Source organism: Mytilus edulis, chromosome 1 (assembly GCF_963676685.1).
Source record: "Mytilus edulis chromosome 1, xbMytEdul2.2, whole genome shotgun sequence".
NCBI classification, from domain to species: Eukaryota; Metazoa; Mollusca; class Bivalvia; order Mytilida; family Mytilidae; genus Mytilus; species Mytilus edulis.
The window spans coordinates 88,605,395-88,673,453 of NC_092344.1; the positions used below are offsets into that span (position 1 = coordinate 88,605,395).

Below are 68,059 nucleotides of genomic sequence, written 5' to 3' on the forward strand. Positions count from 1 at the left end.
CTTTAACCTTATATTTAGCATAGACATTATCTGTGTCTCAAATCCTAAGATAAAAAAACCAAAATCAGATTAATTTTGGTAATGTCAATTTTATCAGCTTATGGGGCAAAAAAAATAAAACTATATTGTAGAGGGGAAAACACGAACAGCTGACAAAATCCTAAACCTCACCTGAGTACATCATTAAGCTAAAATGTACCAAACAGAATTTGTGAGAGTGATTTGAACAGACGAAGATGAGTGATACAAATCACTAGTACATGAAAGTTTCTGAGCAGTGAGACTTGACAAAAAAAAAAAAAAAAAAAACTCATCATCAATTGAACGCAGATTATTACTCCGAATTAGTTATAAACTTTATTAAAATAAACAATTTGAGCATAATAAGCAAAGCACTACTGTGGCGTAAATATTTAGTCGTTTTCACTTTTACCCTTCTAGACTTATGACCCTCGATTAATGAAAATTGTTGTTCCTGGATCATAAATATAGAAGCCAATTGAAATAGAAACATATGTACAATAACTTTTTCATACCATAGTTTCACCTCTGGAATAAATACATTTCTTTTTCATTTCTCAAAATATAAAATAAATAATTGAGGTTTATCTTGTTTGTTTGTTTAATCGTCTTGTGACTTGAATTGGAATAAAGAAAACAACGTTTAGATAAGTTCGCTTCTATGTTCCCTTGGAATTGTTTGCACCTGACCTAAGGTGATCTGATGTTCTGTAGTTGTCGTTTGTTGATGTGGTTCATAAGTGTTTCTCGTTTCTCGTTTTATTATATAGATTACACCGTTGGTTTTCCTGTTTGAATGGTTTTACACTAGTAATTTTTGGGGCCAAACTATCATCTGCGTTCTACGTATCGTTGAAGTTGTTCGATTTCGGCGTCCACCAACCGGGATTTACATACACAATAAGATTTTATAAAAGCCTTTTTTTTTATAATTTCGTGATTTGTTGCGATTCAGTAAACCCTTGCTTGGTGGTTATAAAATGGAAAATGTAAACTAAAACAAACTCATCATCAATTGAACGTAGATTATCACTCCGACTCATAACACTCTGAACTAGTTTATCAAAATAAAAAATATTAGCAAAATTAGTAATGCGCTACTGTAGCGTAAATATTTTTGTGTTATTCAGAATTCAATTTCAGCGTTAAGAAAATTGTATTGTTCAGATCAATCGTTACGCGCTTAAGGAGACTCGTTCTTACCGTCTTGCCCTCTGTCAAACTTAAAGGAGCATAAGCTGTCAAGTTCATGTTCACCGATTGGACTCCAAATACTCATATTTTATTTGTAACATACTAAAACGTATATTCAAATTACAATAGGTCTGATATTAACAATGGCTGTACTCGATGATATTTATCAGAATTTCGTATGAATTTTAGTCCAGATACTATTTAATTAACTAGCGAGATGACCTCCGAAGACTGCCGATGGTCACATAACCCGATATAAATATGAACAAAATATATATATAGCGACTTCGTGCAATTGGATTATCTAAGTCTGTTTGTTTAATGTTTTATGTTTTATAAATAAGTTAATTAACGTTTTGTACCTGTATAAGAATGAGTCAACAAAATATTTCACTTTTAGATGTCGCCATACTCTTTTTACACCAAAATGCTTGCTAGCTGAACCGTAACGTCATTATTTAGTTAGATATAATATCCGACATACAACCTGTCTGTCTGTCTGTAGGACTACACTACTCCGAAAAGAGGGTAGCTGACTTACCTAATAATGATTTCCCGGTTTAGCAAGCAAGCAAGCTAACCAAAGATATTACCTTTACAAACACACTCTAGATATTTTGCTGTAATGGCTGAACACGACTGATACATGCTTCAATAATCTCTAGCAAAAGGGTTAAATTGAGGGTCCCATGAATACGGATTGAATGAAGTCGAATTAACAACTTGCATTTGAATAATTCACCAGCGAAATTTAACAAAATTGGCTGCTAAAACAAATTATTATTTATTGTTTCACTTTTATCAATGTTTGAACTAAACAAAGTCATATCATTTTTTTCGTATCTCGTAGCTAGTGTCCCTTTAAGCAGTATGTAGATTTCAAGACTTTCATCAAATTAACTATTCTGGTATCATACAACTATAACATTGTTGTCAATGTCGTTGAATTCCAAGATTAATTAATGTTAAGTCTTAAAATATCGAGATGAAATAGACCTCTTCTTTGTATACGATCTCAATCGATTTGTCGGGACGTTTAAATTGAATATTGATAATATTAATAAATCAGTCATTTTTCATTCTAATTTGTTTAGGTTATCTTATTATATATCTGTAGGAGGAGAGTAGAATATAGACATATTCTAGAATTTGTGATACAATGTACTTTTGGCTTTTATATCTAGACCATATATCAGACCGATGGATCTCACAAAAGATTTGAGCAACACTATTATCTTCAGAAACTACACTGTAGTTGGATAAAAAGAAAACTCCAAGGAAATTAATCAAAAGGCAAAATCAAAAGCTCAAACACATCGAACGAATAGAAAACAGCTGTCATATTCCGACTTGATTGAGAAGTAGAAAACAGTGTTTTAAACCTGGGACCGGTTTCACGAAGCTATCCTAAGACATGTCATAAGACATATCTTAGGACATGTCTTATGATCCTCTTATGACTATCCTAGGACATATCTCAGACCTCGTCTCGAAGCTGTCTTAGGATCATCTTAGCTAAGACATCCTAAACCTGTCGCAAGTTCTTTAAATTTTCAAATATAAATATGATCTACGGAAAAAAATCATGTAAATGTAGTATGTCTTACCATTAAATATTCTAAACGTATTGATTAATATAATGATATAATTTGCAAAATAAATATAAAAAAATAAAAGTAATTTATATATAAATTATCTTTAAACAATACATCAATATAAATATGAAATTTTCAATGCAAAATTAAGAAAAAAGAATATGAAACTATGACATTGTTTTGGTACAAGTGAGTTGAATTCAATTTCGACTTTATTGGTTATAAAAGGTTAAGAGATAAAATCGTGCAATTTTTATATCAATACATCGAATTTTCATTGTTGACAAATCCTGATAATCCATCAATGTATATATGTTTTTAAACAGAAACAGGAGAATAGATAATTAGATAATAATAAGTTATTTTTTTCAAAATTAATATAAAAAAATGAGTGTAATTTATATAAATAAACGTATAACTATCCTAAGACCATCATAAGACACCTCTCGCGCTGTCCTAACTTTATGACCAACTTAAAGAGATGTCCTAATTTAGGACCGCTTTGTGAAATCCACTTAGGACTAAGATATGTCGTAAGACCATCCTAAGACATGTCTTAGTCCTAAGACAGCTTCGTGAAACTGGGCCCTGATTTATAGCTAGCTTAACATCTCACTTGTTTGACAGTCGAATAAAATTCTATTATATTGACAACAATGTTAGAACAAAACAAACAGACATAATATGTAGTGGCTGCATAATATGTGAAAAGGGCATAACGCAAAAACACGAATGTTCTTAAATATTGAACAACATTTCGACATATCAATAATTATTTAAGTACTGCAAGATTTATCAATCTCTGAAAAATGGAAGTTAAATGTATCTTACAGTTTCTGTCATATGAGACCTTTTAGTTTGAAGTTCAAATAACAAAACAAATATTTGATCGATGTTAATAACCCGTATCACATTAGCAGGAAAACAACATTGTTAGAGGTGTTAAGGTGCTAACCAAGGCGCGTTTATTGTTAATAGAAAACACAACCAGTTGCTTCATAACATGTAGGAAGTCTAAATTAACAATAACAAGTTGTGAAACTTACCCTGTCTGGGTAATGGCAATATCTGGGCTAGGTAACGGACAGAAAGTCACAGGACAAAAAGTCACAGGACATAAAGTCACAAATTTGGTAGGACAAAAAGTCACAAATAATCTGTTGACAATTGTTTGAATATATAAGAGAAATGTCTCGAAATATTTACTTTTTAATACATATATTGATATTAAAGTTTAGGAAATGTGTCATTATACTTGAAAAAAGTTTTAAAGCCAAAGAAGTACAAAGTTGAAGAGCATTGAGGATCCGAAATTTCAAAAAGTTGTGCCAAATACGTCTAAGTTAATCTATTCCTGGGATAAGAAAATCCTTAGTTTTTCGAAGTTTTTTCAACAGGAAATTTATTAAAATGACCATAAATTGATGTTTATGTCAACACCGAAGTGCTGAATACTGGGTTGGTGATGACCTCGGCGACGAAACGTCCACCAGCAGTGGAATTGACCCAGTGGTGTAAATAATTATCAAAGGTACCAGGATAATAAATTAAAACGACAGACAGGCAGTGATAGAGATATGGACAATGCAAACTATCTGCCCTATTTATAAAAAAAAATGATTTTTGAAACTTTATTTTTTTTTAAGTAGGGCATATATTGAAATAAATTTTCCTCGGAGTTCAATATTTTTGTGATTTTAATTTTTACATACCATTCTTGTAGAAGCGATGCTAACCCTTTACTCCGGTCAACCCAATTTGCACTATCTACCGAAAAATTATTATTGTTCTTCTTCTAAAAATGAAATACTTGCCACTGAATATTATGCAATCAATAATCAAACATCGTGCAAAAAGTGGAAGTTGTGTCAAACATATTTTGTGTATAACAATTAATCTGGTTTGATAATCAAAATTTCAAAGGATTACTTCAATATTTAAAAAGTAAAATCACTAAAATACTGAACTCCAAGGAAAATTCAAAACGGAAAGTCCCTAATCAAATTGCAAAATCAAATGATAAAACACATCAAAAGAAGGAACAACAACTGTCATAAATGCATGCGTAAATTCAGAAGCTAGTTTCAAATTAATTTGACAGTCCACTATCCTACACTTATAACAAAACCAAACCGTTATCATAATATAAGAACCCTCAAACCCACAGGAAACAATATTATCATACCACGTTCTTATATTATACTGCTAGCAATCTTGGGTCCAGATTTTACAATCAAACTTTTTTTTCCAATAAGTTTTACTTCCAAGAAATTTTAATGTTGAGATAAGTTTACTAAAACTCAAAAATAGAATAATACATATTTTGTAACTCGTACAATGGGATTTTTATAGGGTTAGTTTGATAGCAATATTGTACAAAATCATCACTGAGGAAACTTTTTGTTTTAAACTGAAATTACTGTTGTACTTAAATTCGATTGCCTGTACTTCTATTTCAGACTCAAATTTAACACCTGTTTGCAGCGGACAGTCATTTCAAACCACACAATAATAATCTTAAATTATTCGAATAACTTTTACTTTCGAAATACCACATAGAAAATATCAATAAGGACATCTTTTTGATAAACCAACTAGCTTCGTGAGAACAAATCTGTTACCCCTATGCATTGATCCATATTTGATCGCCATTGGTCGTTACTTTGTTATCAAATTTTGATTTCTTGTCAATTTTATCGATAAAAATGATAGTTTTAAAACTCCTATCTCTTGTTCAAAGAACCACATAATAATTTTATAAAATTATAGGGTAGACTTAATATATGTCTCTTTAGAAAATTATATCGTTTTAACAAAATCGTTAATGATAAAATCTTCAACTTTAAACAGGCATGTGTGATATAGACCAAGATATCACAAAATGATATATTCAGTCATTGCCGTGCAATTATACCTGTCAAATTCCATTTCAATCGTGATCAAATGAATGATTTATGTATCAACAAAACAGATGATTATCGCTTTTTCCTCACCATTACCCACAAGTAAAGAGAAAGAAAAGACATCAAAATATGTTATACCAATATGAAGAATGCAAAATACTTTAACATTTTCCTTGTTCCGAATTTCATTTTTAATTATTTTAACATCGTTATAAGATCATTTGTCCGTCTGTCCGTTATAATGGTCTTCGACAAATAATAATCTTATTGGAACATAATTTTGAAAATTTTATCAGTGCGAAAAAAAATGTAAATGTTAAGCGTGCCAGCCATTAATATCTTCTTATAATTTTATAAAATACAATATGTCATACCGGAGATATTGTATTTTGCTTTTTTTCCGAACAGGTTGTGAAAAAAAGCATACAAAGGCTATTGCAATACAAAAATGGAAGGTAGAAAATGTTTTCTCATTTCTTTGAACACTCCAATTGAGTTTGTTACGCATCGCTCGATGACAAAATATTTTAAACAGCTCATTTTCATATTTGCTAAATTTTTGGACGGTTTTAGGATTTAAATTTTGGACAAAAGTTTATATTTGTTTTCAATGTAAATGTGTTTATCACAATGTGACTGGTTTGATAGATCATTGCTTTTAATAACGACAGTGAATACCAGATTTGTTTTGGCATTCACGAGATATTTAGAAATGCTTGAAGTAAACATAACAAAAAAATAATTTCACTAGTCCAGCAGAACTATTCCTAATACTTTCATGACTTCCTTTTTTTAGGTTTCGTTTGTGCAGTCAAATGGCGTCATCTCTATGCCATTTTGCTTTTCTTTGTTTGTTTTATAGGGGTAAGATTATCACACAATGCTGATCCCTATTTATGAAATTTTTACTCGACTGTCATGTATATACAAGGGAGAGGTGAAGCTAGATATAAACCTTGTGTAATTCTCTATTTTCTACATACAGAAATGCCTGTATGAAGTCGGGAATCTGACAATTGTTTTCCATTCGTGTGATGTGTTTGAGCTTTTGATTTTGCTAATTAATTTTCGAATGGACCTTCGATTTGAACTTTCCTTGAAGTTCGATATTTTTGTTATTTTATTTTTTTCAGATACATTAATTGTATATTCTCAGTTAAAGCACATCACATGTATCACAAACCTATGACAAACCAGGTATATAAGTCAAAAAATGCAATACATTAAAAAAATTATTGAAAGGAACCAAGTGTATCTCAGATATGCACTTATTATCTTTTTGTTGTTGGGATGTACAAGTACCAGGCCACGTCCATTCTGTGTTTTTGTTACTGTGTTTCATAGTTGTTTTTCTTTCACTATTTTGTACATTACTTAGGCTGTTTGATTACTCGTTTGAATTGTTTTACATTTTTTAATTCGGGGCTTTTTATAGCTGACTTTGCGGTATGAGCTTTGCTCATTGTTGTTACTTATAATTTTTAATTTATGTGTCATTTAGTCTTTCGTGAAGCGTTCACATCTTCTTTTTTTATATTCATTAGGTAAAGAAAGATAACTCTACATTGACCATTGCAATTTCGAGATACACGTCGAAAAATCAATGATACCGTGGTGTTTCTTTTCTGAATTTCATAGAGGATTAATCACAGAAAAAGATTTCAGCAAATCGACTCCCCTATGGCATAAAGTATTGCAATTAAATTTAAAGATACCTTATTAGAATGCATCAATCAACTGTCCTTGTCTTCTACTTTCACCACTACCCTCTCCACACCCATGAACAAACAATAAAACGAAAACAATATTAAGCAAATGGGGATAATTAGTGGTTATTGCTTTGCCGTTTTTAAGATATTGAAAATGTAATCAATGAGGGGATGAATTTAAACAAAAGTTAATTTGGAAAGTTTTATAAAATGCTTTCTTAACCTCAACGTATGTCCATATGCTAGTCGGACCAGGAAACTCGACAGTTTAATCAATAGTAAATCCTATTGTATTTGTTTGAAGAAAGTTTGTGAGTTTAAGAAGTCAATCTATGGTAGATTCTTTTCTTTACTCTTGTTGACTTTCCTTTCTTTCATAGGGATATAACAATGTTTCCCTATAATGGAGTGTACAACGCTATTCTATGAATTACGTTTCATATCTGAATTTATTTATTGTTTTTATAGATGGTTTTTGTTCTGAAAAAGAAAATATGAATCCAGGTGTTTTTTAGTGTAAAGGCGAAGTCATATCTTCAAAAGTTTTGCGCAGGCAATATAGATTTGGTTGATAGAATATAAGTGTCACAGATTTTGTAATTATTCCACTAGTCATCATAACAACCCATTTCACTGTCCCACTTTTCCACATTTCAGACGTCAGCTTATGTTAATTTTAAAAACGTACATTTCACAAAAATACCGAAATCAATAAGAATGAAAAATAGAAATTCCTTTATCAAATGGCAAAAAGGTTCAAACATATCAAACGAATAGAAAACAACTGTCTGTTTCCTTGTTCTGAACAACACGTCGAGTGCGAACTCTACCGGAGCATTTAAGTTCTACCACCGGTTTAATAAGGTCTGGTTAGAATTGCTGAATCATTTATTTTTTGTGTAATGTTTTGTGGACTCTGTTGTTTGTCTGGTATTGTTTCCCTTGTCTGTAGTCTTTTTACCTTTATATACACCGAAATTAAGCGCTGTTATTTTAGATATTTCGATATATTTCATGTGTTCTTTGTTTCGTGTTTATATACAGCCAACCTTTTTTCTTCTTTTTTATTTACTTGCTTTCAATTATCTGTTGATAATGTGTAAATGTGTACATGTGTTTATATATAAACATCATTTCAACATTGGATGAAGTGTTTCATCAATTTCCATCATTCCATCAATTTAAACGGAAAAAGGCAAAATATAACCATAAAACTATCAATGTAGAAGTATTTAATAAGGATTTTATTTATTAATTACTAAATACGTTTAAAAAAACATATATATTAACACAATACATTCCTGAAAATATTTTGAGTTTATTTCAGACCGCTGTTTTTCTTCTATTCAAAGAATCTTAAAGCCTGAGAAGGACGAGAATGAGTTCATATCGCCATGGAGAACATTTGCAGCATTAGGAATTGATTTTATAAACGCAGTATCACCCTTCTTCATGTCAACTACCACGTTTTTGGTGGACTGTACGGAATCACTGACTCCAATAGCACTTGCTCTATTTCCGGTTATTTTTGCACCATGCTGACTACTTTTATGTTTCAATATGAATACTGTGTCGAACTGTTTACCTTTTGGTACGTCAGATGTCCAACTAAATGAATATAGTCCGTCTTCATGACATTTAAATGTGCCTTCGGCGGAGTTGTAAGCGAGGCCCACGTTCGTTTTCACATCATCGTATATCACAATGTGTGCCTTGTTTTGATTGCCTTTAATAACTTTCATTGGTGAACCTCTGTTGGCATGGAAGGCTACTGGATTGTAAGCTTAAAATGGATAATAGTTTATTAATCAAAAACATGCAGAGGTTGAGTAGAGCATAAACAAAAGAAAGAACATTCTCATACTTTGTTTTACGGCAAAGTAATAAATATAATGCTTTTTTTCAAAAAACATAATGAAACTATACGAATTGTTTTTTAGGTTAAGCTATCACATACTAAATAATCACATGAATGTAGGTTAGTACCAAGTTTAAATAGTATAAGTAAAGTTTAAATAGCAATATATATATATACTTAAAGAAATTCAAAAAAATAACTTTTAGTTATGCTCCTCTTTGAATTTGTATAAAATAAAGTATATATTAACTAACATTATACTGTGAATTCATTATAGTTCGTGGTAAGCATTATATGAATATTGTATAATTTGAAACTCGAATTGAAGTGTTCAGAAAAGATAAAATACTCAAATTTTGGTAAAACCACGAAATCAAATATCCACGAGCAAATGATGTTTAATACAATCCACGAAAATTAATGAAGCAACAGAAATATATCATGACATTTCCAAAATTTGACCATTAAAGTTCTTTCTCCTCATAAATCACATATTTACATTCTTTATCATTGTTTTGTGTAAATAATAAACTCCAATGCATATTTCGTCATCGGAACGAAAATTCCAAACAACATCGTAAAATTTGATATTTTACCGATATATGAATGAGAACGTTTTTACTCTAGTCCTTAACATGATAAAAAAAAATTACAAAATTAATCAATATATTTATGAATTCTTCAGCTCCTTTCATTTTAGGATGATAATTAATCGTCTCCTACATAACAAGTTAAAAGTTAGGTTCTTTTGATCTATTTACAAAAGAAGGATTCAATGATTGCATGACATGTTGTTTTGTGGTGCAGATCAATGCCATTTGGCATAATGCATTCTCAATTAACTTTGATGCGTAGTCTAAATATTTTTTTTAAGTTTTGATATGAAAATAACTAACACTGTGAAGTCAATAATAGGATTTCAAAATATGTATCTTTTACATTCAATTTTCGCCAACAGATACTTAATTATGCATTGGTAGGCGTTAATGTACAAATTTCGAGCTCTAAAATTTAAAAAAAAATCGTTATTCATTACTTTTTTTATTCGTCTATATATTAATATGTATTACCTGATACTGTCTGGCCTGTAACAAGAAACGGAAAAAAAATTAAATAAGGTTTGGGTAAAATAAAAGGCAAAACAATGGCATACAACTGATGAGTAAAAGTCCTAATAAATAAAAAAAAACGGTGAATAGAAGATATCATATGGTCCTTACATTCTCATATCTTTTACAATAAATGTATTCAAACAGGTGAAACATAAAACACTCCTACTCAGTTTCAAACTTAAAATGAATACATAATTCCTAGACAATTGATTTTTTTATAAGTTAAAATGGGCTTTTAACTAGCTGTCAGTCACTTCGAGTACTCTCAGTTTTGTGTCTTTTCTGTTGTATTAATTCCTTGCAATGTTCGTTCTGTACTTTTGTGTTTCTGATTTGTATCGATCTGATGAAAATTGAATGTTTCTTTTTGTTATTTCATTTGGACGTAAAAGTGTTGATAAAAGCACATTTTGTATGGATCGTCATACAAAAAAATGTGTGCACTTTCTATTCTTTTACAAGAACTTTTTTATTCTGATGAATATATTTTCATGTAGCAACAATGAAATAACTAGTTGACTTAAGATTTGTGTTTGATATTCAATTGTTCTAAAAAGGTAGAGCTATCACGTTCATTAAACATTGTTTCATTTGATAGGAAATAAAAGATCGCTTTTTGGAATGTCTCGGCCAATCAAAATAACGAAATCGTATATAACGTGTATGTAATGCTCTTGTATCCCTTTAATGGAATATTGAGGTTATATGTTTTGCCGTAGTAGATATACAAGTGAACTGGTACTTACTAGAAATGAAACAAAGAGCCACTATGGCAAAGGATGCAGCTCCAGACATTGTCTATATTGATGGTTGTTCCTGAAAGTAAACAATGAACCGCATTATACGTACTGTATAAAGAACATATTAAGAAAAGATGAATGACGAAATACGAATTATAAATTTTGAATCTACACAGAAAATAGGACGAAACCAATTGTTGGCCTTAGATTCAATATTGCGTAATTCTTTTTATGAATATGCATATTCAAAAGGAAAATTATAATTTACAAAATTTACAAAATATGTCCTAAGAGTACTTCCACGATTCAAATGTTATACTTTAATGTATTTTTGTCAAAGACATAAGGATCCATTAACCTATAGTTGTAATCAAAAGAGACGCAAAAGATGCCAATGGGATATTCAAAATCTTAACAGTAATAAGTCGAAATTAACTGAAAATCCCATGACAAACAAAATCAAATAAAAAATACAAACAGTTTACAAAACAGTGGTGGGTCACCTAATAAGGGTTAACTGAATTATCCTGATCTATTTAAGGTTTTTCCTATGAAGATCAAAAAGTTATCTATATATATTCAAAACTTTTAAATATGCTGGAGAAAATTGCTCATAAAGGGTATATGTTATAAAGTAATGTATTAAGTAAATAATAATGATAGTGTGGCGCTTTAATATAAATTTTATGAGGCGTAAATGGTATTTATTTTATCCAGAACAGCTGGGATGTAAAATAGTTATCCCATTCGGACTTTGTGTGTCAATGTTAGATCCCCTCTGGACTTCGGCCATCAGGATGAATTTACACTGACAAACCGTGTCCTCATAGGATAACTATTACTTACACTTCACCGTAACCCTTCAATCATTAGAAAAAACTCATTCCGTATAGTCAGCTATGAAAGGCCCCGAGATGAAAAATGTGAAACAATTCAAAAGATAAAACTAACGGACCAGTTTACGAAAAACAAATATGACAGACTGTAAAGCTAGTAATAAAGTTCTAATGAAAGTGCTCGATTATAATTTTAGACTTACCTTTAATTTGTATGATTCGCAAATGTCTACACAATTTAAGTAAATTGTACCTTTTATACCATTTGTTCCGGTCAAAAGTTCAAAAGTTACTTCTATATAGTGATGATAAATGAAAGCTTTTTCTGTCCTGACATGTGACACTTGTAGCAATCATGATTCAAAGTTTCTTGTTCTTTTTTTCAGTTTAAAACAACTTCATACCTTGTACATGTAAGATACAGATAAATGATTAACGCATAACAAACCAAAAACAAATACAGCGCTATTTATCATATAAAAATCGCTGAACATCCTTCAACTGTCAAGAAAAGCTTTTACGGGTAAATTTTATAATAAATAGAGAAATTGACATACTGTTGGGGTTTTTTTAATTTAAACATATCTAAATGTCTAAATAATGATATGTGTACGAAAACATATTTACAAGTATTTTTTCTGAATTTCGTGGCGTCCCTTTTTCATTGCTTATGTCTGTTCTTTTACATGATGTTTGTTTGGTCTTCGATGCCTAGTTATCTCTTGAAATCATTTCATATCGTCCAAATATATTGGAATAATAAGTGAATCAGAAATATTGAAAATTGATTAGTCTACCAAACCTCATATAAAATATCTGAGGCAGGACTTTTATGCATTCTTTTTAGCTTTTATGAACTAAGCATACATTTGGTTGTATAATTAGGTAAAAAAGATAATTTAATAATAAAAATGATAAAACATTATTTCAGTTTTCTTCCAAATATGGACATTACGAAACATAAAGATGATTTTGTGATATCAACTCTTTTGAATAAATCTTGGTTATTTCTCCTTTTGAACAGTACTTCAGTTAAAGAGATAATACATGAGAGCATTGTTTCGTAAAAAAAGATATCGTAAAGCTGGGGGTGAATGTCATCTTGTTTTGATCAAACGTTTATCCATTGTGTCTTTTATTATTTTTAAACTGCAGTTCTTTCATTTATCATATCCTATGGTCAGTGAGTTCATATAACCATCTTCTTACTAATATGTTGAAAGATTCACAAGAAAACAAACATAAATTAGAAGTCAAAAGGTAGTGAATTTAAGTAATCAAAACATAATCGCACTTACATACAGTTTGAAAACATATTCAATTCTGGCTGCATAACGAATTGTAATTGTAAATTGAAAATATAAATTTGTTAAAGGTATGTATGCAAATAGATGAAATCACCATTAAAAATTTAAATTGTAAGCATCATTTCCTTTTGAAAAACGTGCAATAGCTGATCCGAACCATACGAGTGTTTGGACAATAAGCGTATGGTCATGACCATATGGGTATATACTCATGCTCAGTACTCATGTGGTCCGATCATACGTGTATGGTCCGATTGTACGCGCAAGGTCAGGGTAAATAACAAGTTTACTTTTAATACTTCAAAACTTTCCATAAGGTATGACGCTTCTAGTTGTCACCATTAAAAAAAAGCTATCAAAGTCAATTTATTATATAAGAAAATAAGCAGTTTTCACAGCTGATTTAACTCACTAGTTAGAACCATAGTAAACAGATTACTTTATACCTATTGGCATTGCCGATTTGTTTACGAGTGAATGGCAATATGTCGACATAGGAAGATAACTTCCAAAAATATTTTAATGAACTTTTACACAAGAAGTAATATCTTTTACTGACTGACGAAAACGTCGACAGTATAAAGAGTCTAATAACTCACACTAAAAATGAACAGAAAATCGATACGTGTTAAAGACAGAGGTTTTCAACATGTAACTTGTGCCGTTTTAGGTTTGAAGAAAGAAGGCTATCTTTTCACTCGCAATCAAAAGGTGTAACTGCAAAATGATCGTACACAACCACACGTACAAAGACAGAAAAGCTATAGTACCGTTTGGAATTAAATGCCACCCTAAGCATACATGCACGAATATAATTAGCGACGAAAACTAACTGGCATCAATATTAATGTTTATGTACCCTTTGAATTATAAAGTTTAGACATTCTCATGTAACCATAATTGTTTGGTTTTTTATTTAAAGCTTTGTGTATTATTGAAACGTTTCAAATTAAATTTAGAAAATACCTACATTATATAAATACTCATATGGTCCAACCCGTAAATAACCAAACGAGTTTATGCTCATACGGTCCGACCATACACGTACGGTCAGACCATACGCGTATGGTTCATATATACTCATATGGTGTGGAACATAGCCACACGAATTAACAAAATTCGATCTCATTTTAAAAAAAACACATAAAAATAACAAAAGTATGTAGAATAACTACAAAAATAAATGAAAAAAAGTTCTCATTTCAAAAATATAAACTATGACAATAAGCATTAATATTTTGTATGATTTCACGGAATCTGCACAATAACGTCTGGAACGTCTTCAACAATACGTGTTTCAAGATTGCTCATAACCTTTTCAATTTATTATATCAATGCTGTTATGACTTCAGCCCCGCTATCACTATTTATTTTCAAAACTGACCATTGTAAATTTCATCCATGCATCTTATCTTGAGTAAGCCAGATAAACATATATATACAAGTATGTATATATGTGTATATATCTTTTTCCATGTTCTTCTAAATTTAAATCGACATGACAAGTAGATTATTTGAATTTAAACGAGTTACTTTATAATGTTATGATTCAGTTAGAAATAAACTCTTCATAGATACCAGAACTAAATTTAGTATATACGCCAAAAATTTGTAAACAATAAATTTATTAATATAACATTATCAATGACAATTCATGTCAGCACAAAAAGTGCTGACTACTGGGCTTGTGATACCCTCAGAGAAATAAATCTCAACCAGCAGTGGCATCGACCCAGTGGTTGTAAATAAACTCATCATAGATACCAGGACTAAATTTAGTATATACGCCAGACGCGCGTTTCGTCTACAAAAGACTCATCAGTGACGTTCGAATCCAAAAAAGTTAAAAAGGCCAAATAAAGTACGAATTTGAAGAGCATTGAGGACCACAATTCCTAAAAGTTTTGCCAAATACAGCTAAGGTAATCTATGCCTGAGGTAGAACAGCCTTAGTTTTTTTTTTAAATTCAAAAATTTGTAAACAGTAAATTTATTAATATAACCATATCAATGACAATTCATGTCAGCACAAAAAGTGCTGACTACTGGGCTTGTGATACACTCGGGGAAATAAATCTCCACCAGCAGTGGCATCGACCCAGTGGTTGTAAATAAACTCATCATAGATACCAGGACTAAATTTAGTATATACGCCAGATGCGCGTTTCGTCTACAAAAGACGCATCAGTGACGCTCGAATCCAAAAAAGTTTAAAAGGCCAAAAAAAGTACGAAGTTGAAAAGCATTGAGGACCAAAATTCCTAAAACTTTAGAACGTTCTAACGTCAATTTGTTGTATTTACTGAATACGTATGTTTGTCTTGTACACAATTATCATAATATTTCATTTACTACCAGCGCATTGGTACTTTAGCTAGTGGACTATCAGTCTTTCAGTCGGCGCTTTCTAGCAGCAGTCAGTGCTTTACGTGTCGGAGCGATCAAATTAATACATTACCCTGTAAGCTTCCAGTTTATAAAATTATATATAATTGTACGAAAGCGAAACTTGCACACATTTCCCTCAAGAACAGTTGACCCTATAGTGGTTTGGAACCTGTAAAATTGACTGTTGTGCCATGTGAGCTGACCTAAGACAGGTCCTGTTTTGGCCATTAAGTTTTAAACTCTCCAACGTTTTATAAGTTTGACTTCCAATCTATTAATCTAGAGTGTATTTGGTGACTATTTTTACAAACACACGTGTTCTGTATATGGTAAAAAAATAAGTTTAAACAACAAAAGGTTAGACAGACCTATTAGTGTTCAATATGTAGTATAAAAACTGAAAAGTATTCAGTACAAACAACGAAAGAGAAAACTAACGAAATTCTGTACCAAAGCGCTTCTAAAATTCTCTTTCTACTCAAAACGTAGAGACTTTTCCTTTCCTGTTGTTGATTTTTCTTTCTTTGATGGGGTTGTCATTACTATAACTACGTTTCATATTAATTTACTTGATATGTTTACAAGTAAACTATGAAACGAAGTGTTCTTTGTTGTAGAGATAAAAGTTTTACGGACGCATTAATGATTTGTTTGATGAAATATATGCACGGGTGGGTGGTGTAAATGGTATCTTGTTATGATCGAACACTTATCCATTGTTTCTTTCAACTATCATTGCTAAGACGTTGTTTTTTTTTCAAAATGGCAGTTCATTCATAAATAAGTTCATATGGTTTTTGAGTTCAAATAACCACCAACTTATTTTAAAAGGTTCACAAGAAAACAAAACATGAATAAAAAGTCAGAATGTAGTGAATTTAAATCATAAAATTAAAATCGCATGCACTGACAATTTGAAAAAAAAATCCGAGCCACATTACGATATAGTAATAGTGACTCGTGAATATCAATTTGTAAATGTATGTATTCAACCAGATGAAAGTACCATCAAGACAATAATAGGGACCAATTTAAGGCACCATTTCCTTTTGAAATACGTAAATTAGCCACACACATAAATAAAATCCGATCTCATTTTAAAAAATCTATGCAATATCTAGCAAAAGTACATGAAATAACCACAAAAATCAATGAAAAAAACGTTCTTATCTCAAAAATATGAGCTTTAACAATAAGTGTTAATAATTTGAATGATTTCTAATATTATTGACACAATAACGTGTGTTACTCGTTTCAATTCGTGTTTCAAGATTGCCCATAGCCTTTTCATTTTATTAATTCTACTTTGTTATGTTTTCAGCCGCGCAAGCACTATTTTCTTTCAAAACTGACCATTGTAAATTTTATCCATGCATTTTATCTTAAGAAATCCAGATAAACAACGTGAGAAAAATGAAAAATAGATAACTCTACAATTGTTTGTACGTTTTTACAATGCCGTTATCGATAATAGGTTAAAAAAAAAACATACAGTTGATGAATAAATATTATTTTGTTTTTCCCATTTTCACGGACGCAATAATTATTTGTTTGATGAAATAATGACCATTTATTTGTTCCATTTGTCATTATTTCAATCCCGACTTCTTTTTCTCGATTTTAAGACGTTCAATGATATGAATTATCCATGTATTTTTACTTGTCGAGAGAAACATATTGAGTACCACTAGTAGAGCAGTGGTTGGTGATCATTCCGGAGTATATTCCAGAGCGCCTGAGCTCTATCCCCGTTTATTTTGTTCGATTCCTATTGTTGAATCGTTGTTACTGTTGTGTGGACTATTAGTCGTTTGTCTCGTCTATCTATCTTCCGACCAATATGTGGTCTGTATTTCTTCCATGTTTTGTAATGCCCTATTATGTTGTTTTTTTTCTTTTCATTCTTTTTTTTTATTATTAAATTCGAAAATTTAAGCGCGGTTTTGTTTGATAATTTTGGATACTTCGATATATTTTGTGTGATCTTTTTTTTTGTGTGTGTGTATCAACTTCTTATGTGTACCAACATCTTTTCCTTTCTCAAATTAGTAGCGTTTAATATGTAGATAATGTTTTTATTTGTACATAGTTTTCGTAGACATAGACATAGCAAATTTTGATACTGAGTTTTAAATAAATCTAACAACGTAAAAGCATTTTATATAGATTTTATTCATTCATTGATATATATATATAACAGTAAATGATATCAAATTGATATAGATACACAACAAATTTATGAAAATGTTTAATAATTAGTTCGATCTTATATCAGACCATTGTTTTTCGTTGTTACTTTTTTTTACAGAACTTTAAAGCCTGAGAAGGATGAGAATGAGTTAACATCACCATGAAGAACATCTGCAGCATTACGAATTGTTTTAATGAATGCCATATCACCCTTTTTCATGTCAACGACTACGTTTTTGGTTGACTGAACCGAATCACTGACTCCAATAGCACTTGCTCTATTCCCGGTTATTTTTGTGCCAAGCTGACTATTTTTGTGTTTGAGAATGAATGATGTTTCAAACTGTTTACCTTGTGGTACGTCTGATGTCCAACTGAATGAATATATTCCGGCTTCAGGGCATTCAAATTTGCCTTTGACTGAGTTGTAAGCGAGTCCAACGTTTAATTTTACGCTATCATATACCACAATGTGTTCCTTGGTCTGGTCAGTTACTGTCAATGGAGACCCTCTGTTAGCGTGAAAGGCTACTGGATTGTAAGCTTAAAAAGGGTAATGGTTTATTTAATATATAGGTAGGGTATAAACCAAAGATAGTACATTTGTCGTACTTTGTTTTACTGAAAAAGTAACAACATGTACTAGTAACATAATGATTTTTGAAAAATCACAATCAAAAGTATGTTTACCGATTTTTAATTTTTTAAGCTGTAAGAAGATACTGAATGATAATATGAAGATAAAAGACAAGGAGAAGTTAATATTATGATTCAAAATAAAATGTAGACACACTCTAGTTTTAAAAATTAACAATAAGTCAAAATTGCGAGTAAAATTGTTGGTTACTTTTCTCGTTGATTCTATATAACACTTAGAACATGTATATAGTTAACTGTATTATATATTACAAAATGTAATCATTTATCTTATATCCCCTCATAAATCATTAAAAGAATAACCGCATTTCATTATATATCATACAATAAAACAATGATCATATCGTCATTTGAATGAAGAATCGTGCATTTTCTTGTCAAAAGTTATTGTAAAATTTGATATATTAACGATTTATGAATGACAATGTTTTCCCTCGTCCTTAAAGATGTCCACCTCTGAGGAGCCAACATTTTCTGAAATTAAACTTTTTTTCTTAACCTGATTTTTGGGTTTATAAGACTGTGACAAAATAATTGGTGAAGAAAAAATCATATAGTGGTGCACATCTTTTTTTACTACGGCCCTTTGAAAATGCCCAATTTTGATGATTTTCCCATTTTTCATCGATTTTTACCTATTTTTGGGCTATTATCATGAAAAAATCATAGTTCCACAAGAAAACTTTTTTTCATACTTTCTATAAAGATGGTGTGGACCAATCTGAATAAAATTTAATTAAAAAAACTATAGGAAGGTGTTAATATAAGAAAGTTTTATCATATTTTGACGTTTTTATGTAAAATTTACCATGCTGTCAATTTTGTATTTTTGTGGTTTTTCTCATTTTTAAGAACAAAATGCATATTATTTCAACTTTTTTGTTATAAATGATTGAAAAAATACATATCTAAGAAATTTCAAAAGACCAAAATGATATGGGAAGTACATGATTCTTGTAAAATCATTTTTTGTATCCCTAACCCATTTTCTCAAAATTTGTGCTAAAAATACTGACTTGATTATTCTTTAAATTTGAAAACTGGATTACTCAAAAACCATTCATTGTAAATACGCAATTTATTCACAGAGTTATGTTTGATTATAATATTATTAAAATTCATTGATATTTTCCACTTGTATCACATGTTTTGGAAATAATTTTAGAACGAGATTTCAACCAGACTGAACAAGTCTGAAAAGTCAGAAGAATGCATCCTTAACAAATTTAATTTAATCAGAGAAATCGATATCTACAAACTTCAGTCCCTTTCATGAGAAATAGAGGTCTCTTACATGGCACTAAGTGAAGCGTTTATTTCTTCAATTCTATGTACAAAATCAGGCTTCCATGAAAGCATTACAATGTCATGCTGGTTTTTTTTGGGGGGGGAGGGGATTGGGGGTGCAGATTAATGCCTGTTATCATAATGCACTACAATTCAACGTTGATGCTTAGTCTAACTATTGTTATGTTTAAACACGAGAAAACAACTGCACTGTAAAGTCAGTAATAGTATTTTAAAATATGTACATTTTATATTCAATGTTCCCCAACATATACTTAATTATGCATTGGTAGTTGATAATGTAGAAATCCGAAAAATACAAATTTGGATTTTCTAGCCCTGTATATTTTACATTCAATGTTCGCCAGTATAGATTATAAATAAGTATGCAGTCAGGTACTAAATATACAGTTTTAGAGGACAACATGAAAAATTGCTCGTTAATTAATTTTTTTATTCATCTATATAGTAAGATTTATTTACCTGATACTGTCTGTCCTGTAACAAAAAATAGACCAAATGATTAGTTTCAATGATATACAAGGTTATAAAATAGCAAAATACTGATGATTAAAACGGCTTATAACTTATAAAATTGTAGGATAAATGTCAGATATCGTATGGCGCTTCCTTCATTCTCGTGTCTTTTCCAGTTAGCTTATTCACACATAAGAAACAAAAACAAACTCGTACTATGTTTCAAGCTTAAAAGAAACAAACAAGAAAGCGTACAAAAACTTAAACAACAGGTATCAAAACAGGATTTTAGTGAACTAAATTGGTTGGAATTGTAAAATGGTTAAGGGAAATTTATATAACGCATTTAAAGATGTAAAACATATACTGTATGAGTAACTGACAGTGTTCACAACCAGAATACAAATTCAATCTACGAGAGAGAAAACACATGGAACCACGGATTTTCCAATTAAGTTCTTACTCTACAATATAGCTATCCGTCCCAGAGAAAATTGGCGGGTTTCTTATGACAGGTTCAAACGTAAAACATGACAAAGGCTCTAAGTATTGACTAAATGATATAATTACTGAAATTCCTCATCGGGTACATACTACGTCTCATTATAAACAATTACATATAAAAAAAAAAAGAAGATGTGGTATGATTGCCAATGAGACAACTATCCACAAAAGACCAAAATGACACAGACATTAACAACTATAGGTCACCGTACGGCCTTCAACAATGAGCAAAGCCCATACCGCATAGTCAGCTATAATAGGCCCCGATAAGACAATGTAAAACAATTCAAACGAGAAAACTAACGGCCTTATTTATGTAAAAAAATAAGCAGTTTTGTTTTTTTTCAAATATGGTCCAACAGACTATTATCGTTTTTATGTTCTGTTGTCGGCTCTTTGTCGTGAATCTCAATTCTATCATTATCACTATTTTGAGAGAATAACATCACTATCGCGTTATTAAAAATGTTCGCACGTTCAACAATTTAACAACCTTATGAAATTATAAAAAAAAACATTCCATTCTTATGATTACATTACTATGTAAAAACCATTCTAAAGAGTTAAATCAAGCCCTGCAGTGTTTTACATCCGATTTCAATGAGTATGTAGCTAAAGGATATATCTCTGGTTAGCTTGCTTGCTAGCTGAACCGTGAAGTCGTTGTTAGGTTAGGTAAGCTATCCTCCTTTAAGAGTAGATTAGTCCGATATAAAACCAATCTATCTGTCTGTAGGACTAGGCTTCTTCGAAAGGCGGGTAGTATACCTTTCCTAAAAATGACTTCACGGTTCAGCTAACAATCAAGCTAACCAAAGATATTATCTTTAGCTACATATTGAAATCGGCTGTAATGTTGTCACGAAAAGATAGTTATTGGTTTAATATTTATACGGAAACAAAAATATTGCCGTTCGAATGCATCGGCCAATCAAAATTACGGTATCGTATGAAATTTTAATGAAAGGAAATAAGAAATCTTGGGATGATGTTTTTACCGTTGCTAATATGAAAATAAATGGTTACTTACCAGAAATTAAACAAATAGCCAATATGAGAAAAGATGCAGTTCCGGACATTGTGGTATATTGATGATTGATCCTGAAAGTGTATGATGAAATGGAGAATACTAACTGCATGATACACTTAAAGTTAAAACAAATGGACAATGAAATCACATTAAACACTGTGAACATATACAGACTATAGAACAAACATAGGCCTAACATTCAATAGTACCTACACGTATTATGGATCTGCACATCTAACGAAAAATAAAGGAACATATTCATAATTAATTTCATAATATGCACAATAAGTACTTCCGCGATGATAATGTTATATCTTCTTGTGATATTTTTTCAAAGACCATGTGTTTATCAGGGAAAAGGTTCCATTTACCCATTGTAAGAACCAACTGATAGTTCATCCAAGTAAGGCGTTAATGACTATTCTTTCGATTTGGTTCTCTCTATAGGAATATATAAAGCTTTTCTAAAATTCAAAACTAAACAATTTGCTCTAGCAAGTTGTAGCCTTTTTTAAAGAAATTTACAAATTTAAGCATAACATTGTATTAAATATATAATGAAAATCATTAATATGCTTCCTCGATATTATTTGTGACTTACCTTTTATTTTGATGGTTTTAAAATGTACAAGTAAGCTTAGTAGATTGTACCTTTTATACCATTAGTTCCGGTCAAAAGTTCAAAATTTATTTAGCATAATAATAATAAATCAAAACATTTTCTGTCATAACATGTGACAATAGTTGAAATCATGATTCAAAGTTACTTTTGTTTGCTAATTGAAAACAACCTCATACATTGTACATGTTACATGTTATACATAAACATATTATCTATACATAACCAAAATACACAAAAAAAAACAGTTCAATTTATCATCTAGCTTGTGACACGTCCTTCAACTGTTAAAAGTTTATACGGGTAAGAGAAAGAATAACAGAGGAAACTCTATATATATGGTGAAATGTTCTAAGAATTTTGTCATTGACATACTGTCATTTCTTTTTACAAAATAATTTAAATCTAGTTAATAATGCTAGTACAAATACATATTTCAAAGTATTTTTGGAACTTCGTGCCGTTCTTTTTCCATTTCTGAAGTCCGCTTTTATAAATGTTGTCTATTTGATTTCCAATTCTTAGTAGTCCCAGGCACTCATGTCATATCTTCCGAATATATTGGAATAATATATTTCCGTTCAAAATGATACCATAATTCTGATATAATCAAAATTGATTTACTTTACCTATACCTCTGAGACCCGATTTTGTAGAATACTTTCTTTTCTTTGGGCTTAACTAAACATATATTCGGAATTTCTTTAGCTGACAATGATAATTTAAAATGAGAAAGGTGCTTCAATGATTTACACAGATAAGACATTAAGTAAAAGTTAGAAAGGTAGTGTATTGAGGTTATGAAAAATATTTAAAAAAAATTGCATGCACTTCTTTTTTTTGACAATTTTTACCTGTAACGTCTGTTTGTTTTATTCACACATTGTTTTCAAAAAAATTGAATTTGATGCAACTGTCATACAAGTAAGAGTTCTGCATGCTATAAAATCAGATTATTACACCTTTTTCTGGATACGAAAATGTCTGTGCCAAATCAGGAATATCACAGTTGTAATCCATTCGTTTGAAGTGTTTGAGCGTTTGATTAGTCGTATGAATATGGACTTCCCGTTTTGAATTTTCCTCGGAGTTCGGTATTTTTGTTATTTTCCTTTTTTCAATTATACTGAACTGAAATTTCTATTTAGCTATTATTAATCTGAATGATATCAGTTATCTAAAAAATAAAACATATTCGAACTAATAGTAGGTAAATTATATTTAATGAAAGGAATTTTCAGGAGAAACCTAATCACGATTTAAACTCATATTAATTTCCGAATATGCATTTGTAAAGTGCATGTTCAAACAGATGAAATCAACATTTAAAAAAAAATATTATTGTCAAAATTAATGTAGTCTTTTGTTTTTATAATACGTGAAATAGCCACACCAATAAACAAAATCCGATCTTATTTAAAACAAATTCTTCCAATAACACACAAAAGACGAAATACGAGAATAAAATAAAAAAAAATGCAAAAGTTAAGGAGAAAACTAGGAATAGAACTTATACAAATATGCAACCAAGTCAAAATCTAGTGGGTTTTTTTTCCATGGTTGGTGTCCGTCATACATAATCTAGCAAACTTGCAGGGAAAGGGTCGATTATTATTTATAGAAGGCAATTACAACATTTAGATGTATCCTTTTAGTGTTCATAAATCAGTAAAAAGCCCATTCAAACTAGCCCATTCAAACTTAATGAAACCGAGACAATTCTTTTACGTTTAAAAGACAAGCAACAGTCTACAAAACACTACACAGAAAAGTAAAGACTGGTCAATACTTACTCGCCAAAAACTGGGATTGGTCACATGTGACCTGATAGGGAAAACAGAACCTGCTCATTATAAGGCACATATCCTGTTCCACAAGGTAAGAACAATTTCTGTGATAATTCCCATTAGAAATGTTACAATCGAGGGAAGGTATACTACAACAATTGAAAGAGAGGCGAAAGATACCAGATGGATATTCAAATTCATAGATAAAAAATAAACTGACAATGACATGGCATCAAAAGAAAAAAACAAACAGAAAATCAAAAGTACACAAAACACAAAACAAGACTGGAATAAGAAACATTTCCGTGGTCATTCGTGACGCAGATATTCCATAACTGTCTGCAAAATTCATGATGTAAAAATTTTGAAAAGACGACTTCAATTTTACCACAAGGTTTCAATCCACCAATTTTCTACAAGAAGAAAATATCTGTACCAAGTCAGGAATATGACAGTTGTTATCCATTCGTTTGAAGTGTTTGAGCTTTTTTTCTTCATTTGATTATGGACTTTCTGTTTTGAATTTCCTCGGAGTTCGGTACTTTTGTGATTTTACTTTTTACACTTGTTTCAATAGCTTCCTTGTCAGCTGCAACCGTCCATCAATTAAATTCTGATAGATAACACAGATCAACTACATATAAACCGCTTGTCTGAGTTTCATATTAGATTGATGACCCTTTTCTGTAGCCATGTGAATTACAAAAAATTCAAACTGTTAAAGTATCAAAACACCACAAATAAAGAATAACAGTAAATGGTCATTTTGTAGGCTCAATGATATAAAAGCCGGACATTGATTTTATCGAGCCTGTAAAACATTTCAAACGAGTAAAATAAAATGCCAGATTTATGTACAAAAGAGGGAACAAAATACGATTATGAAATACCTCTGAATAGCAGGCTCTTGATTTAGGACGTTCACCTCCAGAATGTGGCGGAGTTCAGCTAGTTTGTTGGTACAAACCCCCTCTCAAAACCTTGGGCAGTGGGGTAACAGTACAACATCAGAACAATCTATAAAATCAGCTGAAAAGGACTTCAGATCGCTTCAAAGCAGAAAAAACATGAAATAAAAACACAGACCGGACGTGTGGGAGTTTAAACATCAACACAATTAAATACACAATGTACAGATATAAGAGCACTCGCAGTCCTGGCAGCAGTCTTTTTCGAAAATATTCGTAAAAATAAAAATTTTCTTCAATTTTATGAAAAAAATACATACGGGGGTATAATTATCAGGGCTCTCCGTCATTAAACTTGAATATGAATTCGGAGTACAAAATTTGTACTCAATCATCAAATCATGTTTTTGATTGGTTATTTTTATACATTTTTTTTTCATATTTGTAATGTGTCACCTCTGTTGTTTTTTCTGTGCTGGAACATATTCTCGCCGGTGTGTTAAGTACAAGTCATAACTGATTTAAGTGCATTGGTAAAAGAGCGTATGAGAATAAATCGTTGGACAATTTACCCTCTGTTAGAGAGCTTGAAATATTTTGGAAGGTAACTTTGAAATAGATATTTTTAAAAATTAAATGGAATGCATGGCGTTAACAAAGGTAATTAATTAAAATTGAGACTGGAAATGGGGAATCTGTCAAAGGGACAACAACTACACTAAAGAACAAATAACAGCCGAAGGCCACCAAAGGCTCTTTGAACAACGCAGCGAGAGAATCACGCAATCAGAGGTATGCTAGCTCCTGAATATAAAGATGTGTACTAGTTCAGTGAAAATGGACGTAATTATTCTTTTTATATCTACTTCACCTATAAACTATTTTAATACAAATGCAGGGGTTTTTTTCGGTCGAAGGTTTCTGAGATTTATTTTCTTATTAACGTTCAATATGTTTTAGTCTTTTGCAGACGACAGTTCGATTTTACCTGAAATAGCTAAAATGAAATCACTCCAGTCCAAAATTATCCATAAAATAAAAAAATATCACATATAAAATTTTGAACAAATTGTTTGATAAGAATCAAAAGTTAACACATCAAATGCTGATAATAAAAGGAAGTGGTCACAATGCACTTACACGTGAACTCGTGCTGACCCGCAAGATCATTGACCAATAAGAAAGATGAAATCCAATCATGCATTGGTCATAAGTGAAATTTCTCTGCACGTGAAAAGATGTTATCTAATTTCAACAATTTATCGTTTAATTATTTAGGACACTCTGACCCTTTGACCAGACTAGAGACATCATTCATTTAGAGTATTAATAGCTCACTCTTTATTTTAAGTCGGTGCATATTGCTAAGAACAGCGTGGAAAATGCAATAGAAGTAAAACGGGTAAAAAAATGGGATGTTGAGAAAAAAAATGAATTCGTGATAAGGACAAAAATTCTGATTTGGTTGCCGAATTAGAATCAGTTGACAGTAACCTTTTATCTCAAGGCAAAATAAACGAAGTAGTTGAAAACATTAACAGCATATTTTTGGATGCTGCAGAAAATGTTCTAGGTACATGTAATGATAGCCAAGGGAGTCGTACAGGACAAAAAATGGGCAAAAAGGGGAACAAACCATGGTTTGATAAGCAATGTTGGAATAAGAGAAAGATTTACAGGGGAGCAAAGAGAAATTATAACAGTAATAGATCAGAAGCTAAAAGGGAAGAAATGAAAAAGAAAGAACGGGAATATAAACGCCAGATGATTAATCGATGAGGTAATATAGAAAAAAAATTCAAAAACATATGAAAAACCTGAGAACAAAAATCTGAAGGAATATTGGAAAATTTTATATAGGGGAGGGAAAAGAATTAAACCTAACATAGCATTAGATGTACTGTTTGATTTTTTCAAAAATTTAAATAACGCTGAGAATACAAATGACGTCACAAATGAGCCGAATGACATTCATGGTGTTAATGGAGTTTTAAATTCAGAAATTACCGCAGAAGAAATTAGCAACTGTATACGAGACTTGAAAAACGGAAAGGCCAGTGGCGATGATTTGATAATCAATGAATTTATGAAAAGCACATCACACATTTTTATACCCGTTTATGTGAAACTTTTTAATATGATTTTTGATTCTGGTATTTTGCCTGACATATGGCTTATGGGAAATATTATACCTTTTTATAAAAACAAGGGTGACCAATCTGATCCCCAGAATTATAGACCAATTACTATACTCAGCTGCCTGGGAAAACTTTTCACATCTGTTTTAAATTTTAGATTGAGTTCTTTTTTAGAGGATTATTTATTATTAAATGAAAACCAGGCTGGCTTCAGAAAAGGTTATTCCCCAGTAGACAATATATTTGTTATTCACATATTATTTGAGTTGCTAAAGAGAAAAAAGAAGAAACTATATTGTGCATTCGTGGACTTTGCGAAAGCTTTTGATACTGTTTGGCGGTCTGGTCTCTGGTCAAAACTTATTAAACACTCGATCAACGGAAAGATGTATAACGTTATTGTCAACATGTACAATAATATCAAATCACGTATTCACTTTGGATCAGATTTTTCTGAATTTTTCCCTTGTTCTATTGGTGTTAGGCAGGGAGAGAATCTCTCTCCTTTGCTTTTTTCTATTTATCTTAACGATCTGGAATTGTTTTTACAAAATAAAAATATAGAAGGTTTGTGCACTATCTCTGATGAGTTAGAAATAGAGTTAAATGTTTATTTAAAATTGTTTGTCATTTTATATGCTGACGATACTGTCTTAATGGCAGAATCTCAGATAGATTTACAAAGTCAACTGGACTCCTTATATGAATATTGTGAGTTATGGAAACTTAGAGTAAATGTGCAAAAAAGTAAGATTGTAATTTTTTCACAAGGTAGACTACCGCAGAATATTGTTTTTAAGTATGATAATATAATACTAGACATTGTGAGTGAATTTACTTATCTTGGTGTATTACTGTCTAGGTCAGGAAATTTTTCAAGAGCTAAAAAAAAAAGCAATGTGAAAAAGCAATACATGCTATGTACGATATTATTCGAAAAGGTAGAGTACATAATCTGTCAATTGAATGCCAACTTGATCTATTTGATAAAATTGTGAAACCAATACTTCTATATGGGTGCGAAGTTTGGGGTTTTGGAAATAATTCAATAATCGAGAGGGTTCATATTACTGTGCCTAACCGATCACCTTTGGGGTATTATAATACCTACAGTGTTACCTGGATAAAAAATTGTCAACACAATTTGTCCATTTAAACTGTACAATAGGTTTTGTGAGAGATTATCAATAGGTGGTCATTTAACTACCTGTAGATTTTACCTGGTTGTTTTTTGCCCTAAATTTTTTTTTCATTGACAGTTTTGTTTTAAATTTACAGGTGGTCAGTCAACTATTGAATAATGATTTAAATCACCTGTTACCTAAAATGTTACTGTGACATTAATTGTATCAGCATCCAAGTGTACCTTCAAATTTACATATTTGGCATATAACTAATATAAATTCATTCACACCTTCAATTTATTTTAATTTTTTACACAAAAAAAAAAATCATATGAAATATAGCTTATTACTTCACTGAAAGTTATCCTTAACCCGCTTCAGGTGATAAGAAATAAATTATAAAAGTTGGTTTTTCAAATCTATATGTACTTACATAAAACTGTAATTTGGTTAGGATTGCTTTAGTTTCAAACATATCTGTCATTATGTGCTTCAGAAATCAAAGAGTTAATTGGAAGATGATAAGCATTTATTTGTATTTATCAATAAACACATTTTGTCTTGTCAGGGCAGTGCAGCATGGCCTTTGTCCATTGTTGAAGACTCACAATCATATTCCATATTCCATATCTTTCTAGAGCCTATAGAATTCGGTTGACATAATGTGATATGACACCAAAAAAATTTAATGAATCTTTTCATTTTGCTTTTGTTATTTGCATCCTGCAATCAAGTATATAAACTGATTTTCTTCAATCATATTTTTTATGTGTATTGGGTCATGTGAGTTTCAAAATATCTGAAATTGAATCCAACAATTTGCATTTATAAATTGAAGTATTTGTTTAGCTTTATATGGTATTTGAACTATTTTTGAATAGAAGGAAAGATCTGAATGAGTTAAGCTATTTTGACTAGTATAGTTTGCTTGTATGTTGTGCTGGAACACCATTTTCCTAGGTATGGGGAATGGTTGAAGGTGCACAAACATTCTAACCCTGCCACATTCTGTTTGTGCCTGTCCTAATTCAGGAGCCTTTAGGTCACTGGTTGTTGTTGCTTCATGACTGTCATAGTTTCATAGTTTTGATTTCAGATCTTTTTATAGTCTACTTTACATTATGGGTTTTCATATTGTTGAAGGCCGTATAGTTGCCTGTAGTTGCTTACATCTACTTCATTTGAACTTTGGTGGATTATGGTTGTCTAATTGTTGATCATATCATATATCTTTTTTATCTTTTTTAGCAATTTGATTGTACTTTTATTATTTCTTTCCTTTTTTCAAACAATTCGCTTGCTGTATACTTATAATACACCAATCTTGCAGGTGTGATGATTTTACAAATTCATCAATATGCAAGATTATGTTAAACATGTGACTTGGAAAATGTGTTTCCTCATTAGAACTTACTAACTAAACACAAAACTTGTATCACACCATTTATTTTAATTGTAGTAAATTATCATAAATGAATGTAGGGAACTATTTTGTATAAATATGTATTGCTTTATTGATAATGCAAAGAAAAAAATAACTGTGGTTCTTTGCCCCAAACCTGTGTTTGTTCAGTTTACACTTCTAACCAAGAACCGGTTAACATATCTTGGGCCCCTTACTGAACTCTGATTAGTTTAAAACAGATGCTTCGTTTGCACTGTATCTTTTCAGCGTTTGGTTCGTGCCCCAAAAGGGAAAGCATCTAAGTATTCGCAACATGGTCCCTAAATAGAATAAGAAGCAATATATAGGGAGGATTGGGGGGGGACTAGTAATGTGGATTAATAGCATATATCAATTTGACAGCAACTCAAAAACAGTCAATTAACACACACTGCACATTGTTGAAGGCAGTATGACGACTTGAAATTACTTATCACATGTCTTTTTATACCTTTGTTTTAGGGTTTTGATTATTAGAACAAATACACAAAAAAGCTGTGTTTACACTTGATTTTTTTTTTATCACAGCAGATGATGTTAATAATGGTTTACTTTTTTTTAAATTGTTTTTGGATGGAGAGTTGTCTCATTGGCACTCACACCACATCTTCCTATATCAAATTACATTGGATACTGTCCACTCAATTACACCTTTTTCTAAATTACCTATTGCTGTGAATGATTTCTATTGTCCTATTACATGTACATGTATCTGATTATTGTCCAATTCAACTAATGCATACACTTCAAGTATTACCTGAGAGGGAGTATCTCAAACCAAATAAACATTGTTACAAAAATGCCTAACGCAATCCATGTAAGATTATATCTTCCTGAAACCTAGGCCTTCAAACATATTCAACTGCACAGGCAGAGTAAATTGCAAGGTGTCAACACTACCATTTTTGTCAATTTGTAATAAAGAACCTGAATGGAAAGTTGTCTTATTGGCAATTGTACCAACTATCTTTCTATTTTTATAAGAAATCTATTGGTCCATATATGGTCTCAATTAGTAAGAAAAGCTGCTCCAAAATATTGATTACTCAATAAAATTGGGAAATTGTCTACATTGGTTGTGAATAAAGCATGAATAGATATACTAGTGAAAATGACTGAGAAAGTTCTGTCAGCAACTTTCCCTATTGGATGTAAACATTCAAATTCAACTATTGAAGACAATCACTGACACAATTTCCATTTTCATTATATGATTGTTCATCTTCCTTAAATGTATATTTGCAACACATTGTTTATATATAATACTGTATAAGATTGAAAAGCACATCTTGTGAATTTTTTAATTGGAATGGGAGATAATTCTAACTAATTGCATAATTTTAAAGTGTGTAGGTATCATTTTTTTTTTTTTGGCATATTAGAAATATTTATTAAAATAATACAAAGGCATAATTTTTAATCATTTTTTTTTTATTAAATTAAGAAAAAAAAAGAAAAAATGAAATCCATTCTGAAATTCCTGATTTATGTCTTCATTATACACTAAATCACTGATAAAATACTCCATAAGAAATGGATTGAAATAGATATATTTAACCTTTTATATCTATGAGACATGTGTAATTCATACGTTTTTTTTTAAACATTTTATTCTAAATTTGCTATGAGAAAACTGTAGATTTAATAATTCCATAGAAATTTGTTTTGAAAACAATCACAAATAAATAAACTACTGGTAAATCCCAAAAGAGAATAAAGCACTGGAATTTCTATTCACTAATCCATTTGTATTTTTTATATTTCTAAAAGTAGATCCTGAATATAAAATAAAACTAACATCACTTTTATTCCATCTCAGGAATCACAATATAAACTGAAAATATATCCCATTATAAATCACACATAGTTCTCTCTCTTGTAGAATTATTCCCAATTAGGTGGGCTATCAAAAAACAAATGAACAAAGAGGAAATAGATGTTATCCTTCATTATAAAATAACTGTAATAAACGAAAAATGAAAATATATCCCGCATAAAAATCACCATGAAGAAAACATTATATCCTTCTTTTAAAAATCTATTCAGAGTCTGGTAGTGGAGGATTTTGAGGTGGAGGATCTAAGGGTAGTGGTGGCTGAACATTCATTTGTTGCTGGTATGCATACGAATAATAATATGGATTAAATCCATAATACCCTGGATAAAATCCATATGGATATTGACTTTGTTGACTGTTTGTAGTTGAATTGGACATGTTAGCTGGTGGTACCATTTGCTGATTACTTGTGAATGAGGAAAACAGATATGGATTCTGACTACCAAGAGGTGGTGAGCTGGTGATGGTAGCAGATGGCTTTAACTTTTTTTGCAGACTTGTTCAGAGCCAGAGGAGGGAGCTCATCAGTGTCAGAGATGTCCTCGTGAAAAGGGGACACTTTTGGCAGCTGGTATTTAGCAGTAGATTTGCATATCTTACTAGAAAGAATCCTGAAAAACTCATCCTTATCCTGAGAATGAGGATGGCATGGGATATCACTCTTGTAATAGTCCTTAAGTGCTATCACATCCCTCATCAATATATTTGTATTGAGGTATTTTAGCTTGTCTATAGCCCTTAAACGTTCCTTTATAACGCTAATGAACGATGTTGTGGTCTTTTCCTCAAATGAGGAAATTCTGGCAAGTTCAGTTTTCAGTTCATCCATATCTTTGTCAACAGTTTTTATATCCCTGTCAATCTGCTTTGACTCTTTTTTGAAATCTGGATGTTTGTCCTTCTGACCACAATCTCTCCAGTCCTTGCATGGGGAGAGGGAACACGGTTTATTACCCCTGTTCCCATCAGCCTTGTGGCCACGCAAATGACAATTTCCGCATCTCGTACTTTTGTAAGGACCAATTGGATCTGGATCCACTACTAAAATATCCATATCTCTTCTTCTAGACAACAAATCGCTTCTTACTCTCTCTTTTTCTTTAATTTCACATAGGATCTTTTGTCTAATTTTTTCCATACCATTGTTATGATGGTCAGAATCAGTGGCAACCTTTGATGACAGTGTACTACTACTAGGCTGATCAAAACTTTCTGGATAGATGGCTGTTGCAGCTTTTAAATTTCTAATTGCCATTTGTATTTTTCTTTTTCTTCCTAATGGTAATGGTGGTTCACAAAAAATTAAATCTAAATCACTCTCTATGTCCATTGCACGAAGTGCACTGCTATCCCTAAACTCATTTTCTAAAAATATCTCTTCACATTTTAAGAACTCTGGCCCTAACTGAAGTAAAAATTCACTGATTGAAATTTCCATCTTGACTGTTTAAAGACACTAAAAGAAATGGCTTAAAATAAAAGGTGCTTGCAACTGGTCAAGTTTTTTTCTATTTCAAAGGGGTCAAAGGTTTATAAAAAGTGTACATAGAAAGTTATTTTCATCCTCATTTTTGCAAAATATTCTTGAATTTTTAAACTAAAATTGACTTATGCTAAAGCCAAAGAAAAAATACAATATAGATCTTTATTAAAAAAGACCAAATTGTGTATTTAATGTAAAATGTCCCATATCTAAATAGAATAGTCCATTCAGGACATTGGTCATGATACCTGAGAAAAGCAAGCTGCTCTCAGTCATTGAATTTTACCTTTTAGTAGGTCATAAACTGGGAAGATTTTTTACTCTCTTGATTGTTTAAATCAATATGATGCTATCAAAACAAAATAGATTTTATAAACCTGGTGTATGTATTGATGAGAAAGATATAAAAACAATAAGCTATTTAAAAGAAAAAGGAAGCACAATATCCAAAATAGTGAAAACTACTGGAATATCATTGCCAACAGTTAGTAAATACTTTCATAACAATAAACCAACAATTACTGGGCCAAGAAAGAAAAGAGAGATAATGACAACTGAAATTATAGAATGTATTCTATTTTTTACTGAAAGACAACCTTCCATACAGTTACAAGAAATTCAACAAAAATTGATAGACACTGGAATTTGTACAATTGAAAATTGTCCAGGTCAAAATTCAATCAGCAAGTCTTTAAGAAATGATCTATTGTTGACTAGAAAGAAAATCAGAGTAGTTCCAAGGGAATCACAAACAGCACAAATAGAGACAAAATTAGATGATTTCATAAACTTTATTTCTACTTCGAATACTAATAATTTATATTTCTTTGATGAAACATCATTTCTGAAAACTTCAGGCAATAGAAAATATGGATATGCTTTATATGGACATGAACCTATTGAAATTCAACGATATGCATCAAGTGCAACTTTAACTGTGAATTTAATGCACAGTCGTTCTGGAGTAGCATACTTCAATTTTGTCGAAGGACCATCAGATAGTTTGCATTTATTAAATTTTTTTGTGGAGGTTTTCCATCAGAGAATTTATGGATTACCTATTTTAAAACCTGGAGATATTGTGATAATGGATAATTGTAGATTCCATCATTCAAGGCTAATTCAAAATCAACTTCAATATTTATTTAGAGTTAATGGTGTAACTCTTCGATATCAACCTCCTTATCACCCTGAACTAAACACTTGTGAATATTGTTTCAAACTTATAAAAGATGGCATAAAAAGGGAAAACCATTATTATGAAGAGCATATGGAACTGGCTATTTGTAACTCTGTTGTAAACAACATCAATAGAACAATTTCTGAAAACATTTTTCATCATTGTGGATATACTTAGCCTCACTGGTTTAGAATTTGTGGCCACAAATACATATTCATGGATTTATAACCTGTTCATGTTATGTAACTGCAAATATGCATAACTAATAAAAAAAAATCTTATATAGAAACATTTTGCACAATATACTGGTTACTTTAATTTACAATGGAGTTATATCCCTGGATGAGAAATTAAGTCATTATCTTTTTTATAATAAACTATGAATAAAAGGAGATGTGACATAATGCATCATTGAAATAGTTACCCAATAACAGAATTTATGGAACTGAACATATTGACATATTTCTCTTGTATTAACAAAGATAGAGGTTCAAAACTGTTGTTTTAAATTAAAGTCATTAAACTTATTCAGTATTCAATTGTGATAATTTTGTTTCCAGCAGATTTATAACATCATTACATAACTTTGGGTTATGTAAATTTAACACAAAACTCTGTCAATGAAAAAAAAATTTAGGGCAAAAAACAACCAGGTAAAATCTACAGGTAGTTAAATGACCACCTATTGATAATCTCTCACAAAACCTATTGTACAGTTTAAATGGACAAATTGTGTTGACAATTTTTTATCCAGGTCACACTGTAGGTATTATAATACCCCAAAGGTGATCGGTTAGGCACAGTAAATTTTGTAAAATATTACTTGGAGTAAAAAAGTCTACTCCTGATTTTATGATTTATGGTGAATTAGGAAGATATCCATTAGATATTTCAATCAAGTTACGAATGATAAATTATTGGTTCAAGTTGGTAACTGGAAAACCTGACAAATTGCCTTTTATTTTGTATAACTTAGCAACTGCCAAATATGGTACAAATATTTTATGGTTAAAACAAGTCAAATCAATTTAGACACGTGTGGCTTGTCATATGTATGGGATAATATCTGTTTGTAAATAAAACATGGCTACATGTAACCATTAAACAGAATTTGATAGATCAATTTTAAACAAAAATGGCTGGCAAGCCTACAGGAATCACCAAAAGCATTAAATTATCGTTTATTTAAAGATACTTTGGAGTTTGAGAATTTCGAACTTTAAACATGAAATTTCCAATAGAAACTGGAAGATGGCAAAACATAGAAAGAGAAAACAAAAAATGTTTATTATGTAATTCAGATGCCATTGGTGATGAATACCATTATATTTTTAATTGTTCAGCTTTTGATAATTGTAGAAAACAATGTATTGCATTTTACTATAGAAATAGACCAAACTCATTGAAGTTTTATGAATTAATGAATTCTAAAAAATGTACAGAACTGAACAAACTATGTAAACTTATTAAGGAGATAAATAACAAATTGAACTTTTCTGGGTGAACAATTGTGAAAGCCTCTATCTACTTTCGTACATTATTTATTTATGTTATTGTATTGATTTATGTATAATTATCTCTATACCTTTATAATTTGGTTTGTGAGAATAAAGATATATTGGTTAGTAATAACCAATTAAAACAGAATTATCTTCTCTTTTTAAATTATTTTATTCCGCTTTATTTTCAATCAGCAAATAAAATTAGTTATATTGCTTTAGGTAAGTGACTATAACTTAGGATGTGCACATGAATGAAAATAGCTGATTTGCAAGTAGTCCAAAAACGTCTAAAAAGGAATGTTTTGAATTTGTTTCCTTATACGAAGGAATACGTGACATTTTTTATTTATAGAAAAACCGTACACAACTTCATAATTTGGACTAATTTGCAAGGTAGGCGACTGTACATTTTAATAAACATTCGTTATAAACCATGGTTAAGCTTACGAGAAAGAAATTACTCGACTTGCGAAATATATTTTTATTTGGATATTGTATAAGTTGCTATTGTTATTAATCTCTGCAACCAGCCCAACAGAGCTTATGTTTGTTATGTTCTAGTGATCCCAACTTAAATAAAATTTTCGCTTCTATTATATTGTATTCTAAGAAAAAAAAACATGTGCTAACCAAAGTAGAAGATTCAACATTGTTAGGCTTAATTTGAAACGAAGTATTTTTAGTTTGTGGTGTTCACCCTATTTAACCTTTGGTTATATTATGGAGAATGTCAGTCGTTAAGTTGTCACTTTTGTAGACGTTTATAATAAAACATATTGATGTGACTGTATGGTAAGTGCTGAGATAGATAGATAGATGTATCAATCTCACTGTACAGTTGACAAAAATAGCTGATGTTCAAGGTTTTCCATCTACATGCAACCATGCATGCATCATATACGGAGTGTTATAAACTTATAACGTTGACGGGGAAAGGCAATGCGCCGACTAACCATTGCTTTATTTTATAATTTGGTTGAGTGGTCTAGGTGGTTGGAAACAGTTTATAAAAATATCAAAACATAAGTATCCTTACTACTCTAATATTCAATTCGATATTGAATTGTGTTTTTTAAATAAATTTCAAAATTTGAAAATTTTATTCACATTGCGTTGGGTGTTTTAATTCGTATGTCAATACATTAAAAAATATAATGATAAACTATCTAGAATGTTTTGTAACTAATACCTGGCTAATAGAAAGAAACAATTAAAGATCTCGCATATTACTGCACGTAAGTGGTTACTAATTTTGTAAAGACAATTGAACCTCTGTGAGATCTTAGCACTATACCTACTATTAACATATTTAAAAAAAACGTTGAGTAATAAACAAAAATTAAATCAATTTATGGAACGTAGAATGTGTGCTCGTATAAAAGAGGGACGAAATATACCAAAGGGACAGTCAAACTCATAAATCTAAAACAAACTGACAACGCCATGGCTAAAAATGAAAGACAAACATACAACAGCACACATGACACAACATAGAAAACTAAAGAATAAACAACACGAACCCCACCAAAAAACTAGGGGTGATCTCAGGTGCTCCGTAAGGGTAAGCAGATCCTGCTCCACATGTGGCACACGTCGTGTTGCTTATGTGATAACAAATCCGGTAAATAGTCTAATTCGGTAGGTCACATTCATGAAAGGGAAGGGGATTGTAGTTACGACGTAAGGAACATATCCGATATCATTTGTGAAACGGTTATTCCATAACGGTCAACCAACTCGTGATGGCGTCCGTAAAATTTACGAAGGGATGATTTCAACTTCACCATTTGGAACTATAAACTTTTCTAAAATTATATTTTTTATTGATCAAAGCTCTTAGTTTACATATTCGTTATAATTTTCAACATTCATTATAAAGTTGTGTTTTTCTCACATTGATAAACACCAACTTTATTCATTAATTTTTACGTGTCTGTTAAAATTGAACTTCGCACAAAATAAAATTATCACCAAGCCATCTTCAAGTAGTGAAGACCTTGGACAATGCATTGACCTTACAGCTCATATACAGTTTTGAACTTAGATGATGAGTTGAAGGACATATGCGTCGAAATCATGAAAATGTCGTGTTAATAATACCTTAACATAGTTTACATTAATATCACATTAGATATGACATCGCATACCGTTGGTACTACACTAATTTTCCGTCATTTATTACATTTTCAAGGATAATATCAACAACAACATTTGATATCAATATTGAAATAAAAAAAAAAAATTCCTGACAAAATCTTCGTCATGTACGTTCAATGAGCGAACTGTTTTGGGGTAGTGCTTGTAACAGTAAAATTGGTCTAGTAGGAAAATTTGTCTGCCAGACTTTTTTTCCATGTCCATGATTTTACTAGGAATATAAGTCCTACGACAAATTTTCCTAGGAAAATAAGTCCATAGCTAGTAAAATATGTCTGGCACTAATTTTTTCTAGGAAAAAAATTATCTTAGTTAAGATTGGAAAGTTTCATTGTTTTTTCCTGTTAAAATAAGACATGTACGTTATAACTTAGTACTTTGAAAATTAATATGGGACATAAATTTAACTAAAATATTGATACATAACTGTAAAACAATATTAAAATATAACACTCAGATATACCTTTTAAAATAAAGGGCATGGACATTTTTACTTAGAAATATAAATGACATGGACATTTTTACTTAGAAATATAAATGACATTGACATGATTTTCTATGAAAATAAGTCCGGGGACATGCATTCTATTTTAACTGTTAATGCACAACTCTTTAACAATATTAAAACATTAATATTGATTTTCCATTGTTAATAAAAAAAAAATGTCCTTTTAAAATAAAGGACATGGACATTTTTACCTAGTAATATTCATGACATGGACATAATTACCTAGGAAAATTATTCTGGGGACATGCATTTTATCAAAAATATAAATACGCAACTCTTAAACAATATTAAAACAAATATATATAACATTTAAATTTCCATTGTTTATAAATATCTGAATGAGTTATATATAAGATTTTATAGGACATGATTTCTTAGGAAAACTGGTCTGGGGGCATAATTTACTAACATCGGACTAAATATACTAGTAAATTCTGTAACCATGGACTTTTTATACTAGTAAAATTTGTCCGCCCAGACATATTTTACCAGGACAAATTTATCACTCTTGCACGAAAAAGACACAACCAATGTATACGAAAATAAATCAGACTGATCAGTATATGAACATTTTATAATTTAACAGGCTTTCGACACACGTCTAATCAATTTAATTCGTAAAACGTTTACAATATGACCACCACTGGGTGTAAAACCAGTACCATTTCAGAAAGTGTACTACTGTGCGCAACATCATTTTACGTGAAAGGGGATTGATATGTTTCACTCGTGTTCAATATCCTGAAGCTAATGAAACATATACCGACCAATGCCTTTTTTTATAATGTCTATAACAGAAAATGTTCAATACATTCCAATTGATATTAATTTATGATATTGTTAATTTCACATGTTTATGAAACATGCAACATCGAAGGAAATACTAAATACAACGATATCGTCTTATTTTCAAATCATCGAATGTGGCTTATCACAGAATTTTAACTTTCATGAGAAAATGATGACTTCCTAATAGGAAACTCCGAGGTACCCAAGTTTTTTTGGTCGGGTTCGTGTTGCTTAATATTGAGTGTTCTGATTAGTTTTAAATCATTTTGTTACAACCTCGAAGTATGCATATGAGGCTGTGATACCGTATAATCCTGGTACCTTTGATAACTTTTTACACCACTGGGTCGATGCCACTGCTGGTGGACGTTTCCTCCACGAGGGTATCACCAGCCCAGTAGTCAGCACTTCGGTGTTGACATGAATATCAATTATATGGTCATTTTTATTAATTTCCTGTTTACAAAACTCTGAATTTTTCGAAAAATACGGATTTTTTTATTCCATGAATAGATTACTTTAGCCGTATTTGGCACAACTTTTTGGAATATTGGGTCCTCAATGCTCTTCAACTTTGTACTTGTTTGGCTTTATAACCTTTTTGATCTGAGCGTCACTGATGAGTATATAGACGAAACGCGCGTCTGTTGTATTAAATTATAATCCTGGTACCTTTAAGAACTTTTTACACCACTGGGTCGATGCCACTGATTGTGGACGTTTCGTCCACGAGGGTATCCCCATCCCAGTAGTCAGCACTTCGGTGTTGACAGGAATATCAATATTATATGGTCATTTTAATAAATTTCCTGTTTACAAAACTTTTCAACAAAAAATTCAAAAAACTAAGGATTTTCTTATCCTAGGAATAGATTACCTTAGCCGTATTGGCACACCTTTTTAGAATTTTGGGTTCTCAATGCTCTTCAACTTTGCACTTGTTTGGCTGTATAACCTTTCTGATTTGAGCGTCACTGATGAGTAGTATGTAGACGAAACGCGCGTCTGGCGTATTAAATTATAATCTAGGTATCTTTGATAACTTTTTACACCACTGGGTCGATGCCACTGCTGGTGGACGTTTCGTCCCCGAGGGTATCACCAGCCCAGTAGTCAGCACTTCGGTGTTGACATGAATATCAATTATATGGTCATTTTTATAAATTTCGTATTTACACAACTTTAAAGTTTTCGAAAAAATAAGGATTTTCTTATCCCAGGAATAGATTACCTTTGATGTATTTGGCCATTTTTTTTTGGAATTTTGGGTCCTCAATGCTCTTCAACTTTGTACTTGTTTGGCTGTATAACCTTTTTGTTCTGAGCGTCACTGATGAGTCTTATGTAGACTAAACGCGCGCCTGGCGTACTAAATTATAATCCTAGTACCTTTGCTAACTTATTATAGTATAACATTTTTTAATAGTAAGAAGGGTTTTCTGTTTAGGACAAAACTGATGTCTTTAAAAGCTTGGCGTCTCTATATTTGGTAGAGGTGCTGATGTTTGCGATGGTTTGACCGTTTCTCGATTCGGAAGTGGCGTCTCTATATTTGGTAAGAATGAAGAGCTCTGCGAAGGCAAGGTTGTTTCTCGGTTCGGTGAAGAAGTTTCTCGATTTGGTGGGGGTGTTTCTCTATTCGGTGGAGGCGTCTCTCTATTCGGTGGAGGCGTCTCTACACTTGGTACTGTTGTAGTGACTTGCGAACACAGGTTGCAAGATTTTCTACATCTAGCCAATGAGAATTCAGTATCGTTACAAACTTGAAAATGTTGAATCAATAATTCACATTCGTTCGAAGTATCTACACATTGGTAAGATGTATGTGTTGCTGCTGAAGTATCAGTATCACATAAACCGCATAATTTTGGACAAACAGTCTTTGCAGTATAAGAATCTGTACATATTGGAAATGTCTGTAAAAGGTGAACACAGTTAGAATGATCAACGCACGTGGCGGGAGTTGTAGGAAAGTTTGAAGTCATTAACTGCTGGTCAGATGTAGAACTTCCAGTCATTTTAGCAGGGGTGGTGGTTACATTCATTTCTGGCAATCCTTTCAGAGAGAAAAAACACACTTTGTTTATAAAACAATTATCCATAAAGACATTGAAGATATCAGCAAATAACAGGTCACTGTTCGAACTAATAAAACCGGAAAACAACTCTAAAAGTATTATTTTTATTATATTTTATCATTTACACATGGAATTGAAGGTGGCACGGTAGTATTTCCTGGCCCATAAGGGATAATGATAGCCTTTTTAGAATTTTCACCACTTTCTAACACTGCCAAAAATTCTACATTCACAGTTAACTGAAGTACTTTCATTTTACTATTCAGAAATGAATTTGAATATGTAACATGACCGTTTACTTTTTTTGCTATTTTTAAAAACCTAAGGCCACTAGTACTTTTAGGTCTTTTATGGTGCAGTGAATAAAAAATTAAAAAAAATTCTCAAAAATTCATTTTCATCTGTATATAAAATTATTTCATATTTTCTACACCTGATTCATTCCTCAGTTTGGGAAAGTATGTTCAGTTGATACTGTATTTTTTGTCCAATCACACTGTTTAGATACATTAACCTAAGTATAGGGAACACAAAAGAGCAACCTAAATTCTGGAATGCAAATACTACCGTGCCACCTGAAGGAATACAGACGCATACACAAACACACACTCAAATATATTTAAATATTTTTTAAAACCTAAAGATAACAACCAAACAGCGAATTTAAAGCTTCGTCAGTGTCGATCCATTTTCGTTTACGAATATAATTGTGCTAATACCTATATTAGGTAATGGCAATGGATGGGAATTCAAAAGTAGTTGATATAAATATAACGAATTAAAATTTTAAAAAATACCTCACATATAAGTATAAAGGATTTTCATATTTTATCTTTTCATAGTAATTTTTTTTTTAAAGCTGACGCTGATGAAGGCCTTTTTCAATACAATATTAATCAAATGTACACATCATTCACTGGACAATGCCAAACATTCGTCATTTGGAGTAAATTAAGATACAATTCAAGAGCATGCATGTCGTGCAAAACTTGCTATTTCTTTTTAATACTGCAACTAGTTGTGTTTATTTCCTAAATATAGTGACACAGCTATTTTGTGCAATGTCAATTTCATCAAGGAACACTTTGTCTACAATCAGGGGTTCATTAAGGGGTGAAAATAAGTTTGACATGTGTGTAAAAGATTTGAAAAGTTATCAATGAATTGATTAAAGTTGCAGTATAAAAGCAATATAAGGTCAATGTCATAAAAGTATAAACTTTTTTGTATTCGGCACAAAACTGCGGAAGGGCTCGGTAGAACCTTGCTCATACAAAAAAGTTTATATTTTTCTGACATTGACCTAATAATGTATATTATTATATAATTGTGCTAATACCTATATCAGGTAATGTCAATGGATGGGAATTCAAAAGTAGTTGATATAAATATAACGGATTAAAATTTAAAAAAAATACCTCACATATAAGTATATAGATATATTCGAGGTATCCCAATTCTAATGTCCATATAATAATTACCTGTTGTAACATTATTTGGATCGACATTACACATGTCTGTATCACAGCATTGTACTTTTACAGTTGTTAACTGTCTACGTTTTCCAAATATTTTTATTGGTGCGTTCTGTCTTCCTTCGCACACCTAAAATTAATCAAATCTGTCTTTTATATTTAAAATTACAATACAAGGAATAGTTTTGAATGGAATAACCATATACATAATCAGATTAATGTTTTCAAAATCTGTACCTAATTCTTTAACTTAATAATCGCCAAATGAAGTTGAAAACATTTATAAAACATTTGACTGTTTGCTATATAAGTTCCTAACATAACACTTACATCAGTGGAAATACATCCAGCGTGATACGTTTTCCCTCCATTCATGGAAAATTCATGGATTCCACAATGCTGGAATATACAAATTTGTATATGCATAATAACAACAGCAGTTCAAAGTAATGCAAACTAGTAATAACATTATACCTTTAAGCTCATGTTTAGAAATTAGATATAATATTTTTAGTTGCTTGGAAATAATAACTATTGGTTTAAAATCGTTAATAAACTTAATTACAACACACAGACAAGACAAGGATGACAACGTACTACTGATTTTCTTCGCAACTATATATAAAACAAATCGCCCATCAGACGCAAGTCTTTGTCCACACTTATCTACCGGCAAACAGAACAGATACGTCTACATCAATTGGTCTTTGGTGGCAAGTTGTCTCAAACCCAATCATGCCTCATCTTCTTATTTCTATATAGATACCACTAAATGGTAAAAGACTTGAAATCATGAAATTTATCTAACTCTACCGCTCCAAAGTGCTTCAGTTAACAAATGAGAAAATTTTTACAGGAAAAAAATATTGATTTATATCACCTCATCTTGTGGACATTGTGTTGTAGCTCCACACTTTGTTACATCTTGTGCATAGTAACAAACTCGGCATGTCAGACCTGAAATGTAGAAATATTTATTTAGGGTACTTTTTGTTGATAAAAAGCGAAAAAAGCGCCAAAAAAAATATCAAAAATTGTCATCAAAGGATAATACTTGTTAATCCAATAAGGAGTAGACTGACAACTTTGTCTGGTCTTGCTGCTCATTTTTGCCATTTAAAGTTTCTAGAATATGTTTAAAACGTCATTATGAGGCAGTAACTCCAAGTAGGAGGAAACTGGTGATTTTGGTCATTTAACTTATTTGTAGAGTTTGTCATTTCATCATTTTTGCTATATAATGTTTTCGTCTATCTACTAGTATTATTCAGTTTAAGGAAATAGGCAAAAATGAAAAAAAAGTAAAATTCGTCATTGAAGGGCAAAAACTCCTATGATAAGTCGTCTTACAATTTTGATGAAAATAGACAGATGGTAGATCACCACATTCTGAACATGCGTGCTCCTGTTGGATTTTTTGTATCTGTATCGGTTTTCTTTATAATAAAAAATACTTGCATTATACCCCCATAATCTATTTTTAACCATGTCGGCCCTGTTGTTTAACAGACGAGGTTATCGGACACAATTTTAAAACTATATACTCAAAATAAACTCATCACAGATACCAGGACTAAATTTAGTATATACGCCAGACGCGCGTTTCGTCTACAAAAGACTCATCAGTGACGCTCGAATCCAAAAAAAGTTAAAAAGGCCAAATAAAGTACGAAGTTGAAGAGCATTGAGAACCAAAATTCCTAAAATGTTTGCCAAATACAGCTAAGGTGAAATATGCCTGAGGTAGAAAAGCCTTAGTATTTCAAAAAATTCAAAAATTTGTAAACAATAAATTTATAAATATAACCATATCAATGACAATTCATGTCAGCACAAAAAGTGCTGACTACTGGGCTTGTGATACCCTCGGGGAAAAAAATCTCAACCAGCAGTGGCATCGACCCAGTGGTTGTAAATAAACTCATCATAGATACCAGGACTAAATTTAGTGTATACGACAGACGCGCGTTTCGTCTACAAAAGACTCATCAGTGACGCTCGAATCCAAAAAAAGTTAAAAAGGCCAAATAAAGTACGAAGTTGAAGAGCATTAAGAACCAAAATTCCTAAAAGTTTTGCCAAATACAGCTAAGGTGATCTATGCCTGAGGTAGACAGCCTTAGTATTTCAAAAAATTCAAAAATTTTGTAAACAGTAAATTTATAAATATAACCATATCAATGACAATTCATGTCACCAAAGTGCTGACTACTCAAATGATGATTGTGGCTATATATTATCAAATTAGGCCCTGTAAATTAGAGGAGAATATTTTTAAAAGTTTACGGACACCATATTAGAAACCTCAATTGGCCTTTTGCGCCAGGGGAGCTAAAAATGAAAATGAAAATGAAAATGCAAAGAACCATTAAATGATCCCGGTTACATTTGGAAGTTTAAAAACTCCAAGATCACGTTTTGAAAATACACAAGGTTCTTGCACCTCTATTATTTTTAGACATTTTTCTTTTTGTTAGATATAAAACCATGTAAAAGTTAATGAGATGGAATGGAAAATACTAAAACTAAATCGTTTTAAATCAATGTTAACAGTATCATTTATAAAAATACTTGGATTATAATGTAGAAAAAATGTTATAAAAGAATAAAGAATATGAAAAACTCTTTGAAGTAGTCTTACAAAATAAAATATAAAATGTTTCAAAATATCTAAAAAAAAAGGTTTGATGTTACATTTGCCAACAGATATGCCCACGGTTGACATAAAAATAGCACTGTAGTCAATTATTATGGTAATTAATTAATTACAATGCTTTATTTTTTCGCAATATGTGAAAATAAGAAAATCATAACAAATGCATGAATCAGTAATATTGTATGCATGATGTTCCGTAATAACTTATTTCGAGTGCTAAGTGCGTTATTCGTAGAAAAGATTACATTAAAAAGAGCCTATTTATATAAATCATATTTGTTTTTCCTTTGTCTTTTTTTTTTTTTTTTTAATTGTTTTACGATTTGTTGTGTCGGTCGGTGCCTTCTATAGCTTGTGATAAAGGAATTGATTATTTTTAAAGGCCGTACGGTGACCTATTGCTAACTTCTATGTCATTTGGTCGCTTGTGAATAGTTGTCTCATTGGTAGTCATACTACATCTTCTTATTTTTATCAATAATAATCTTATGATTGGTGTTCCGTCATAACTAAATTATTAATTATTGCAAAGACGAGGTGGTTTAACCTAAAATAGAACAGCATAAAGAAATCACAAAGTAAAAATGAACATTATAAATAACTTAGAATTTATTAAATATGATGAATTTATTTTTCCAACAGAAAATTAGCAAAATAAAGCAAATAATAACAGTTATTTATACCCATTTTTAGACCCAAATGTATCTTGAGAAAATCGGAAAAGGATACTAATTTTTACGACAGAACAGACGGTTTCTACTTTGGCATCGTAAATTTGACTTTTTTGTATGTTTTTAAGTAAATGAAAATAACACTTATTGAATTTAGTGCGTAAACGCTTTTCTAGATTTTCCTTCATTAGGAACGATCAAAGTTAACCCAAACATTTGAAAACCAGGGATGTATAAGTACGTAGAAACGTAAAGTGTTGTGACCAATTAATTCCAACATTATATGGATCTCTCACTTTTCACTTTGCAACTCTATTTTATTCAATCTTATTATTTTCCCACGCGAATATAATTGCAATACTTACCTTTATTTTCCCAAACACAGTAACAAAACTTGTGTGTACTACTTAACAAATAAAGGGATATGCATAAATGGCGACCTATGTCTACAGTGCCATCACGGCTAAAGCAGCCTATTTTTCATTCTCAAGCCTTTTTAAAAACAGAAAACCTCTGGAGAGGTTCGAAATTATGCCCTTTTTAGACATCAGATAAATAACGAAATCACACAACCTGAGATTGTGGGAAAAATAATGACGACTAATGGACAGATTTTACGAAAATGTTTTTTTGTCAAGATTGTGAAGTTATGGGAATGTAATTATTTGCCAATTTTATGAAGAAACTATTCCATTGTAAAGGTCCCATAGTATGGAACTCATTTAAAACAACTAGCCTTGAACTTTACAGAAATAGAAAAAATAGTATGCCTGATAAATAAGCAAGAAATTCACGGAATATTTATTTTACATACTAGTACTGTATACGTATACTAAGTATTTGTATAATATACATAAAATTGAGAAAGGAAATGGGGACTGTGTCAAAGCGACAACAACCCGACCATAGAGCAGACAACAGCCGAAGGCCACCAGTGGGTCTTCAATGTAGCGAAAAACTGCCACACCCGTAGGCTTCCTTCAGCTGGCCCCTTAAAAAATATGTATACTAGTACAGTGATAATGGACGTCATACTAAACTCCGAATTAAACACAAGAAACTTAAATAAAAAAAAATAAGATCTTTCATAGCTGACTATGCGGTATAGTTTTTTTCATTGTTGAAGGCCGTTCAGTGACCTATAGTTGTTAATTGCAATGCTATTTGAGTTGTCCAATTGGCAATTATACCACATCCTCTTGTTTTAATATTAATATTGATATCAGTACTGTTTAATTTTGTCACTGTGTGATAACTTCTGGGAAAATTAGCAATATTGTTTCAAAATGTGATATATCATGAAAATTTCTTACATCAAGTACTTACCAACTGCGCATTCAAATCCACATACGGCGAAGAAAACTGTTTTCAAATCAAAAGAAATACAAAATAATGAGTTTTATTAGCGTTATACTTCACAACATTTTCTTACAAAATTGTAGTATCAACTAACGACCGTATGTATAAATCTCTATCAGTTAAACGTTCTTTGTTTTAGATAATCTCGTTTTAAGAGTAAATGGAGACTTTCCCATGATGTTATTATTTGTCAAAGATCTTGAAGTGTTAAAGGCAAGCATTATAAAAAAACAAAAAACATGTGTTTATGAATATTTTTTTATATAACTTAACTATGATACCTAGAAGACCCTACACAAATTTTCAGTTTTATGTGGAAAAACCCAAGTAAGAAAGGGCCACCTCAAATGAACAAAAATAGAACAATACAAATATTATATGCATGCAGGTTCTCGGACATCACCTCGCGTACTAAAATCACCTCAGAAATGCACCAAATATGGTCCTCTTCTAATTTTGAGTTTTTACTGCTATCAAAAATAAAATTTGGAACTTATTTTATCGGAATAATTTGGCAATCCTTCCAATCTCCCGCTTTTTTTTTTTACGTAAAACTATCTATCGTTGGAGCACACATTTGGTACAGGTTGGCTGTCACTGTGTACAACAGTTCAACATAGTTGAACGGGCCAATGGGGAAAACCAGAAAACTCTTTATGTCAGAAAACACTGTCAAACATCCAAAAATACTATCCACACTGATCTTTGTCCACACTTGTATTGCATGAAATATTTTTCTTGTGGGCGATGCAAACAACAATCGATCAATCAATCTATCATGTGCTATTATTCGTTGTTATTGATGTAGTACACACTTATTGTAACAGATTAGAAAAATGGAGACAAATTCAAACGCAGCCTTGTTACTTTGTTGTTATGGACCAAGGTACATGGCATTACTCAGTAAAAATCCGTATAAATTCAATTTGACTGATTTTTTAAATTTATACTTTTATGATATTTTTCCTTTTAATAATATAATAATTCGTTCAATATATCAAAGCCCAAGGAACAGACTTTGTATAAATTAATTATTTAATACAAACACAAACATTTTCTTGCAATTATCTATTTATTGTAATGCATTACACTTAATTACCATTACATTTTCAATTACCCCATCCCTGGTAGGAATTGTATAAAAAACGGAATATCGAGATCTCGTCTTAGTGTATACAATGTTATTATCTATTCAGTCTTGCAAAAGAGGGACGAAAGATACCAAAGGGACAGTCAAACTCATAAATCTAAAACAAACTGACAACGCCATGGCTAAAAATAAATAAGACAAACAGAAAAACAATAGTACACACGACACAACATAGAAAACTAAAGAATAAACAACACGAACCCCACCAAAAACTAGGGGTGATCTCAGGTGCTCCGGAAGGGTAAGCAGATCCTGCTCCACATGTGGCACCCGTCGTGTTGCTTAAGTGATTACAAATCCGGTAAATAGTCTTATTCGGTAGGTCATATTCATGAAAGGGAAGGGGATTGTAGTTACGACGTAAGGAACATATCCGATATCATTTGTGAAACGGTTATTCCATAACGGTCAACCAACTCGTGATGGCGTCCGTAAAATTTACGAAGGGATGATTTCAACTTCACCATTTGGAACTCTTGGTTTAATAGCTTCCTTGTGAGCAGCAAACCTCTATCAAGAAAATCATGATAGGAAATGCAAGCACGGGAATATCGTATCAATTGGGAGATATATACCCCGTATGCAGGTGCTGCTGGAATGTTGCTACTTAGAAATGGAAAGTTCACAATTGGAAAGCTGAAATCATCTCTTTTGTCGTAAAGTTTTGTTTTCAACCGACCCTCATTGTCAATTTCTAGATGTAAGTCAAGATATGAAGCCGACTTAACTGTATCTGTAGTATCCTTTATCTCTAGTTCGATTGGATAGATGCGTTCCACATAGTCACCAAATTTTGAATTGTTTAGTGAAAGAACATCATCTATATAGCGGAAAGTAGAGTTAAAGGATATTGCTAACTTCTTATCTTTCTTCCTAAGAAGTTCCTGCATGAAGTCAGCCTCATAATAATAAAGAAACAAGTCGGCGAGTAGAGGGGCACAGTTTGTTCCCATTGGAATGCCGACAGTCTGTTGAAAAACACGTCCTCCGAACGTAACAAATATGTTGTCAATCAAGAAATCAAGCATCTTGATAATATCAGTTTCAGAGAATTTTTTGTTTGAATCAGAGTGATTCTTTACAAAGTAGGATTTATCCCTCCCTAAGACAAGATACTTGTATCTACGTTGGCCATTCTTTTTTATGAAGCAAAGTAATATCAACTCTTTCAATTTGTCTTTTAGTTTGGAATGTGGAATACTTGTGTACAGGGTAGAAAAGTCAAATGTTTTAATACTGTTACAAGATGAAAGAGAGTTAGATTGTATGTACTCTAAAAGATCTTTTGAATTTTTAAGTATCCACATCTGATTCACGCCACCTCTAGAATAGGCAGTTTCACAATAACTTTGAAACCCGTCTTTGATTGCTGATAAAATAGATGTTAATAATTTAGAAAGAGGTTTCGTGGAGCACTTGGAAGACCCAGCAATATACCGTTGTTTGTAAGGACACTTATGTAGTTTAGGTATCCAATACAGTGATGGAAGATCCAGTTCTTCATCTTTGGTTGAAATTCCAAAGGAACATAGAACAGACCTATGATTATCCAGGATTTCCTCTTTGGTAAGTGTCGTGAGGGTATATGTTGAGTTACCAAGTGAATTGTCAATACCTAATTCGTTTATCAAGCAGTTGATGTAGTGACTTTTACACACAAAAACGATGTTATTTGGGGCTTTATCTGCAGGGACAACAACATATTTGTCATGGAGGTCGGATAGGTGTTTTGCAACATTTGGGTCTTTAAAGATTGACGTAGCATGGGCATTGATGGACTCATTCAGTTTCTTAATTCTGATTTGTATCAACGACCTCACTGCCTTAATCCATTCGGAAAGAGTGTCTACGTCTTCCTTCTCGCGCTTAGCCCATTGCCTGGCATAATCCTCGACTGAATCCATCAAAATTTTAAAGTTGTATTTCCAATTGATGGATTTAGGCTACTAAGCCCGAGAAATCACAGTAAAATGATGTCGGGCTTATCATCTGCACTACTTAAAAAACACCATAATTCCTAATTAAACTGTCAGTCCAATTAAAATTTGTTAGATGACAGGAAGCACATGTTATTTTATCCTGATCCACGAGTGGTAATTGTTGCATGAATGGATTAATAGTAAATACACAGCACTGCCTCCCCATTTTTTGAGAGGTTTTATATAAAAATGACCCTCCTTTTTATAACATACTATATAAAAATGCATTTGCGTTTGATAACTATATATTGATTTGGGGTGTGTATGATCTTCATTTCATATATGAATATGCTATTCAGAATCTTAAATTATAAATAGTCAATGTTATAAGAATCATATTCAAAACAGTGTAGCTGTGGCCATTGATTGACAACCTTAAATTATCCCATTGACTGGGGCAGATTATGTGAACGTTTGTTTGTAACGACCACTGCTCACTACTTACTTATTATAGAATTTAAGCTGTGGGTCACCAAAGGTTCTTAACGCCTTTAATATTAAAGTAATTCGAAAAATTATTCAGAAATAACTTTATGTTTTGATTTATATTATTGATACAAATCAAAACATCGTGTTATTCCTGATTAGTTTTTCTAATTACTTTATTTAGGTGTTGAGAACCTTTTGTGACCCCACAGTTCAAGTGTCTTTAACAAGTACATAGTGAGCAGCTGTCGTTACGGACAAACGTTCACGAAATCTGCCCCAGGCAATGGGATAAATTAAGGTCGTCAATCAATGACCACAGCTACACTGTTTTGAGTATGATTCTATACTAAATTTGAATTAATATATGAATTAATATGAAAGTTCACCTTCAAAATAAGTTACATATGCCTCCCCCCTTCTTTCATGGAAAAAAAATGGTTGATTATTTAGGGAATCACTGATGATTAGAGTGGCCCCCTATTAGGTCAGTCAGCCCCCCCCCCCCCCCCTTTACAAAAAGTTCTTGATCTGCTCCTGACTATAGGTGCTGAACGTTATGTTACATGCATATTAAAATTGGTACATTTTCTAGGCCAGAATGGCACATCCCTACCATAAAAATATTGAGGTATCATTTGTATCAATGGGATCTATCCCCTAGATGAAAAAAGACCCAATTGTTCTTCTTATATTTTTTTTTTTTGCCTCTTAACATCTTTTGACAATCTATCAATACATGAAATACGAGGGTGTGGTTGAACTCTCATAGTATTTTAGTAACAACAAATTAATGTATATGTAATGAACTTAATTAAGCTGTTGAAATTTACCGAAAACCATATTAAAGATTCAAAGCTTTTTAAATATAACAGATAAAACTATGAAAAATAATACATTATTCAAAACTCGTGCTTTTTCTTTTTAATATCTGATGAGGTAATGTGTAGATGTAAAACTAAATCAGAATATTTACTTTTTACTTTTGTAATTTCTTAACTTGAGGGTTAATCAAAAATTTACACACTCAGTTTTTGTTTTAAACATCTGTTTTATGTAATATCATTTGTCCCCTAATCAGTAGTGGATGACATATTTATATCTCTACTTTTATAATTGAGAGAAGATATGAAATTTTCACTCTGAAGGGCTTTGTTGGAAGACTGTATTAAGTTCATGCGAACTTATTCGTCCTTTACATTCTTAAAGGTTATCAATTGTATCATTATCGGATCTAACATTAATTTTATTTTTATTAATTCTTTTAATACATTACTAACATGGCGTCCTGAATGTCATTTTTGTCATTGAACTATATATGACCCTGCGCTCGATCCGTCGTTGTATTATCACCTATGGGCGGGCATCCTGTTGGTACTGAAGTTTTGGCATTTCACAAGGTAATTTTATTTTCAGACTGATGATAACTAAATCTCCATGCATTGTAGGTGTCCTGATACTGATTGTGTCATTTTTGTCATGGATGATCATGGAAAACATGATTAATTTATTAGATGGATTGAACTTCGAACTATATCTTAGTAATTTGCGAGTACTCTAGCTTAGATTGGTTCTGTGTGTCTTTCGTTTTTATGTTATTTTAATTGTTTTGTGCTAAGTACCTTTCCTATGAATTATGAGTCAAGCCCTTCCCAACCGAATGTATATAGCTACTTTGTTCTTGTGTTGTTACACCACAGTCCAAGGTTCTAGTATATCCCAGTATAATGTAACTTTCCCCGAGCCACTATCCTGAAATGGCTGTGTTTTGTTGATATCTGTTTTTCGTTTATTATTGAAGTATAAAATTGTTTCACATTTCGTCCTGTGCCCTTTGTTGGCTTTGTGTACGTTTCGTGTTTTGCTCATAGTATAAGATCGTATGATGACTTGTGATTGCTTATATCTTTTTCCTTTTGTCTTTAATAATGGATAGTTTGGTGTCTTGTATGTAAAGCAGGACGGATGATGCGCACTTGGCGCATCTGTTTTAACTTTATTGTTTATTGTATTTGAAGGGGCATATGTTTCTAATCTTACACAATGTAGGAAGAAATAATATGTGTTTTTTACTGCAACTAGTTGCGTTTATTTCCTAACTATAGTAACAGCTATATTTTGTATAATGTCGATTTCATCATGGAACACTTTTTCCACAATCAGGGGTCCATTACTGAGGGATGAAAATAAGTTTGACATTTGTGTTACGATTTAAAAAGCTATCAATGTATTAATTTCAGTTGCAGTATAAAAACAATATTAGGCAATGTCATAAAAATATAAACTTTTGTTGTACTCGGCGCAAAACTGTGGAAGGGCTCGGTAGAACCTCGCCCTTCCCCAATGTCTCAGCCTCATACAAAAAAGTTTATATTTTCCTGGTATTGACATAATATTGTATATATACGATAGGCATTCACAATAAAAGAATAACTCTCACTTAGATTGTATGGATATATCAAATTATATTTAATAACTTTTCGAAATTGATTTTGTATGTTAAATCAGACCAGGGGAATAGATATTTAACTTTAAACATGTATCTGCGTTAGAACCAAGTAGTCGTTATCTGTTCCAATGGAAGTTTCCTTATTAACACTTTGTAACCCGGACCATATGTTTATCTCAATAACAAATATGGATATGCGACAGGAAATGGAAACTTAGAAGTTCGACAGTTCTAGGATGAGTTTTAGGACACAAGCAAGGCATGATGTCAATTATAAGGTCCATACAATCTGCATCTGTTCCCCATCCCATACATATCATTTATTTAAGAACTGAATGCTTCTTTTTGTAAATTTATTGGGGTGTAAAAGCGTTGACCGAAGTACATTTTGTATGAAGCGCGGAAGCGCTTCATTCTAAAAATGTGCACACGGTCAACGCTTTTACAACCATATAAAGTTACAAAAAGAAGCATTCAATACTTATAATAACATTTTTTTAGCTAGGATCATGAAAACTCGATTTTTATCAAGTTTTTATTTAATTCACCTGTGCACTTTATTGTGGGACCTCGTGTCATCATGAATGATACATTTTATTGTGTAATGCAATTGCTTAAGGAATAACACGTGATGTGCAGTTAGCCAATAAGAATAACGTATTATTATGAAACTTACATCTAATGTAATTATTAGGTCTATAAAATGCGCATGTTTTTCCACCCTATACCTATCATTTATTTTCAATTTTTTAACCATTTTCGAATGGGTAAACAATCGGAGAGCTTTTTTTAAATACTAGAATAAAAAAATGAGATTTGCGATGATTATGTGGTATGATTGCCAAAGAAAGAACTATTCACGAAAGACCACACTAAATGTATCGCTCAGCTTTCAGTAATACGCTCGAAAACCCATATCGTATAACTCAAACGAGAAAATCAAACAGTACGTTGTTTAGTTCGTATATAATTAAATTAAAAAAAACAGACATTATTATGAGAAGACGATCTTAGTGAAGAAAAACATTACTCGTTTTCAGTGCCATCGAAATAGTCTTCATTATCACATTTAAATCCTATAACATTCGTTATACATATTCGCCTTACCAAATAAAGCTAGCTGGAAGTCCATTATCTACCTGTGTTGTGTAATATTACGCTGATAGTAAATCTCTTATGTATAGTCAAGCACGACTATAAGTCAAAACAATTCCACAGTTACAGTCAAAGAACCGGAATTTTTTTTATGAATCTGCTTTTACAAATAAGAAAGTGGCCAAAATCAGAATTCACAAAAGCACTCCAAGGACAGATGTTAGTTCAATATCAATTCTTGAAAAAGAAACCAATTAGGTATAGTTATTTGAATGTAGTCCAGCTTCCTGTTAGAGTTTTATATTTATTTCCAATAGTAGTTGATTAATTAAACCTGATTTATGTATTTTTTTTAATATAGTGGAGAAACTACAAAAACATCTTGGCATAAAATTGATACAATCCGATAAGAATACTTTTGTAGAATGGAAACTGTATTTGCCAAATTCTTGTCTTGCTGAACGTTTCTCAGTGCTGGACAGAGTTTTGATCTTTTCATTTAATTCTCTAAGACAAAAGGAAACAAGATTGCACACGCTGAAATCGGTGTACTTTACATATGATAATTGTAATGATGCTGAAAGCCTGTAATATTAAGGTTTGAATAAATGTATAACATTAACTTTACATTATCAATGATCCTCGTAAATGAGATCAAGGTCAGAAAAACACAGCCAGACAGACATGTACACCTTATTATCATATCACGTATAGTAAGCTAATTGCTTATAGAATCTCAGAAACATCGTCAAATGAACAATACAAATGAGGTCAAGGTCAGATGAACCCTGTCAGACAACATGTACACCTTATAATCATTTCAAACATCAAATATAGTTGACCTATTATAAAATACCTAGCAACAAAAACTTAAATAAACCATGCAACAGATGAACGAAATCTACAGTCAGACATGTACGGTTTAGGACCAGACACAAGTTGTTTGTTTTTTCCTTTTTCCTTTTTGCGATATTCAAATTTGAAAAATATTATAAGTCCAAACTGAAACACACAAAAAAAAAATTCTTAATTTTTTTTTCCTCAAAATTTTAATTTTTTTCCCCTTATTTTTTTTCCGATTCCTTATTCGGTTTCTATTTCCTTATTCGATTTTCATTTCTTTATTCGGTTTTCATTTCCTTATTCGGTTTCTATTTCCTTATTCGATTTTCATTTCCTTATTCGGTTTCGGTTTCCTTATTCGATTTCTATTTCCTATTTCGATTTTTAATTCATTATTCGGTTTCTTTTTTCCTTATTCGATTTACATTTTCTTATTTCGGTTTCTGTTTCCTGATTCGTTTTCTATTTCGTTATTTAATTTTCATTTCCTTAATCAGTTTTAAATGAGGTGTAATATACTGCCAGGTTACTAAAGTTAGTCTTATGTCCTACTTACCGTCGTAAACTGTTTATTCATAAGGGATAGTCAACCATTTCATATGAGGTTTTTTTTCTTTTTTACTAAGAACAAATGTTGTACAGTTATAATATTTCTGTGTGTAACATACTGCTAGGTTACTGAAGTTAGTCTCATGCCTATACTAACCTCCATAAACTGTTTATACATAAGCGATAGTCACCCATGTAAAATGAGTTTTCTTTTACTGAGAACAAGTGTTATACAGTTATATGTCTGTGTAGAACATACTGCATGCCAGGTTACTGAAGTCAGTCTTTTGTCTGTATTAACCTCTGTCACCTGTTTATACATAAGGGATAGTCAACCATGTAAAATGAGTTTTTTACTGAGAACGAGTGTTGTACAGTTACTGTTATATGTCTGTGTAGAACATACAACCAGGTTACTGAAGTTAGTCTTATGTCTGTTTTCACCTCCATTAACTGTTTATATATAAGAGATAGTAAACCGTTGTATAAGTGTTTTGTTCTACTTAGAAGTTTTGTGTGGTTATATATCAGCGTAGAACATACTGTCAGGTTACTGAAAGAGGGGCGAAAGATACCAGAAGGAGAGTCAAACTCATAGATCGAAAATAAACTGACAATGCTATGACCATAGTCTCAGGTCTATACTTACCTCTATAATCTCTTAATACATGCGAGAAAGTAAAACCGTGTTATATGAATATATATGTCTGTGGTCCCAAGGGTCTTATAATTAGTCCTCTATGGTAGTGTGACAACTATAGTACCTGGTTGTGGTGGTTAGTTCTTATAAGATACTAACCTTTAAAATCGGAAAAGGATACTAATTTTTACGACAGAACAGACGGTTTCTACTTTGGCATCGTAAATTTGACTTTTTTTGTATGTTTTTAAGTAAAGAAAAATAACACTTATTGAATTAAGTGCGTAAACGCTTTTCTAGATTTTCCTTCATTAGGAACGATCAAAGTTAACCCAAACATTTGAAAACCAGCGATGTATAAGTACGTAGAAACGTAAAGTGCTATGACCAATTAATTCCAACATTATATGGATCTCTCACTTTTTACCTTGCAACTCTATTTTATTCAATCTTATTATTTTCCCACGCGAATATAATTGCAATACTTACCTTTATTTTCCCAAACACAGTAACAAAACTTGTGTGTACTACTTAACAAATAAAGGGATATGCATAAATGGCGACCTATGTCTACAGTGCCATCACGGCTAAAGCAGCCTAATTTTCATTTTCAAGCCTTTTTAAAAACAGAAAACCTCTGGAGAGGTTCGAAATTATGCCCTTTTTAGACATCAGATAAATAACGAAATCACACAACCTGAGATTGTGGGAAAAATAATGACGACTAATGGACAGATTTTACGAAAATGTTTTTTGTCAAGATTGTGAAGTTATGGGAATGTAATTATTTGCCAATTTTATGAAGAAACTATTCCATTGTATAGGTCCCATATTATGGAACTCATTTAAAACAACTAGCCTTGAACTTTACAGAAATAGAAAAAATAGTATGCCTGATAAATAAGCAAGAAATTCACGGAATATTTATTTTACATACTAGTACTGTATACGTATACTAAGTATTTGTATAATATACATAAAATTGAGAAAGGAAATGGGGACTGTGTCAAAGCGACAACAACCCGACCATAGAGCAGACAACAGCCGAAGGCCACCAGTGGGTCTTCAATGTAGCGAAAAACTCCCGCACCCGTAGGCTTCCTTCAGCTGGCCCCTTAAAAAATATGTATATATATACTAGTACAGTGATAATGGACGTCATACTAAACTCCGAATTATACACAAGAAACATAAATAAAAAAAAATAAGATCTTTCATAGCTGACTATGCGGTATAGTTTTTTTCATTGTTGAAGGCCGTTCAGTGACCTATAGTTGTTAATTGCAATGCTATTTGAGTTGTCCAATTGGCAATTATACCACATCCTCTTGTTTTAATATTAATATTGATATCAGTACTGTTTAATTTTGTCACTGTGTGATAACTTCTGGGAAAATTAGCAATATTGTTTCAAAATGTGATATATCATGAAAATTTCTTACATCAAGTACTTACCAACTGCGCATTCAAATCCACATACGGCGAAGAAAACTGTTTTCAAATCAAAAGAAATACAATATAATGAGTTTTATTAGAGTTATACTTCACAACATTTTCTTACAAAATTGTAGTATCAACTAACGACCGTATGTATAAAATCTATCAGTCAAACGTTCTTTGTTTTAGATAATCTCGTTTTAAGAGTAAATGGAGACTTTCCCATGATGTTATTATTTGTCAAAGATCTTGAAGTGGCAAAGGCAAACATTATAAAAAACTAAAAACATGTGTTTATGAATATTTTTTTATATAACTTAACTATGATACCTAGAAGATCCTACACAAATTTTCAGTTTTATGTGGAAAAACCCAAGTAAGAAATGGCCACCTCAAAGGAACAAAAATAGAACAATACAAATATTATATGCATGCAGGTTCTCAGACATCATCTCGCGTACTAAAATCACCTCAGAAATGCACCAAATATGGTTCTCTTCTAATTTTGAGTTTTTACTGCTATCAAAAATCAAATTTTGGAACTTATTTTATCGGAATAATTTAGCAATCCTTCCAATCTCCCGCTTTTTTTTTTACGTAAAACTATCTATCGTTGGAGCACACTCAGCTAGCTGTGTTCCCTTAACGGATCATTTTTTTAAATGTTAATGCATTCACATAGAAGTTATTTCAAAGTTAAAATGTTGAAAGGAAATCATCCAATGTAACGTTACACATGCACAACACTTATTTACAGGTCTGTACAAATTATATATACGAAGCACTCATAGTAAGTTGGCCAATATGTAGATTTGATATTAAAAACAATGTCTAGCTAAATAAAATCTATAAATGGTCGGCACTGATTTAAAGTAGTGTCTCCTCCATGACAGTCATGGACATTAAAACTCAAAAGACACTGCTAGTTTTAGTATTTGGTACAGGTTGGCTGTCACTGTGCACAACAGTTCAACATAGGGGCCAATGGGGAAAACCAGAAAACTTTTTATGGCAGAAAACACTGTCAAACATCCAAAAATACTATCCACACTGATCTTTGTCCACACTTGTATTGCATGAAATATTTTTCTTGTGGGCGATGCAAACAACAATCGATCAATCAATCTATCATGTGCTATTATTCGTTGTTATTGATGTACACACTTATTGTAACAGATTAGAAAAATGGAGACAAATTCAAACGCAGCCTTGTTACTTTGTTGTTATGGACCAAGGTACATGGCATTACTCAGTAAAAATCCGTATAAATTCAATTTGACTGATTTTTTAAATTTATACTTTTATGATATTTTTGCTTTTAATAATATAATAATTCGCTCAATATATCAAAGCCCAAGGAACAGACTTTGTATAAATTAATTATTTAATACAAACACAAACATTTTCTTGCAATTATCTATTTATTACAAATTGCTCTTAAAATTGTCTTACTTACTCATTTCACAGATACTACCATTCGGTTTGGAATTTTAAATTGGTCTGTAGGAATTGTATAAAAAACGGAATATCGAGATCTCGTCTTAGTGTAATGTTATTATCTATTCAGTCTTGCAACTAAGCCCGAGAAATCACAGTAAAATGATGTCGGGCTTATCATCTGCACCACTTAAAAAAACACCATAATTTCAAATTAAACTGTCACTCCAATTAAAATTTGTTAGATGACAGGAAGCACATGTTATTTTATCCTGATCCACAAATGGTAATTGTTGCATAAATGGATTAATAGTAAATACACAGCACTGCCTCCCCATTTTTTGAGAGGTTTTATATAAAAATGACCCTCCTTTTTATAACATACTATATAAAAATGCATTTGTGTTTGATAACTATATATTGATTTGGGGTGTGTATGATCTTCATTTCATATATGAATATGCTATTCAGAATCTTAAATTATAAATAGTCAATGTTATAAGAATCATATTCAAAACAGTGTAGCTGTGGCCATTGATTGACAACCTTAAATTATCCCATTGACTATTGACAGATTATGTTAACGTTTGTTTGTAACGACCACTGCTCACTACTTACTTATTATAGAATTTAAGCTGTGGGTCACCAAAGGTTCTTAACGCCTTTAATATTAAAATAATTCGAAAAATTATTCAGGAATAACTTTATCTTTTGATTTATATTATTGATACAAATCAAAACATCGTGTTATTCCTGATTAGTTTTTCTAATTACTTTATTTAGGTGTTGAGAACCTTTTGTGACCCCACAGTTTAAGTGTCTTTAACAAGTACATAGTGAGCAGCGGTCGTTACAGACAAACGTTCACGTAATCTGCCCCAGGCAATGGGATAAATTAAGGTCGGCAATCAATGACCACAGCTACACTGTTTTGAATATGATTCTATACTAAATTAAACTAATATATGAATTAATATGAAAGTTCACCTTCAAAATAAGTTACAAATTCCTCCCCCCTTCTTTCATGGGAAAAAAATGGTTGATTATTTAGGGAATCACTGATGATTAGAGCGGCCCCCTATTAGGTCAGTCAGCCCCCCCCCCCCCTTTTACAAAAAGTTCTGGATCTGCTCCTGACTATAGGTGCTGAACGTTATGTTACATGTATATTAAAATTGGTACATTTTCTAGGCCAGAATGGCACACCCCTACCATAAAAATATTGAGGTATCATTTGTATCAATGGGATCTATCCCCTAGATGAAAAAAGACCTAATTGTTATTCTTATATTCTTTTCTTTGTTTCCCTTCTTAACATCTTTTGACAATCTATCAATACATGCAATACGAGGGTGTGCTTGAACTCTCATAGTATTTTAGTAACAACAAATTAATGTATATGTAATGAACTTAATTAAGCTGTTGAAATTTACCGAAAACCATATTAAAGATTCAAAGCTTTTTAAATATAACATATAAAACTATGAAAAATAATACATTATTCAAAACTCGTGCTTCTTCTTTTTAATATCTGATGAAGTAATGTGTAGATGTAAAACTAAATCAGAATATTTACTTTTTACTTTTGTAATTTCTTAACTTGAGGGTTAATCAAAAATTTACACACTCAGTTTTTGTTTTAAACATCTGTTTTATGTAATATCATTTGTCCCCTAATCAGTAGTGGATGACATATTTATATCTCTACTTTTATAATTGAGAGAAGATATGAAATTTTCACTCTGAAGGGCTTTGTTGGAAGACTGTATTAAGTTCATGCGAACTTATTCGTCCTTTACATTCTTAAAGGTTATCAATTGTATCATTATCGGATCTAACATTAATTCTATTTTTATTAATTCTTTTAATACATTACTAACATGGCCCTGCGCCCCGTTGTTAGTTATATAATTTTTCGGGTCCATTATTTTTCTCAGACTAATAATGACATTTTTAAACTTAATACGTCGGTGGCGTCCTGAATGTCATTTTTGTCATTGAACTATATATGACCCTGCGCTCGATCCGTCGTTGTATTATCACCTATGGGCGGGCATCCTGTTGGTACTGAAGTTTTGGCATTTCACAAGGTAATTTTATTTTCAGACTGATGATAACTAAATCTCCATGCATTGTAGGTGTCCTGATGCTGATTGTGTCATTTTTGTCATGGATGATCATGGAAAACATGATTAATTTATTAGATGGATTGAACTTCGAACTATATCTTAGTAATTTGCGAGTACTCTAGCTTAGATTGGTGCTGTGTGTCTTTCGTTTTTATGTTATTTTAATTGTTTTGTGCTAAGTACCTTTCCTATGAATTATGAGTCAAGCCCTTCCCAACCGAATGTATATAGCTACTTTGTTCTTGTGTTGTTACACCACAGTCCAAGGTTCTAGTATATCCCAGTATAGTGTAACTTTCCCCGAGCCACTATCCTGAAATGGCTGTATTTTGTTGATATCTGTTTTTCGTTTATTATTGAAGTATAAAATTGTTTCACATTTTGTCGTCCTGTGCCCTTTGTTGGCTTTGTGTACGTTTTGTGTTTTGCTCATAGTATAAGATCGTATGATGACTTGTGATTGCTTATATCTTTTTCCTTTTGTCTTTAATAATGGATAGTTTGGTGTTTTGTATGTAGAGCAGGACGGATGATGCGCACTTGGCGCATCTGTTTTAACTTTATTGTTTATTGTATTTGAAGGGGCATATGTTTCTAATCTTACACAATGTAGGAAGAAAATAATATGTGTTTTTATACTGCAACTAGTTGTGTTTATTTCTTAACTATAGTAACACTCGGCTATATTTTGTATAATGTCAATTTCATCATGGGACACTTTCTCCACAATCAGGGGTCCATTACTGAGGGATGAAAATAAGTTTGACATTTGTGTTACGATTTAAAAAGCTATCAATGTATTAATTTCAGTTGCAGTATGAAAACAATATTAGGCAATGTCATAAAAATATAAACTTTTGTTGTACTCGGCGCAAAACTGTGGAAGGGCTCGGTAGAACCTCGCCCATCCCCAATTTCTCAGCCTCATACAAAAAAGTTTATATTTTCCTGGTATTGACCTAATATTGTATATATACGATATGCAGTCACAGTAAGTCTAAAAAAAAATCAGAATAACTCTCACTTAGATTGTATGGATATATCAAATTATATTTAATAACTTTTCGAAATTGATTTTGTATGTTAAATCAGACCAGGGGAATAGATATTTAACTTTAAACATGTATCTGCGTTAGAACCAAGTAGTCGTTATCTGTTCCAATGGAAGTTTCCTTATTAACACTTTGTAACCCGGACCATATGTTTATCTCAATAACAAATATGGATATGCGACAGGAAATGGAAACTTAGAAGTTCGACAGTTCTAGGATGAGTTTTAGGACACAAGCAAGGCATGATGTCAATAATAAGGTCCATACAATCTGCATGTGTTCCCCATCCCATACATATCATTTATTTAAGAATTGAATGCTTCTTTTTGTAAATTTATTGGGGTGTAAAAGCGTTGACCGAAGTACATTTTATATGAAGCGTGAAAGCGCTTCATTCTAAAAATATGCGCACGGTCAACCCTTTTACAACCATATAAAGTTACAAAAAGAAGCATTCAATACTTATAATTACATTTTTTAGCTAGGATCATGAAAACTAAATTTTTATCAAGTTTTTATTTAATTCACCTGTGCACTTTATTGTGGGACCTCGTGTCATCATGAATGATACATTTTATTGTGTAATGCAATTGCTTAAGGAATAACACGTGATGTGCAGTTAGCCAATCAGAATAACGTATTATTATGAAACTTACATCTAATGTAATTATTAGGTCTATAGAATGCGCATGTTTTTCCACCCCATACCTATCATTTATTTTCAATTTTTTTAACCATTTTCGAATGGGTAAACAATCGGAGAGGTTTTTTTTAATACTAGAATAAAAAAAAAGGAGATTTGCGATGATGATGTGGTATGATTGCCAAAGAAAGAACTATTCGCGAAAGACCACACTAAATGTATCGCTCAGCTTTCAGTAATACGCTCGAAAACCCATATCGTATAACTCAAACGAGAAAATCAAACAGTACGTTGTTTAGTTCGTATATAATTAAATAAAAAAAAACAGACATTATTATGAGAAGACGGTCTTAGTGAAGAAAAACATTACTCGTTTTCAGTTCCATCGAAATAGTCTTCATTATCACATTTAAATCCTATAACATTCGTTATACATATTCGCCTTACCAAATAAAGCTAGCTGGAAGTCCATTATCTACCTGTGTTGTGTAATATTACGCTGATAGTAAATCTCTTATATATAGTCAAGCACGACTATAAGTCAAAACAATTTCACAGTTACAGTCAAAGAGCCGGAATTTTTGTATGAATCTGCTTTTACAAATAAGAAAGTGGGCAAAATCAGAATTCACAAAAGCACTCCAAGGACAGATGTTAGTTCAATATCAATTCTTGAAAAAGAAACCAATTAGGTATAGTTATTTGAATGTAGTCCAGCTTCCTGTTAGAGTTTTATATTTATTTCCAATAGTAGTTGATTAATTAAACCTGATTTATGTATTTTTTTCAATATAGTGGAGAAACTACAAAAACATCTTGGCATAAAATTGATACAATCCGATAAGAATACTTTTGTAGAATGGAAACTGTATTTGCCAAATTCTTGTCTTGCTGAACGTTTCTCAGTGCTGGACAGAGTTTTGATCTATTCATTTAATTGTCCAAGACAAAAGGAAACAAGATTGCACACGCTGAAATCGGTGTACTTTACATGTCATAATTGTAATGATGCTGAAAGTCTGCAATATTAAGGTTTGAATAAATGTATAACATTAACTTTACATTATCAATTATCCTCGTAAATGAGATCAAGGTCAGAAAAACACAGCCAGACAGACATGTACACCTAATTATCATATCACGTATAGTAAGCTAATTGCTTATAGAATCTCAGAAACATCGGCAAATGGACAATACAAATGAGGTCAAGGTCAGATGAACCCTGCCAGACAACATGTACACCTTATAATCATTTTAAACACCAAATATAGTTAACCTATTATAAAATACCTAGCAACAAAAACTTAAATAAACCATGCAACAGATGAACGAAATCTACAGTCAGACATGTACGGTTTAGGACCAGACACAAGTTGTTTCTTTTTTCCTTTTTCCTTTTTCGATATTCAAATTTGAAAAAATATTATAAGTCCAAACTGAAACACACAAAAAAAAAATCCTTAATTTTTTTTCCTCAAAATTTTTTTCCCCTTTAATATTTTTTTTCCGTTTCCTTATTCGGTTTCTATTTCCTTATTCGATTTTCATTTCCTTATTTGGTTTCTGTTTCCTTATTCGATTTTCATTTCCTTATTCGGTTTCTATTTCCTTATTCGATTTTCATTTCCTTATTCGGTTTTCATTTCCTTATTCGGTTTCTGTTTCCTTATTCGATTTCTATTTCCTATTTCGATTTCTGTTTCCTGATTCGTTTTCTATTTCGTTATTTAATTTTCATTTCCTTAATCAGTTTTAAATGAGGTGTAATATACTGCCAGGTTACTAAAGTTAGTCTTATGTCCTACTTACCGTCGTAAATTGTTTATACATAAGGGATAGTCAACCATTTCATATGAGTTTTTTTTTTTTTACTAAGAACAAGTGTTGTACAGTTATAATATTTCTGTGTGTAACATACTGCTAGATTACTGAAGTTAGTCTTATGCCTAAACTAACCTCCATAAACTGTTTATACATAAGCGATAGTCACCCATGTAAAATGAGTTTTCTTTTACTGAGAACAAGTGTGATACAGTTATATATCTGTGTAGAACATACTGCATGCCAGGTTACTGAAGTCAGTCTTTTGTCTGTATTAATCTCTGTAACCTGTTTATACATAAGGGATAGTCAACCATATATTAAATGAGTGGTGTTTTTTTTTACTGAGAACAAGTGTTGTACAGTTGTATATCTGTGTAGAACATTCTGCATGCCAGGTTACTGAAGTCAGTCTTTTGCCTGTATTACAGCAGATTTCAGTGAGTATGTAGCTAATTGTAATATCTTTGGTTAGCTTGCTTGTTAGCTGAACCGTGAAGTCATTGATAGGTAAGGTATACTACCCTTCTTTTAAAGTAGCTTAGTCCTACAGAGAGATATATTGGTTATCTGTTGGGCTAGTCTACTATTAAAGGAGGGTAGTTTACCTAACTTAACAATGACTTCACGGTTCAGCTAGCAAGCAAGCTAACCAAAGATATTACATTTAGCTACATACTCACTGAAATATGCTGTAACCTCTGTAACCTGTTTATACATAAGGGATAGTCAACCATGTAAAATGAGTTTTTTTACTGAGAACGAGTGTTGTACAGTTAGTGTTATATTTCTGTGTAGAACATACAACCAGGTTACTGAAGTTAGTCTTGTGTCTGTTTTCACCTCCATGAACTGTTTATATATAAGAGATAGTAAACCGTTGTATAAGTGTTTTGTTTTACTTAGAAGTTTTGTGTGGTTATATATCAGCGTAGAACATACTGTCAGGTTACTGAAAGAGGGGCGAAAGATACCAGAAGGACAGTCAAACTCATAGATCGAAAATAAACTGACAATGCTATGGCCATAGTCTCATGTCTATACTTACCTCTATAATCTGTTAATACATGCGAGAAAGTAAAACCGTGTTATATGAATATATATGTCTGTGGTCGCAAGGGTCTTATAATCAGTCCTCTGTGGTAGTGTGACAGCTATAGTACCTGGTTGTGATGGTTAGTTCTTATAAGATACTAACCTTTAAAATCGGAAAAGGATACTAATTTTTACGATAGAACAGACGGTTTCTACTTTGGCATCGTAAATTTGACTTTTTTGTATGTTTTTAAGAAAATGAAAATAACACTTATTGAATTTAGTGCGTAAACGCTTTTCTAGATTTTCCTTCATTAGGAACGATCAAAGTTAACCCAAACATTTGAAAACCAGGGATGTATAAGTACGTAGAAACGGAAAGTGCTATGACCAATTAATTCCAACATTATATGGATCTCTCACTTTTTTTCATTGTTGAAGGCCGTTCAGTGACCTATAGTTGTTAATTGAAATGCTATTTGAGTTGTCCAATTGGCAATTATACCACATCCTCTTGTTTTAATATTAATATTGATATCAGTACTGTTTAATTTTGTCACTGTGTGATAACTTCTGGGAAAATTAGCAATATTGTTTCAAAACGTGATATATCATGAAAATTTCTTACATCAAGTACTTACCAACTGCGGATTCAAATCCACATACGGCGAAAAAAACTGTTAAAATACAAAAACGGGAATTTTGAGAGTTAAATTTTCAAATCAAAAGAAATACAATATAATGAGTTTTATTAGCGTTATACTTCACAACATTTTTTTACAAAATTGTAGTATCAAGTAACGACCGTATGTATAAAACTCTATCAGTCAAACGTTCTTTGTTTTAGATAATCTCGTTTTAAGAGTAAATGGAGACTTTCCCATGATGTTATTATTTGTCAAAGATCTTGAAGTGGCAAAGACAAACATTATAAAAAAACTAAAAACATGTGTTTATGAATATTTTTTTTTTATATAACTTAACTATGAAACCTAGAAGATCCTACACAAATTTTCAGTTTTATGTGGAAAAACCCAAGTAAGAAAAGGCCACCTCAAAGGAACAAAAATAGAATAATACAAATATTATATGCATGCAGGTTCTCGGACATCATCTCGCGTACTTAAATCACCTCAGACATGCACCAAATATGGTCCTCTTCTAATTTTGAGTTTTTACTGCTATCAAAAATCAAATTTTGGAACTTATTTTATCGGAATCATTTGGCAATCCTTCCAATCTCCCGCTTTTTTTTACGTAAAACTATCTATCGTTGGAGCACACTCAGCTAGCTGTGTTCCCTTAACGGATCATTTTTAAAAATGTTAATGCATTCACATAGAAGTTATTTCAAAGTTAAAATGTTGAAAGGAAATCATCCAATGTAACGTTACACATGCACAACACTTATTTACAGGTCTGTACAAATTATATACACGAAGCACTCATAGTAAGTTGGCCAATATGTAGATTTAATGTCTAGCTGAATAAAATCTATAAATGGTCGGCACTGATTTAAAGTAGTGTCTCCTCCATGACAGTCTTGGACATCAAAACTCAATAGACACTGCTAGTTTTAGTATTTGGTACAGGTTGGCTGTCACTGTGCACAACAGTTCAACATAGGGGCCAATGGGGAAAACCAGAAAACTCTTTATGTCAGAAAACACTGTCAAACATCTAAAAATACTATCCACACTGATCTTTGTCCACACTTGTATTGCATGAAATATTTTTCTTGTGGGCGATGCAAACAACAATCGATCAATCAATCTATCATGTGCTATTATTCGTTGTTATTGATGTACACACTTATTGTAACAGATTAGAAAAATGGAGACAAATTCAAAC

General features: G+C 31.6%; 4 protein-coding genes across 4 annotated transcripts; 1 reads left to right on the plus strand and 3 right to left on the minus strand.

The window, feature by feature from the left end:
* Nucleotides 1-8,637: 8,637 nt before the first annotated feature.
* LOC139520064 (complement C1q-like protein 4) lies at nucleotides 8,638-12,290 on the minus strand. Its single transcript, XM_071312486.1, has 4 exons — nucleotides 12,172-12,290; nucleotides 11,139-11,208; nucleotides 10,351-10,365; nucleotides 8,638-9,205 (listed from the first exon to the last, which is right to left on the minus strand). The coding sequence occupies exons 2-4, from the start codon at nucleotides 11,185-11,187 to the stop codon at nucleotides 8,769-8,771; spliced, it is 501 nt and encodes a 166-aa protein (XP_071168587.1). The 5' UTR covers nucleotides 11,188-11,208; nucleotides 12,172-12,290; the 3' UTR covers nucleotides 8,638-8,768.
* Nucleotides 12,291-17,815: 5,525 nt separating this feature from the next.
* Nucleotides 17,816-22,527, minus strand: LOC139520074 (complement C1q-like protein 4). The gene is made up of 4 exons (XM_071312495.1): nucleotides 22,410-22,527; nucleotides 21,809-21,879; nucleotides 20,281-20,295; nucleotides 17,816-18,396 (listed from the first exon to the last, which is right to left on the minus strand). Exons 2-4 carry the CDS (start codon nucleotides 21,855-21,857, stop codon nucleotides 17,966-17,968), a joined length of 495 nt encoding a protein of 164 aa, XP_071168596.1. The 5' UTR covers nucleotides 21,858-21,879; nucleotides 22,410-22,527; the 3' UTR covers nucleotides 17,816-17,965.
* Nucleotides 22,528-33,491: 10,964 nt separating this feature from the next.
* On the plus strand, nucleotides 33,492-34,505 carry LOC139489458 (uncharacterized). Its single transcript, XM_071275869.1, has one exon. It carries the CDS (start codon nucleotides 33,492-33,494, stop codon nucleotides 34,503-34,505), a length of 1,014 nt encoding a protein of 337 aa, XP_071131970.1.
* A 6,168-nt stretch (nucleotides 34,506-40,673) lies between these two features.
* On the minus strand, nucleotides 40,674-54,718 carry LOC139520082 (mucin-2-like). Its single transcript, XM_071312507.1, has 6 exons — nucleotides 54,635-54,718; nucleotides 47,491-47,526; nucleotides 43,718-43,794; nucleotides 43,168-43,236; nucleotides 42,844-42,967; nucleotides 40,674-41,340 (listed from the first exon to the last, which is right to left on the minus strand). Exons 1-6 carry the CDS (start codon nucleotides 54,657-54,659, stop codon nucleotides 40,748-40,750), a joined length of 924 nt encoding a protein of 307 aa, XP_071168608.1. The 5' UTR covers nucleotides 54,660-54,718; the 3' UTR covers nucleotides 40,674-40,747.
* Between the last annotated feature and the right edge of the window lie 13,341 nt (nucleotides 54,719-68,059).

Excerpts from the sequence above, each read along its gene's own strand:
- LOC139520064 (XM_071312486.1), bottom strand. The coding sequence starts at position 11,187 with ATGTCTGGAGCTGCATCCTTTGCCATAGTGGCTCTTTGTTTCATTTCT.
- LOC139520074 (XM_071312495.1), bottom strand. The coding sequence starts at position 21,857 with ATGTCCGGAACTGCATCTTTTCTCATATTGGCTATTTGTTTAATTTCT.
- LOC139489458 (XM_071275869.1), top strand. The coding sequence starts at position 33,492 with ATGATGCTATCAAAACAAAATAGATTTTATAAACCTGGTGTATGTATT.
- LOC139520082 (XM_071312507.1), bottom strand. The coding sequence starts at position 54,659 with ATGGACTTCCAGCTAGCTTTATTTG. Across the intron at positions 47,527-54,634 it reads CTTCCAGCTAGCTTTATTTG|TTTTCTTCGCCGTATGTGGA; the intron begins GTAAGGCGAATA and ends ATTTGAAAACAG. Across the intron at positions 43,237-43,717 it reads CACAATGTCCACAAGATGAG|CATTGTGGAATCCATGAATT; the intron begins GTGATATAAATC and ends TGTATATTCCAG.